Here is a 72,089-nt window from a genome sequence, read left to right as displayed (position 1 = left end):
ATCGTCTGATGATAAGTCGCGTGGATAAAGGGTAAGGGATGCGAGGGATAAGCATAGCTGCTGCGCATGCGCTAGTCTCAAGTCTCAAGGGCTGACAATAAACATCTGTTCCGTCCGCGGCGACACTTTCGAATTGTGGTGCTACCGTGATGTTTCAAAGTGGTAGCGCAATTGTGCTTTAGTTTCACGTTCACTGTCATTACTGCATAATGGACAGTTTAATAATGACCATGCATCTGCTTCACGATTAATGTTTGTAGCATAGTGTACAATATCTGTTACTCGTGCCGAGCTGTTGACGCGAGTTCTCGTCAGACGCAGATAGTAGCTTCGAACTGGCAATACTCGCGCCACTTACTGAATGGCATTTTTAGTATATCCTATGTCTACTTTACCTATCGGTGATTCAACTGATGCAGAAGAGAGCAGGTGTATGGTTTCCGCATCATTACAACGGCTGGTAAATTGCTTGACATCAAAGACTAGTCCTCCTTGTTTCCCGACTGCCGTTAATCGCTCTGTGTCAACCTGGAATGAGAGAGAAAGTGATCATTGTAAGCAGATGATTTTTAAACTTTAATTAGCGGAAAGGAATTCTAGAAATTAAGAAATACATGTAATGAGCTTCCTTCTATTAGTTGTATGTGTGTCGATCACAGTAGTGCGATCGATCAGCCGTTGTCCTGCGATACCGGCTGAGGTCAGTGTTTCGCCCCAGTACGGAATGGGCTCATCAGTTGGATACCGCACCTTTCCAAGACACTGGCCGCCTAGCACGCCGGAAGCGACACCACTTGTAAGCTATCAAGTGATAAGCAAAATGCTGTGCCGACATACTAGGGGAGAAATATATCTCCACTTGCTCTCTTCAGGGCTAGCAGACCAAAAATGCGACAACACCATGTCGTTGGCTGACGACACGTTAAAGAACTTCTGTGAGTCAGATTCTGACACTTAAAATCCGGAGTACTTTTTTTTTTTTTTTTTTTGCTAGTTGCTTTACGTCGCACCGACACAGATAAGTCTTATGGCGACGATGGGACAGGAAAGGTCTAGGAGTGGGAAGGAAGCGGCCGTGGCCTTAATTAGGGTACAGCCCCAGCATTTGCCTGGTGAGAAAATGGTGAAACCACGGAAAACCATCTTCAGGGCTGCCAACAGTGGGGTTCGAACCATCCAGAGTTGTTGAAGGGACGATAGATAATAATAATAATAATAATAATAATAATAATAATAATAATAATAATGCCGGGATGAGTGGCTCAGACGGATGAGGTGCTGGCCTTCTGACCCCAACTTGGCAGGTTCGATCCTGGCTCAGTCCGGTGATATGTGAAGGTGCTCAAATACGTCAGCCTTGTGTCGGTAGATTAATTGGCACGTAAAAGAACTCCTGCGGGACTAAATTCAGACACCTCGGCGTCTCCGAAAACCGTACAAGTAGTTAGTGGGACGTAAAACCAATGACATTATTATTAATAATAATATTTTTCCTGCTCTTTCGATACCAGCTGAGGTCGACAGCATTTGAGATTAAATAACATTCAGGAATCTCAATCGTAAAATGCATTTATAAATGTTGCTGTTATTATTATTATTATTATTATTGTTATTATTATTAACAATTTAAAGTAGCTTTGTATTCAATGTAAGGAGAGCTTTTTAAATGTTGCAGGACTGTATCAAAATTGTAGTATTGTATTAGTGACTAGCTGTACTACTTGCCACAAACGGGCTATCGAACATTTAATTCGTTTGTATGGACTTTTACGGAGATATTTGGAAATTTTATGAAAAATGTAATCACCACGGATATCCCTATTATTATTCCTTGTACGGTAATAATACATGAATCATAAAGTCTCGGACATTATATTTGCACAACTGTTGGGTTAGTACAGTTTTTCAATTCTGTTGATATTAACAGAGAATGATTACATTTCCTGTTTTGGTTTCCTCGTACTGCTACGCCACTGTATACTAATCAAATAATATGTAGCATTATGCACAATTCGGCTATTCATCAAAATTACCGAGTTTCGAGAAATTCTATAAAGAATAACACCGGGCTGAGTGGCTCAAGCGGCAGCGCGCCGGCTCTCACCGCTGGGTTTCGTGGTTCAAATATCGGTCACTCCATGTGAGATTTGTGCTGGACAAAGCGGAGACGAGACAGGTTTTTCTTCGGGTACTCCAGTTTTTCCTGTTATCTTTCATTCCAAAAGCACTCTCCAATATCATTTCATTTCATTAATCATTCATTAATTATTGGCCCAGAGGAGTGCGACAGGCTTCGGCAGCAGGCACAATTCTCAACCTCGCCGCTAGAAGGGGGCTTTATTCATTCCATTCCGGTCAAATGACTGGAAGCAGGATGTGGATTTTCATTCATTTTCTCGTGATGTAAAAAAGAAACAGACAGACAAAATTGAACCGAACGTACATTCGACTTTTCTGCACCGAATCCGAGATAAAAACAAAATATGAGGCAACAATTCGAACAGTATAGACAAGTTGTTGTATTTACAGAGATATTTATTCTTTATTTATCGAGCATATTGTAGAAAACATTGCGCACACTTCTCAGTAACTTCGCCTCTAGGGGGGTACGATGTTTCTCCTAGCGCTAGTCCCAAGCCCGGTTAAAGAATGATTGAGAATAGTGGTCTTATCTCTTTCTCTCTCTGTAAAGCTACGGGAGAGCGCCGATCACCTAAGCTCCTTTCTGCATAGATCGGAGGCAGCCCTTCTACCAAGCTAGAGTCAATATCATAATCATCATCATCATTGTTCTAGTGGTGGTGGTGGTAGTGGTGGTCTTTGTATTTTTGTTATAAGACCTTCATGATGGTTCTGTATGATGACGTTAAACAACTCTTGTAGTTCACGTCATTTTTGTCCAAAGAACCTTTGAATGCTTTGATTTATTTCCTAGCTTGGATTTGACTCTATACCAAACCAAACCAAACCAAACCCCATGGCACTACAACCCCCTTGAAGGGCCTTGGCCTACCAAGCGACCGCTGCTCAGCCCGAAGGCCTGCAGATTACGAGGTGTCGTGTGGTCAGCGCGACGAATCCTTTCGGCCATTATTCTTGGCTTTCTAGGCCGGGGCCGCTATCTGACCTTCAGAAAGCTCCTCAATTCTAATCACGTAGGCTGAGTGGCCGGGAATCAAACCCGGGGCCTCCGGGTAAGAGGCAGGTACGCGACCCCTACACCGCGGGGCCGGCTATTTGACTCTATACGGAGATATATAAACATCATATTATACGTCACACCAACATTAGAATCCTTCATACTTCCAATGTCGTTCGCCGGTATAAGTGGAATAAACGCAAGTTTCTCTTTATTTGCTTTTGCAAAGCCTTGGTTACTGCTTCTATAACATTTCCTATTGGAGTACCTGTAGTGATTCTTGGTCCTTATGGGTTTTATTTGGGCTGTTTGATAGAAAGAATTTTATCTTACTTGTTACTTGTACTGTTTGTGTGCTATTTTAATGTGTCAATTTAACTTTTCTCTTCTTTGAGGGGCGAACTGGCTCCGAGCAGCAGTATATTATATTATTACCTAGGTCCTACTTCTTTTTCTCTGAAATCATTTAAGAAAACGCTAGGTGAACAATTGATAGAAAAAATGAAATGGCACGTGGTTTTTAGTGCCGGGAGTGTCCGAAGACATATTCGGCTCGCCAGGTGCAGGTCTTTTGATTTGACTCCCGTAGGCGACATGCGTGTCGCGATGACGATGAAATGATGATGAGGACAACACATACACCCAGCCCCAGTGCCAGCGAAATTAACCAATGATGGTTAAAATTCCCGACCCTGCCGGAAATCGAACCCGGGACCCCTGTGATCAAAGGCCAGCACGCTAACCATTTAGCTATGGAGCCGGACAATTGATATAAAATCTATCATCCAAGCGAAAGCTATAAAATGACTTTTGTAAATTAAAAAAACGCACAAGGCAACCTACTTAAGTTAAGCGTTATAGTGCCTATTTCAGTAGTGAAGAATACAAAAACACTATTTTATTGCAATTTTTAAATGTTATAATGGTGTTGATGATGATTGAGCAGGTGGATCATGATCATTTAAGCGGAAGGGGCCCAGAGTTGACTAGTGGCGCAATTTATACGATTTTCTGTGGGTAGAGAGGCTGACACATAAACATTCCTTTGACCGCTGGCACAGTTTACTATCAGCCGGGTACCGATTCCTACGGAAGTGTCTTGAGAATATTTGTGTTCCTTATCATCAAAACTGCACTGCTGATAATGCTGTTTACATGATGGAAAAAGCTCTCCAACGAGATAAATTATTTCACCAAAAATAATAATGAATAAGGAGAAGTTTAAATATTTTTCATGTAAAATGTGTAAAAGTTTAGTTATCAGCTTACCACGACTTTCCACTGACCAGTTACGTTCCGGCGACTGGCAACAGAAAAACGGAAGTTGGTTGTTGAAGTAGATGGGCATTGATCAGCGGAGACATCACTCATAAACAGAACTGCTGTAACAGCAAGGAGTACCTAGAACAAAGAGCACCAATGAAGTCAACGGAAGAACTAAACTCTTCAAATAAACATAAAAATACTAACAAGGAAACATCGGCAATGGGTTAGTCACCGATCGCGATGAAACTTGGAAAACGTATTGAGGTACACGTAAAAATGATGTCGGCATCAATTTTGGGAGCCAACATTCATTAGAGCATTAACTACGGGGCCTAAAAGTTGCGACATTTCAAATTCCGCGCGACCAGCGATGACTACCTGCTGGCCAATGCTAAGCTGGCACACTGCGTACTTGGAGACACGCCTCTGCACCTCCTCCCCGCCCGCTCCAATTGGTTCGGCACCGCAGCCGTCAAGCGCGGGGAGAAGGGAAACTGCGGTGGCGATCCAATTGGAGCGGGGAGGGGAGGAGGTGCAGAGGCGTGTCTCCAAGTACGCAGTGTGCCAGCTTAGCATTGGCCAGCAGGTATTCATCGCTGATCGCGCGGAATTTGAAATGTCGCAACTTTTAGGCCCCGTAGTTAACGCCCTAATGAATGTTGGCACCCAAAATTGATGCCGACATCGTTTTTACGTGTACCTCCATGTGCTTTCCAAGTTTCATCGCGATCGGCGACTAACCCATTGCCGATGTTCCCTTGTAAGTGTAGTAACCTAACACGGATATAAACTCCACATACAGTACCGGTCCAAAGTTTAGGACCACATAAAGAAATCACGAAATGAAATCTATAACCTGTCCGGCTCCATGGTTAGCGTGCTGGCCTTTGGTCACAGAGATCCCGGGTTAGATTCCCGGCCGGGTCGGAGCTTTTAACCTTAAATGGTTAATTCCTTTGGCTCGAGAACTGGGTGTTTGTGCTGTCCCCAACATCCCTGCAACTCACACACCACACATAACACTATCCTCCACCACAATAACACGCAGTTACCTACACATGGCAGATGCCGCCCACCCTCATCGGAAGGTCTGCCTCAGTCCTCAGATCCACGTAGAAATCACTGACCAATCGAATTCGGGGTCTCCGACTAAGGGGCAGGCTAAATAATTTCACCTTGTTTACTTGACATGGCAAAAGCTCAAAAGATTATTATCACGTCTACAATATATATACAGGTTTATTTTTTCTGAGGAAAGTGCATCTGCGAGGAACTTTACCATGCCCTCAATTCTTATTTTTAAATTAAGCGACTGACATCCTCTCAAAGTTCATAATGCGTGAGCTAAACGTAGCGACCACAATTCGGTGCCACCATCCTCACTGTCAATACTTGTGATGCAAGTGTAATGGACTAGTATAACGTGGTACCAATTCTCTAAACTCATGAGTAAATTGTGGAAATATCGAGCTCGATTATTATTATTATTATTATTATTATTATTATTATTATTATTATTATTATTGTTGTTGTTGTTGTTGTTGTTGTTGTACCGGGCGGTACACCTCTACGACGCAAGTTCAAATCTTGCGCCAATTGAAACTTCTCTACTGGAGAAACCCGGAACTTTAACAACTGAACTAACTCGACTGTTTATCAGAAGGTGTTAATGTATGTTTTTGATTTACTTTTGTTTTTCAGTGATCAAGAAGTGTGGACATTCTCGAACAGATGTCTCTACCAAAAACTATGGTAATACACTCTGGTGCAATGGAATGAACTATCTTGAAGAAATTTTGTATTCATAAGTTTTGTCTTTACTAAATTTTGTTCTGTGGTTTGTGGGTTGGCAACATTAATCCTTTCTTTCCGCCTGTTTTGAATTTAGCCAATCAGTAATTTCTGTAATTAATTTTCCACCAATAATAGCTTTCTTCTTCAAATTTCCATGTGTAATTCTTAGTCAACCAATAAAAATTGAGTGGGTGTGACTACTCATTCCTAAAAGGTCTCGAATTTTCCACGAGGGTATAAAAACTGCTGATTTTCTTGTCCCCGGGCCACTTCAGTAACATCTAGCTTAGTGTGTGGATATGTAGCAGGGGGTGGGAAGCGCCTCTTTCTTCGGCCAACATATCTCCAACAAGGTAATGGCCTTTTAACATCTTTATTTCGTGCTAGCTCAGCAGTTTAACTCTCGGGGAGGGTTCGAAACCTTTAATACGTAAACTATTAAACATGTAAACCCTTTTCCTGGTAAACTTCAGTTTTCTTGAGCTTTAATTCGGGGATAGAGAGTGCTTTACCCTCTCGAGCTCCCCTTCATTTGAAATTGAGGTGACTACATTTTCGCGACCGTTTCTTTTCTTCCTTAATGTATTAAAGTTTTCTCATACGAGTCACCTCCTTAGCTTGGGATTAGCCCCTGTGTATCGGCCTAGCGCCACATAGGTTTTAACAAACTTTAGTGTAGGAGTGCAAGTTTTCGCCTCCATTCAATTTTGTATTTTGGGCCATTTGTTTAACCCGTTTTGTTTTCCTTCCTGAGAAGGCCCAGTAGATTGGGTACGAGGTACCCCTGTGCCATTATAAGTGTGCCTTGAGGGCAGTTAGTGTAAAGTCAGTTTATGGCCTCTTAAATAGGCTTGAAAGATCGAGAGCGGGTCAGCTCTTTTTGGTATTTTGAAAGGTTCCTCGGGGAGGCGTGGCATTTTGATTGCTGGGAGCTAATGCTCCATGTAATTAAGGGTGTTCTGCCCTTTAGTAATTTGTGGTTATGAGCTGAGGGCTCAGGAATTGTAACTTGGGGTACGAAGCCCAGAGCTTGTAAGAACCCGAAACTCGGGCTTTTCTTGTACATCTACTCTGGTACCTGATTTTGTTATTTCCCCTAGTGGAAACTGGTTTATGTTTTTATCTAATCTTAGACTTCTTGATTGTGTACCTGATTTAACTTGTTTTTATTTGTTGTACGCTCAAAATTCTATGTCACCATTGTTAAGTTTTGAAAATATAACCTTTATTGAAATTTTAATTTATCTTTCGGACTTGTAGTTAGACCCATTCCAGCCCGCACCTTCTTTCACCTCCGACTTCCACGGATAACTCCGTAACAATTATTATTATTATTATTATTATTATTATTATTATTATTATTATTATTATTATTATTATTATTATTTACGTAGTTATGTACGGCCTTTATTTGGTATAAATCGTGGTCGTATAATTTATTATTTGTGTGTTGTATGATCTGTCTTGTGTAACAAAACTTATGAGGTTTTGTCACGATACATCTGCTGTATGTATATTAATAAGATTTTAATTAATGTAAGAACACTTAATTAATAGTATATAAATATGATGTATAAATCCAATGTAATGTTGTGCAACACAGGGTAACAGTCCAGAACAACGCAACTTTGTCACTAGAGTTTTATAGAATATTAAATTCATTTGTACATAGGTTATTGGAGATTCGAGAAAACGCGAGAAAACATGTTGTGTCATAGTTTTCTAGAAGCCTGGCCAGGCAAGGTATATAAAGAGACAGTCTTGGGAGTTGTAGCTGAGTTGTTAGTTGAACTGTTAGTGAAAGTCGCTAGTCGAATTCAGTGTGTAAACTCATGTTGTGATTTTGTTGTATTGGTAGTTGGATGACATGCTAATGTAGCAGTCAAGAGTTTGTTCAAAATGGCGGTTCATTAATGTGTGTGTATTATAATGTGAATATAATATGTAAATAAACCAGTGTACACAGTTAACAGCATCGCGTATGTGCGTCTTTGTGGATACGATAATTATTCTCTTTAGAACCCAATGGTATGAGAGATTCACGAGGCACAAAGAGCCTTTCATTTTTCACTCTTCTAAGGCTCTTCTCTTTTAGTACCCATTGAACTCTACCTCCTTGAATGTCTGTTACAAGAATATGAAAATATTTCCGTTTTGGCCCTTCCAATTATTGCAGTCACCGCCGCATCTTTATATCCCCTTTCTCTCAGTGAAAAGAGAGAGAAAAAAAATGATAAATAGATGTTCAAAAGTTCGATTGACACTTAAGCAATAAATACACATAAATTAGTTATTTATAAAACCTACTTTATTCAGTATAAACCAGTCAATTAGTTATAAGATCACTATTAACTTATAAGCAGAGCGGGGAAGTAATTGAGGATAATAATAATAATAATAATAATAATAATAATAATAATAATAATAATAATAATAATAATAATAATGGACTCACGTCCCACTAACTATTTTTACGGTTGTCGGAGACGCCAAGGTGCCGGAATTTAGTCCCGCAGGAGTTCTTTACGCGCCAGTAAATCTACCGACACGAGGCTGACGTATATGAGCATCTTCAAATACCATGGTTACGTAGCCAGGAGTGAACCTGCCAATTCAGTAAAATAATAATATGATTACTTGTAACGAATATTTTTAAAAGTAATTTTTACTTATGATCGTTACTTTTACTCTTAATTTACTTCTCGAGGTGCATTATTGTAACAGTTACATTCTAGCAGTCGATATGGATAGCATTTAGTGAGAAACAAGAAGAAATTAACTGAAACGGCTCAGTTCGATGGCATTTGAGGGTGTTGAAATATACTAACCTAGTTTTACCGGGACGTAAAATAACTCCAGTGGGACCAAGTTTGTGATAGGTTGGAGTCTCCGCGAAACGTTCAAGTAGGCCTATCTCAAGTTGGGCGTAAAATTATTATTATTATTATTATTATTATTATTATTATTATTATTATTATTATTATTATTATGTCCGGTTCCATGGCTAAATGGTTAGTGTGTTGGCTTTGGTACATTAAGTCGAGGGTTCGATTCCCGACCACGTCGAGGATTTAAAACATCATTGGTAGACTCCAATGGTTCTGGGGATGGGTATGTGTGCCGTCTTCAGCATTAGAATTCATCATCGATAGTGACCCATCCTCACAGACCCCTCACCCCCCCCCCCCACCTGTCAGGGCCGGCGGTAGAACAGCATATACGGTATCCCTGCCTATCGTAAGAGGCAACTAAAACGGACCTCAGGAGCACTTAATATGGAAGCGTGCGTTGGCGACCACTGGGCTCTTAGCTGAGTGCTGACCTTGCTTTCACTTACTTATGTCCGGCTCCTCACTTTCATCTATCATATCCGACCTCCCTTGGTCAAATCTTGTTCTTTTCCGATCCCAACGGTATTACGTATGGAGGCCTAGCGAGTCTTTCAATTTTTACGCCCTTCGTGGCCCTTGTAATCCTTTGACCGATACCTTCAATTTTCGAATTTAATGTTCTATAGAAGATGGTTGCCCACTTGTACTCCTCTTAAGACAATAATCACCACCACCACCCTCCCCCACCTTACCCACGCGCAGGGCGGTTATTTGACGTCAACTCGAAAGACTGCACCAGGCCTCTTCGGAGGTCACACGCCGTTTTTATTATTTATTTATTTATTTATTTATTTATTTATTTATTTATTTATTTATTTATTTATTTATTTATTTATTTATTTATTTATTTATTTATTTATTTATTTATTTATTTATTTATGTATTCCTTGCCTTTTCCCCAATTTATTGGTGTCTTCACTAGATGCTGGTCTGCTTCAGTTTTACGGCCAGATGCCCGTCCTATGATTAGTTTTAGGCCTACGTTGCACCGGTACAGACAGGTTTTAAGGCGACGATGGGATAGGAAAGGGGTAGGAGGGGGAAGGAAGAAACCGTGGGCTCAATTAAGGTACAGCCCCAGCATTTGCCTGGTGTGAAGAATAGGAAACCACGGAAAACCATCTTCAAGGCTGCCGACAGTGGGGTTCGAACCTACTATCTCCCGAATGCAAGTTGATACCTATGTGACCAAAACCGGGCAGCTACTTGCCCATGGTGGTGGTGATTATTGTTTTAAGAGAAAGTACAAATAGGCAACCATCCTCTATATAACACTAATCAGAGAGAAAAAAATGGAAGGGATGCGGCACTTCGAAAATTGAGGTATCGGTCAAAGAAAGACAAGGGTCACGAAGGGCGTGAAAATGAAAGATTCCCTAGGCCTCGAATGTTCTAATACCGTCGAGGACGGAAAAGAACAAGAGTTGACAAGTGAGGTCGAACATGATAGATGAAAGTGAGGAACCTGGCACAATTAACTGGGAGTAATGCCAGGACTCAGGTAAGGGCACCGTGGTCGCCAACCCACGCTCCCAAATTTGAGAGGCCCTGGGGCCCTTTTAGTCGTCTCTTACGACAGACAGGGGATACCGTGAATGTTATTCTACCGCCCTCACTGACAGAGGGACCACTTGCCCTTCCTGACGCCAATAATATGTGGAAGGATGCATTCACTACTGCGTGTTGCTGTGGTATTTGACAGTATGTGTATTGGGACAAAGACAAATACCTAGTTGCCGAGCTACAGAGATTAACCATATGGAGTTAAAATCCTTGGCCCGACCGGGAATCGAACTCGGGGCCTTTATAACAGAAAGGCAGTAGCAGGCAAAGAGACAGAAATGCACTTGAAATTAGTTTCGTATTTTCTTAATTTAATCCCAGGTACAATGAAACTTCATAATATAAAATATGTTTATATACGAATATATTGTATAAAGGCTTACCCAGTATTGAGCCATGGTGTTTACTATGATTAGTTGGTTTGGGCGCCGTATGTTATATAACGACATTCTCTCAAGCGGGGAATCTGTGTTTGTTTAGTGAGGCGAGCTGGTGTAATAAATGGATTTAGATCATTAACCTTAAGTGATAACGGATCAATGTTGTAGAACAGGGGTTTCCAACTGGTGGCCAGCGACCCGCATGAGGACCGTGAGACCACATTTTGCGGCTCACAAAAGGTTTTTTGAAAAAATAATTTTTAAAATATGAAGACAATTGATGAAAATTCATACCTATTTCAAAAAAAAATTAACTTTCGAACGCATCACAGACCCGAGTGAGAAGTAATACTCTCTTTAAAATTAGTTCTTGGTTGTATGTATTCACGTGATCTAAATAGAATATATTTTTAAAATTTCAATCCAAAATTTTGGGGGAAATGAGCCCTCATAAATGTTAGTGTTCGGTCTTAACGATTATAAAAATGGCTATGGGATCCATTTTAAATCATGAACTCCATGCAAATGTCACTCACGGGAATGTTATACGACGGTATACAATGAATACCAAAAATACTTTAATTTCTATTGGTGAAGGAGGCGGTTTAAGTTTTTCATTCTTGTTGGTAGTACTGGCTGATACACAGAGCTTTCTAATAAATGTTCAGGGGCCGGGCTGAGTGGCTCAGATGGTTGAGGCGTGGCCTTCTGATCCCAACTTGGCAGGTTCGATTCTGGCTCAGTCCGGTGGTATTTGAAGGTGATCAAATACGTCAGCCTCGTGTTGGTAGATTTACTGGCACGTAAAAGAATTCCTGTGGGACTAAATTCTGGCACCTCGACGTCTCAGAAAACCGTAAAAGTATTTAGTGGGACGTAAAGCCAATAACATTATTATTATTATTATTATTAAATGTCCAGGGAAGTATTCTTGGCAGTATATTGTTGGGATTTTAGGTCCTTACAACTGAATATCAATATTCTTTCAACAAGGAAAATTTGGGTTAGACTAAAAAATAAGAAGATTTTATTAAAACTGGTATCCATCGAAAAATACCCACACTTAATACAATTTAGACTAACAATGACTTCAAATTTTTGGGAGCACGTACAGATATGAAAGTGTTTCTTCCTTTCTATAATAATAATAATAATAATAATAATAATAATAATAATAATAATAATAATAATAATAATAATAATAATAATAATAATACACACTTCTTGGCCGTACCGAGAAAGAAAATGACCTGGAGATCCCCAATCAATATCTAGGCAAATTTCAAATTGATCATGTAGCCATCACCAGGCAAAAACAAAAAAGTCATGAGTGTTAAATTCAATAAAGGAATTATAGATTCAGATCATTCCTTGTCCTTAGTAAAAGTGAAGTTTCAGCCTAACAGGTCCGAAATGAGAACACTGAAAACGCCAAAAATGTACACAGAATTTTTCAAATTAAATTTCAATAGTTTCTTTGCGAATTTACCATCAAATGTCCCCTCAGACTGGAATAATCTCAAAAATATAGTATGCTAGGCATCCCAGATAATTGGCACACAGCCAAGAAAACGGAAATACAGATAGTGGAATGACACATGTGGCAAAGTAATACTACTAAGAATTAGAACATGGCAGATATGGAACTCTCATAAATCTGAAATCAAATGGCAAGAAATCTTTAACCAGAAGGAAACATACAAAATGATTAGAGAAGGGAAACGAAAACAAGACCAAACCCGTATGAAGGATATAGACCAAGACTTCCAGAAAAACAACTCTAGAAACTATTGCAGCAATTTTAAAGAACTCCAAAATTACCAAGCGCCCAGTCTTTGCTTCAAACGTCCAGACAAATCATTAGAAACAAATAAAGAAAACTGCAAACTTCTTGCAGTCTACTTTAAAAGTCTATTAAATTGCGAAAGTCCACAAAATCAATTAACTTTTGAGAAACCTACAACAAATCCAGATTCAGAACCTCCCACTTTAAAACAAATCAAGCAAATCATTCAAGAATTGAAAGATAATACAGCACCAGGAGAAGATGGGATAATTGCTAAAATGTAGAAAACAGGTGGTGAAAAAATAGCTTACGCAATTCAAGAAATCATACAAAACATTTGGAATACTGAGAAAATTCCAGAAGACTGGAAATGTGCACTAATTCACCCACTCCACAAGAAAGGGGATACATCAGATATAAACAATTAGAGTGGGATTTCTTCAATATCAGTCGTCTACAAAATTTTCTCTAAAGCCCTACTGAATAGATTAGAAAAACAAACCGACCACCTCATTGGAGAATATCAGGCAGGGTTTTGAAAAGGCAGATCATGCCCAGAACAAATCTTGAACCCAAGTACAATTTTACAAATTTCGTAAAATAAAACAAACAATAATTACCTTTTTTGACTTAAAAACGTTCATGATTATCCGACAGACTCTATTCAACATACTTGAGGAAGTTCAAGTCGACAGAAAAACAAGGGAATTGATCAAGCAATCTCTAACAGGCACAACAGCGAAACTTAAATTTTTAGGAGAGATTTCAGAGCCATTCGAAATTACAACAGGGGTCAGACAAGGCGATGGATTATCACCACTACTATTCAATCTAGTTCTGGAAAAAGTGGTTCGAGAATGGAAAAATGAAACTAAAGGTATCAATATTGGTAGACTTCTCAGAAACAAAATTCACCTTGATTGCCTCGCCTTTGCAGATGTCTTGGCAATTCTCTCCAACAACAAACAAGAAGCACTCCACTCCGTAGAAAAACTTCAAGAAATAGCGGCAAGAACAGGTCTGCAAATTTCATATGAAAAGACAAAGTATATGAAAGGTACAGAATCAGGATTTAACAGCTATCCTCTAATCACTAAATATGGGAAAATCTCCCACGTTGATAAATTAAAATACCTAGGCGAAATTATACAACCAAACGGGATAAATCAGCAAGCAAAAAAAAGAAATAATTATAAAATTACAAATAGCATACAAAATTGTCTGGAGCAGATACAACAAAAAATCTATATACCAAAACGCAAAATTATGACACTACAACAGAGTTGTCAAACCAAAAGCCCTCCATGCATCAGAAACTCTGATAATTGGTGGCAGATCACAAATAAAAACCATCAAAAAACAAGAGAGGAAAATTCTCAGGAAAATTCTAGGACCTGAATGAGGAAATTTTGTTTGGATGAAAAGGAAATCACAGGAAATCCATCAAGTAACAGAAAAAATCACAGACACCATTAGAAAAAGAAGATTAAAATTGTATGGTCACCTGATCAGGATGGATAACAATAGACTAACAAAGAAAATACGGTACTAAGTCTCGCTGTATCTCTAAAAAACTACAACACTGGCTTACAGAAATAAACAAAGATCTTCAGAAAATTGGTATAAATGAAGAAATCTTGCAAGACAGAAAAAATTCAGAAATCTCATAAACAAACACAAATTTGCTGGTCAACCTAAAAGACAAGCTACAGGATGGACGGAAGAACGCAAATAGAAGCACAGCGAAAGAATGAAGAGACTTTGGGAAGACGAGAAGAAACGTTGTGCTAAATAAGTTCACACGCGTTCCTTAGTTGGGCATAACGAATCAATAATAATAATAATAATAATAATAATAATAATAATAATAATAATAATAATAATAATAATAATAATAATTATAATTATAACTTAAAACCATAGCTGAATAAATCGCTCTATTTAAAAGGAAAAAAAACATGCGTGGTGGAACGGGGAATGTGACAAAGCAATTCAAGCAAGGCACAAGGCATGGTTAAATGATCAACAGAGGAAAACAGAAAAATCTCGAGAAGAACTAATTAATGCCAGAAGACAAAACAGCTAAAGAAATTAGGACAATTAAAATAAATTATCAAAAAGAAATGCTTAGCACTATAAAGGAAACATTCAATCAGCATAAAACAAGAGACTATTACAAAACATTCAAGCAATATCAATTTAAGTTTACCTCTCCCACACTTATGTTAAGAAATAAAAATGGAAAAATGGCACACATTAATCAAGATAATGCTAACATCCTTGCAGAATACTTTAAAGAGTTACTTAATTGTGAGGATCCTGTGGAACATTTAGAAATTGACCCTAACCCAAAAAATAAAACTCCATTACAAAAGATTATACCACCAATTTACAATGAAGTGAAAACAGCAATTAATGCATTTAAAAACTACAAAGCAGCAGGAGAGAATCAAATAGTAGCAGAAATATGGAAGAATGCTAATGATCAGACTATTCAAAACCTACATAAATACACTGACTGACAGAGCAAATGCAACACCAAGAAGGAGTGGTCAGAACTTTATGCCAATTGCAGGGTAGACTGACGTCACTGAGGCATGCTCATGATGTGAAATGCGCCGCTGTGCTGCACACGTAGCGAACGATAAATGGGACACGGCGTTGGCGAATGGCCCACTTCGTACCGTGATTTCTCAGCCGACAGTCATTGTAGAACGTGTTGTCGTGTGCCACAGGACACGTGTATAGCTAAGAATGCCAGGCCGCCGTCAACGGAGGCATTTCCAGCAGACAGACGACTTTACGAGGGGTATGGTGATCGGGCTGAGAAGGGCAGGTTGGTCGCTTCGTCAAATCGCAGCCGATACCCATAGGGATGTGTCCACGGTGCAGCGCCTGTGGCGAAGATGGTTGGCGCAGGGACATGTGGCACGTGCGAGGGGTCCAGGCGCAGCCCGAGTGACGTCAGCACGCGAGGATCGGCGCATCCGCCGCCAAGCGGTGGCAGCCCCGCACGCCACGTCAACCGCCATTCTTCAGCATGTGCAAGACACCCTGGCTGTTCCAATATCGACCAGAACAATTTCCCGTCGATTGGTTGAAGGAGGCCTGCACTCCCGGCGTCCGCTCAGAAGACTACCATTGACTCCACAGCATAGACGTGCACGCCTGGCATGGTACCGGGCTAGAGCGACTTGGATGAGGGAATGGCGGAACGTCGTGTTCTCCGATGAGTCACGCTTCTGTTCTGTCAGTGATAGTCACCGCAGACGAGTGTGGCGTCGGCGTGGAGAAAGGTCAAATCCGGCAGTAACTGTGGAGCGCCCTACCGCTAGACAACGCGGCATCATGGTTTGGGGCGCTATTGCGTATGATTCCACGTCACCTCTAGTGCGTATTCAAGGCACGTTAAATGCCCACCGCTACGTGCAGCATGTGCTGCGGCCGGTGGCACTCCCGTACCTTCAGGGGCTGCCCAATGCTCTGTTTCAGCAGGATAATGCCCGCCCACACACTGCTCGCATCTCCCAACAGGCTCTACGAGGTGTACAGATGCTTCCGTGGCCAGCGTACTCTCCGGATCTCTCACCAATCGAACACGTGTGGAATCTCATTGGACGCCGTTTGCAAACTCTGCCCCAGCCTCGTACGGACGACCAACTGTGGCAAATGGTTGACAGAGAATGGAGAACCATCCCTCAGGACACCATCCGCACTCTTATTGACTCTGTACCTCGACGTGTTTCTGCGTGCATCGCCGCTCGCGGTGGTCCTACATCCTACTGAGTCGATGCCGTGCGCATTGTGTAACCTGCATATCGGTTTGAAATAAACATCAATTATTCGTCCGTGCCGTCTCTGTTTTTTCCCCAACTTTCATCCCTTTCGAACCACTCCTCCTTGGTGTTGCATTTGCTCTGTCAGTCAGTGTACATCATTGATATTTGGAACACGGAGAAGCTTCCCGAGAAATGGAATACAGCGATAATCCACCCGCTGCATAAGAAAGGTGATCGCTCCAATCCAAATAATTATCGGGGGATATCCTTGCTTGATATTACATACAAGTTTTTATCCAAGATTATATACACAAGAATCCAAGAACAAATCGACCAAGAACTTAGAGAATATCAGGGAGGATTTCGACCAGGTCCAAGCTGTCCTGAACAAATCATTAGTTTAAAATGATAGTGAAGCACCAAAGAGTTCGAAGTAAGGGTCTAGTCATCATGTTTGTAGATTTAAAAAAAAGCATACGACAGTATTCATCGTGAATCATTATTAAAAAGCCTTAAAGAATTTGGCTTACACCAAAAACTTGTTAACCTCATTACTATGACTTTTAAAAATGCGAAGGCAAAAGTTAAATTTAGAGGTGAATTATCGGAATCATTCACTATAAGAACTGGACTTCGACAAGGAGAGGCACTTTCACCATTGTCATTTAACTGTTCATTGGAGAATGTTATGCGTGAATGGAACAAGAAATGCCAACCAACTATCAAGATCGGTAGAAGTATTACACTCAACTGCCTTGCTTTTGCGGACGATTTAGCATTACTTGCAAATACAATAGAAGATGCTAAATTTCAAATTGAACAACAAGAAATTATAGCAAAAAAATTGGATTACAAATTTCATTTGAAAAAAACAGAAATGAAGCCAACTTTTAAAGTTGATTTACCAGTTATTCAACTGAACAGTAATAAAGAGATTAAAATTGTTCAGAAATTCAATTATCTTGGGGAAATAATAACATGGAACACAAATGAAAAAGAAGCAATAGAACACAGAATAACTAAATTTAAACAAGCACAAAGACTTACCTGGCCAACCTATAAAATAAAAAAAATCTTTCGATAAACGCTAAGCTGAAACACTATAATTCCATAGTTAAACCAGAGGCAACGTATGCTGGTGAAACGTTATTCAATTTAAATGTAAAATCTACAACAGACAAATTGCAGAAAACTGATAGAAGAATTCTTAGAACAATTATTAATTAAAAAAAAAAAAACAACAAGTTGATGGACAGTGGAGATTGTTGCTTAACAACATTGTCTATCGTGAATGTGAATCAATAATATCTACAATGCGTAAAAGGTCACATATCAAGATTACCAGACACCAGGATATTGAAACTATTTGATTACTTTTTGAAAAATAAAATCAATAATAATTGGTTCAAAGAAGTTCAGGATGATTTGGAAGAATTGGGTATAACTCGGCAATAAATCAAAGACAGAAAAGAGAAGAGGATTTTGAAGAACAAAAGCATAAGTCTCAAACTAAAAACATTTGAACGGTAACAATATACTATATCGGACACACAAAGGGCCTCCAGGTCGGAGAGGATGAGAAAGTTCTCGGAGAAGAAAAAGAAGAAATTAACTCAAATGTATTGATTTAAGTGCTCCAATGTAGGCGTAAAATATGCAAATAATAATAATAATAATAATAATAATAATAATAATAATAATAATAATAATAATAATAATATTGGTTTTACGTCCCACTAACTACTTTTATGGTTTTCGAAGACACCGGGGTACCGGAATTTAGTCCCGCAGGAGTTCTTTTATTTGCTAGTAAATCTACCGACACGTGGCTGACGTATTTGAACACCTTTAAATACCACCGGTCTGAGAGAGGATCGAACCTGCCAAATTAGGGTCAGACGGCCAGCGCCTCAACCGTCTGAGACACTCAGCTCGGCTTTTTTATGAAATGCATTAAAAATCAGTACAGAAGTATACTTTAGGATTCTTCCTTGCTCTACCTTATGAGATTAGCAACAGGTGGTGGTGGTGATGATGATTATTGTTTTAAAAGGAAGTACAACTAGGCAACTATTCTCTATATAACATTAAGCAAAGAGGAAAAAAATGGAAGGGATCTAACACTTTGAAAAATGAAGGTATCGGATAAAGAAAGCAAGGCTCACGAAGAACGTGTAAAGGAAATAATCCCTAGACGTCGAATGGGGTTGGAAAAGAACAAGAGTTTATCAAGGGAGGTCCGATAGCATAAATGAAAGCGAGGAACCTGGCACAAGTAAGTGTAAGCAATGCCAGGACTCAGCTATAGGCCCCATGGTCGTCAACCCTCGCTCACTGTTCAGAGCCCCTCGGGCCCCTTTTAGTCGCCTCTTACGACGGGCATGGGATACCTTGGGAGTTATTCTACCGCCCCCACGCACAGGGGGAAATGAGCAAAAACAGAGCTGGAGGTGGACATTCGTTCATGCCAGATGCAGCTGGTCGTCCACAGTACTACCACTAAATTCTCCTTTTTGAGGTTTTGGTTTGACTACATTATTCATTTCAATTTGTCTTTAGTTTTTTTTTGTCAAATATTAATTCCAATAAACTGACACTTTTGAGTGCCGTTCTTCAAAATTAATTTTTTCTTGGTGTAATAGTTTTTATTTATTTTTAATTTCAATCTTTTTTGCAATTTAAAATAGTGTTTTAAGCAATTAAAATTATTAACCCTTCATTTAAATTGAATTATGCACCTCTGTTCTATTCGCACAATTTTACGAAACTGGCCTATTTCTTTTTTTTTTTTTTTGCTAGGGGCTTTACGTCGCACCGACACAGATACGTCTTATGGCGACGATGGGATAGGAAAGGCCTAGGACTTGAAAGGAATTGGCCGTGGCCTTAATTAAGGTACAGCCCCAGCATTTGCCTGGTGTGAAAATGGGAAACCACGGAAAACCATCTTCAGGGCTGCCGATAGTGGGATTCGAACCTACTATCTCCCGGATGCAAGCTCACAGCCGCACGCCTCTACACGCACGGCCAACTCGCCCGGTGGCCTATTATTAAAGTACAATCCGCGATTACGCCTAAGGTTCCAATGTGGTTCTCAAGTCCTTACACGTTGGAAACTCCTCTTCTAGATCATATGAATCTGCTCGGTAAATTTTAATCTCATAAACCACATGGTCATCTGTACAAATTAACCTTAATTTCGTCATGTACACAGCGAATTTTTGCCTGATATTTCGTTTAAAACTCGAATTAGGAACACTAAAGTCTAGAGTAGGCTCAGTTTAATGTTTGCTTGCTTGCTTGACTTATTAGTGTAGAGTAGCGTAGCAATATTAGAGGTAGGGTTCACATATACAGGGTTTTCAAATTAAAACGCTGCCGGCCGCAGAAACCTCGTAGTGCGCTCCCGGTCAACACTGTGCCCACCTGCTACTACGTGGGCTGAGTGCCGACTAATGTCACTTCTGGAACAGCCTGTGGCCACTCGCTATGTTGACCGGGAGACGCCGATGTGCCAGAATGTTGACCCGCAGGAGTTCTTTTACATGCCAGTACATCTACCGACACGAGGCTGACGTATTTGAGCGCCTTCACATACCACCGAACTAAGCCGGGATCGAACCCACCAACTTGAGCTCAGAAGCCCAACGCTCTACCGTCTGAGCTGCTCAGCCCGGCAATAGGAATAGAAAAGGGAGGATTTGAAGGAAATATGTCAACATTCACCTAGTAACTTGTGTTGTCCTGGTGGCTGGAGTTACGTGTGTACTTGCAATTAATTGGAGCAGGATCTAGAATGAGGCGGCTGCGACATTTATATTTTAACATTGTTTTTCATGAATACGATTTCTTTTAGTATTCCTTTGACAATCTGTTGAACCCTTATGAGAACTCAAATATTTTTAAGAGGTATATTGATCAGTTTCACTTCCTCTAAAATAATAAACCACCACCTCCACCATCACCACTACTAATGTTACTTATAATAACAATAATAATAATAATAATAATAATAATAATAATAATAATAATAATAATAATAATAATAATAATGGCGTGTGGCCTCCGAAAGGCCTAGTGAAGGTCTTTCGATTTGACGTCCGTAGACGACCTGCGTCGTGATAAGGATGAAATTATGATGAAGACGGCACATACACTCAGCCCCCGTGCCAGGGGAATTAACCAATTATAGTTAAAATTCCAGACTCTGCTGGGAATCAAACCCGGGATCCCTGTGACCAAAGTCCAGCACGCTAACCATTTAACCATGGAGCCGGACATAATAATAATAATAATAATAATAATAATAATAATAATAATAATAATAATAATAATGGCGTGTGGCCTCCGGAGAGCTCTTTTGATTTAACTCCCGTAGGCGACCTGCGCGTCGTGATGAGGATGAAATGATGATAAAGACGACACATACACCCAGCCTCCGTGCCAGGGGAATTAACCAATTATAGTTATATATAGTTATATAATTATACTTTAAATTCCCGACCCTGCCGGGAATCGAAACCGGAACTCCTCTGACCAAAGGTCATTACGCTAACCATTTAGCCATGGAACCGGAAATACTACTACTACTACTACTACTAATAATAATAATAATAATAATAGCGTGTGGCCTCCACAGAGGCCTGGTGCAGGTCTTTCCAGCTGGTGGCCTACAGATGACCTGCGCATCTGTGAGAATGGGGCCCTACCTAAGATGAATTATACAGTAATGAATAAAACAGCACGAACACCCAACCACTGAGTCAGAGGAATTGAGGAACTTTCTTTGCAAACTCCACTGAAGTCATTTTTAATAGTTTTAGAGGAAGAACGAAAAACTTATTCTACTTTTATTATACACTGACTGACAGAGCAAATGCAACACCAAGAAGGAGTGGTCAGAACTTTATGCCAATTGCAGGGTAGACTGACGTCACTGAGGTATGCTCATGATGTGAAATGCGCCGCTGTGCTGCGCACGTAGCGAACGATAAATGGGACACGGCGTTGGCGAATGGCCCACTTCGTACCGTGATTTCTCAGCCGACAGTCATTGTAGAACGTGTTGTCGTGTGCCACAGGACACGTGTATAGCTAAGAATGCCAGACCGCCGTCAACGGAGGCATTTCCAGCAGACAGACGACTTTACGAGGGGTATGGTGATCGGGCTGAGAAGGGCAGGTTGGTCGCTTCGTCAAATCGCAGCCGATACCCGTAGGGATGTGTCCACGGTGCAGCGCCTGTGGCGAAGATGGTTGGCGCAGGGACATGTGCCACGTGCGAGGGGTCCAGGCGCAGCCCGAGTGACGTCAGCACGCGAGGATCGGCGCATCCGCCGCCAAGCGGTGGCAGCCCCGCACGCCACGTCAACCGCCATTCTTCAGCATGTGCAAGACACCCTGGCTGTTCCAATATCGACCAGAACAATTTCCCGTCGATTGGTTGAAGGAGGCCTGCACTCCCGGCGTCCGCTCAGAAGACTACCATTGACTCCACAGTATAGACGTGCACGCCTGGCATGGTGCCGGGCTAGAGCGACTTGGATGAGGGAATGGCGGAACGTCGTGTTCTCCGATGAGTCACGCTTCTGTTCTGTCAGTGATAGTCACCGCAGACGAGTGTGGCGTCGGCGTGGAGAAAGGTCAAATCCGGCAGTAACTGTGGAGCGCCCTACCGCTAGACAACGCGGCATCATGGTTTGGGGCGCTATTGCGTATGATTCCACGTCACCTCTAGTGCGTATTCAAGGCACGTTAAATGCCCACCGCTACGTGCAGCATGTGCTGCGGCCGGTGGCACTCCCGTATCTTCAGGGGCTGCCCAATGCTCTGTTTCAGCAGGATAATGCCCGCCCACACACTGCTCGCATCTCCCAACAGGCTCTACGAGGTGTACAGATGCTTCCGTGGCCAGCGTACTCTCCGGATCTCTCACCAATCGAACACGTGTGGGATCTCATCGGACGCCGTTTGCAAACTCTGCCCCAGCCTCGTACGGACGACCAACTGTGGCAAATGGTTCACAGAGAATGGAGAACCATCCCTCAGGACACCATCCGCACTCTTATTGACTCTGTACCTCGACGTGTTTCTGCGTGCATCGCCGCTCGCGGTGGTCCTACATCCTACTGAGTCGATGCCGTGCGCATTGTGTAACCTGCATATCGATTTGAAATAAACATCAATTATTCGTTCGTGCCGTCTCTGTTTTTTCCCCAACTTTCATCCCTTTCGAACCACTCCTTCTTGGTGTTGCATTTGCTCTGTCAGTCAGTGTATTTTAATTGTATTGGGATGCATAAGAATAGGAAACAGTTACAGGGATGTCTGATTTAGGGACAGGGCACCTGAAGAATGCGTTTTATTTCCAAATGCGGTTTAAGTCATTAGGTCATTACACATTTAATAAAAGGAAGTGCGGAGAGAAGCAATAATGCACGCTATAATACATTCAGATACGGTAAATAATCATTCTGTGTTCTTACACATTAATATTAATTGTTGCTCACTTCCACCACAGTATAAAAGACTCATTTTATTGTTTTCCACCTTGTTATTATCAGTTCGTTAACTGTTTTAAACTTTTACTCAGTGCGCTGCTGAGCAAACATAGAATAAGTCTACTCGTATCGACTGTGATCATCATTGTCAGTGTTAGTGAAAATATAACCTTCTCTAATATTCAAAGGAATGGTTCCTCTTCATCTCTGTCATATATCGGTTCCTCTTGACTCTCTAAGTGGACGGTTCTGAGTGCTTCGTCATAGAAGACTCGCTCACTGTCACTAAGGACTATAAATTGCAATAATCGTCTTACGTCTTGCCTCTTCTCATGACTGACACTGGGGACAGTAGAAGCAATTTTGAAGGTTGGTACTCGTTTTGAGTTCCTTTTTCAACACGGCCGAATATGAGTTCAGTCCTGAATAGGTATTCCTATGGCCGATGGATTTATATTTTAGAAACGCAAAACATGAACCTGTGAAAGTCAGTTTCTTCTCTTTTTTACATACGATACATTTTTCTCACGTTCAAAATAGAAGATAAATATGAACGTGCAGTTTTCCCTATTGAATAATGTGACTCAATAGTTTTGAACTTTTTGATGTGATTTACAATGCTCCGCGTGATACCAACGTCTGTTTGATTCATAAACCATCTCTCTCTTCTTGACGTAGGACACCTTGACCCATGTGCATGAATTCCTCAAGCCCTTCAGTCTGTCCAATGTGATGCCTGTTACTGACAGGAAAGACTTAAGACAGACGGGAACTAGCAATCCATTTCCTTTCTGAATATTGTACTCTACGACTGCTCGATCTCTTGAATTCTGCACCCTGGGTCGTTGTTGCCTTTTCTTAAATCTGATGAACCTCAATAAGTTGTCTTGTTCAGTCCTCGATTTATTGGTGTATATTTTATTGAAAAAGTATTTGATGTCCTCGGTAGTTAAAATATGATCATGATGGCAATTCAGTCTTAGAGGACGATGAGCTTCTTTACTTATCCTGGCTATTTGCTTCTTCATCCTTACTATCCACTTTTATCACTTCTTCTTGTTTCTTTCCTTTCCCTAGGTCACCCACCTTACTCTACCGAGGCAGGAGTTCAACATAAGCAAAAACAACACTCCCTTGCATATCAAGTTGTTTCACCTTTGAGATTTACAATAACTGTTTGGATTGACTAGCTTCTCTCTCCACAACTCAAATTCGAATATCATTCCATATTGTGCATGAATCAATACTAAACCATGAATGGAATTCAAGAATATTGATTTGACTTAAGTAGGTTTTGGAAATTGTTTTAATGACTTAGGTGGACTTTGAAAAAGAAAATACAATATCTCAAATCTTATTGTAACTAGACTTAAATGAGTTTTGCATGTTATTGTAGTTTAGTAGGTGAATCGCATACGATTAAGACATTTCAGCCCAAAAAAATTAAAAAAATGCATTAAAATGACTTAGGTGGAGTTTGCAAGAAAGCTCCTCAATTAACCAATGAAAGTTAAAATTCCCGAACCGGCCGAGGATCGAACCCAGGGCCCCTCGGACCCGACTATGCTAACCATTTAGCTATAATAATAATAATAATAATAATAATAATAATAATAATAATAATAATAATAATAATAATAATAATAATAATGTTATTTGCTTTACGTCCCACTAACTACTTTCTAAGGTCTTCGGAGACGCCGAGGTGCCGGAATTTAGTCCCGCAGGAGTTCTTTTACGTGCCAGTAAATCTACCGACACGGGGCTGTCGTATTTGAGCACCTTCAAATACCACCGGACTGAGCCAGGATCGAACCTGCCAAGTTGGGGTTAGAAGGCCAGCGCCTTAACCGTCTGAGCCACTCAGCCCGCCCATTTAGCTATAAAGACGGGCAATAGTCATAGTGAAGGATGTTGATATTAAATTCGTGTTTACATCATCACTATTACATACTCGTATTGTGACCGTTCACCATCATGCCATGGACATGTTACGAGGTCTGGCTAATTATATATGCCGTTTTTCGCAACATTCTGTGACATATAATGCAGTAGTTAGCATTCTGTATGTCGAACCGGGGTATGATTCGCGATACGCCAGCCCGAAGGGAGCAGTTTTCTGCGCTGTAACAAGAGAAGGATAGCGCAGTATTGCTAAACCTTGAAACTGCGCTCTCTTTCCGAGCGAGCGAGAAGGGAAGATAACGCTACGCATGGAGATGTAGGTTATTGGAGACTGGGCCGAATTAAGGTGTGTTAACCTTTGAAAAATAAATGCCCACTATAAATTCAACACCGCATTCATTAGTACCACTTCACCATAAATTACTAAAAAGAGGAAGAAGAAGAATACTTCTATATAAAATATTTTTTTCTAAATTTTTAAGTCAGGTTTCATTCGAACCAATGTATTTTATGCTGGCTGTCAATGCATATAAATACAATACTTTAATAATGGATCAGTAATGACGCCTATCATACAGTAGTACGCAGATGAAAGGTGACTACTGAAATCTGACAACATGTGGGAAAATGTGCGAGATATTGCATGATGAAACATGACGCGTGATTTTCCAAAAGGACGCATTGGAAATTATGAATGACCTACTGATCGCTTTGGTTTCACATATGTTCAGTAGAAAGTAGAGGACATAAGCTTTAATTCGACTGTTATCACGTCGTTCAAAGACTCCGATTACCGGACCGTTATTTTCAACAGGGACATAATTCATCTCCCCCCTGACCATTTGTCCGGAGGCTATAAGTATAGCTAGGACCCAGATACTGTATCTCATTCTCATCCGTGTAGCTGCAGTGGTAACACGTTACCTTATTGTCGTCTGTGTAGTTGCAGCTCAACACATTACAAGTGGACCTGGATATCAGTGACTTGGATATCAGTGTACCAAGTGTTGTGCCATTGAAGAAACACATCAATGTGATGTAAATATTTTTACGGAATAAGCCGTGTGGTACAAGTTAATGTACATAATTGCCGAATAGAAGCCTTAATTTGGCATTTTAACATCACAATCGTTGAAGACAGTCAGTTATGACTTATGGTGCAATCACCAACGGAGGGCAAACGCTTCAGGTTATTTGGCGTGGCGAGACAGTTAATTAATATATGCAAGTGTTAATTATCACCGCTCCTGAGCATTTAAGAACGAGTGACATTTAGCAAAAATTAAATAACTGTTCTTGACAAAATGAATATTCGCATCCTCCAGGGACATTCGTTGTGATAGTCTGTGTGACGGTGAGGGAATGAACAGTGATTTTTACAAACTTATCACTACCGGTACTTGCGTTAATCTACTTCAACTTAAGAGTGGATCGTGTTACAAGTAGGCCCCCTTTTGAAAGTGCGTAAACAGTATTTAATAATTCATTCTCCATTTTTCTGTGTGTTCGTGAGTGGTCGTCGAACCCAAGACTCGGAGCCTACAAGAGTCGCGCAGAGTGCCTGCGATCAGCTTTACAGGGAACGTCCAGAAATTCAACTGAGAAGACAATAGTTCGAGTCATGGATCGTCGTATGAAGAGGAACCGAGGACTACCAGGAACAAGAATATTCATCATGTTCGTGTAAAGATCTAAGATGTACCCCAGATGACAGCAAGCCTTACTCACCATGTGTTAAGTACATGCTTTTATATACCTTAAACACGAGAGATGCATGCCAGTAATAATTTTATTTTGTAAATATTATAATGTCATAATTAAACATTAAAAATGTAGGGAACATTATGCGCGTATGACTGGGAAAAATGTATTATTATTAGTTAGGATCATCAAGTGATTTTCAAGATAATCATTGATATTTAACAAAATTCATTTGCATGAACTATTATATAGACTTATATGAACTATCTTTGGGAAGAACGGCAAGTTAGCTAGACTTATATTTCTTCGTCTGGTAAATATCTTCAGAGTAGTTTGGATGTAAATTATACGTTTGTGATTCAAGTATTTGTAATCACGGATAATATTAGATAATCATTGGAGTTGATCCAAACCGAGGTATAATTAATTTATAATTATATATATGAAAATGTGAGAAGAATGAAAAAGCCTGAAAAAATGGAGTCTTCTCTGTGAATTAAATGAACGGATTGAGATACGATGGAATGATATGAGAGGGCGAAGCAGTAACATGTTATGTTGTTGGAGTGGTAAGGAATAATAAATGATTATAGCTGTTGTGAGATATTGAATTGGGCTGAATGTATAGCCAAATAACGAGTAGTAAGAAATAATGGCTTTCAAGTGAGTGCATACTTGACAATAAGCCGAGATGATATGTAAGGAAAATGAAAGTAAGAGTGAAGGACGATTTATGGTGTCCGCAGCCTAGGGCTAGTTACGCAGCTGTTATAGTGATTGACAAGTTTATGGCCGGTCGACTGTAGGCCGAGCGAACCTTTGCAGTTTCTAGCAAAGCGATGTTAACGGGCCAAGCTCTTTTCATTCACCAAAGTAGTCTCAATCCCATTCTAATTATACGTTGCGAGTAACACGAATACTTTTTCTGATTTTGTGAAGGATAGATCCCTTCTCATGCTTAGGCATTAAATTAGCCTCTGATTGGAGTTCAAAAATGTTTACCTTGGAAGCCGAAGCCTGTTGGTTCGAATGATGCTGGAGCGAAGATTTAACCAGATATTATGGCTTGGTTAAGCCATATCTTCAAGATGTGTTGTGTAAATATATTTGATATTTTTATATGTATGTTTCTGTGTGTTTTATTATTTCCCAAAGTGTTCTATGGTGATGGGTTCGATTCCAGCTTTGGCTGATTTTCTTTGAATATATAATTTGTTAGGTAAACCCAGGATACGCACATATATGTTCAGCGTGTATGTTCATCGTAAGTGTTCGATGTAAATATACATTTGTCGTGGTCAAATGGATCACATGTTTGATACTCGGCAATGCAATCTCGTGTGTATAACAGATGTGCTTATATTGTGTTATAATTTTTTTCTTTCTCTATCCAAATCATGACCAGTAAACAAAGGATACTATTTAATATCCATTTGTGACGAGAGTTTAATAAATACGGGATACCTGGCTCTTACCCAGGAGGCTCGAGTTCGATCCCCGGTATCGGAACCATATTTAATATCCATTTGTGACGAGAGTTTAATAAATAAAGGATACCATTCAATATCCATTTTTTTATAAATAAATAAACTCATATATCAGTGTATGTTGATCGAGTGAATTGATGTACGCCAAGAACTAATTATGCCAGGACAATTTCAAGAAAAGAAGGCATACAATGTATATAATTGAATCAGTTTAATTGTTTTCTTTTGCCCATATGTTGAGATAGAACATTATTTGTGTGGTTCACATCAGAATAATACAAATGTTTAGAATATATACTTGAACGGAGATTCTTCTCATTTAACAAATATTAGTATATTCCTCTCATATTATAGAATCCTACTTTCATTATTTTAGATAGTACCTATTTTATTTCTTTATCGAACATTCCATTACCCGTATTGCTCTCCGAATTCAGCCGGTGATGCTATGAAAGTAGGGAGGATGAGACTTCAAGCCTGGTGACTTCTGGCGGTTCTCATCCAAATGTTCCATCTGTACATCTGTTTGTAAAACCAAATTAAGAATTATTGCCCTAATTATACCCAAGGTATAATTTTGTTGCCCAACTAATGGGGCCAGTTTCATTTTTTTTCGCCGCCCTAACGGTTACAGTATATTCCCATAGATTTCAACATGATCCACATCAGTTTTCTTTTTTTACTATGCTGGTACACGCCGGGCTGAGTGGCTCAGACGGTTAAGGCGCTAGCCTTCTAACCCCAACTTGGCAGGTTCGATCCTGGCTCAGTCCGGTGGTATTTGAAGGTGCTGAAATACGACAGCCCCGTGTCGGTAGATTTACTGGCACGTAAAAGAACTCCTGCGGGACTTAATTCCGGCACCTCGGCGTCTCCGAAGACCGTAAAAGTAGTTAGTGGAACGTAAAGCAAATATTATTATTATTATTATTATTATTATTATTATTATTATTATTATTATTATTATTATTATTATTACTATGCTGGTACAGACTGAAATTCAAGTCTCCATCTTACGAAATCATAAATGTTGTATATTCTACTTCATAAAAACACTAAGGCCATGCTTTATCTGCACTTTATAATAAGACATCTCTGAAAAGTATTTCAATACAGTAGTTTATTTGCCAACAGTACAGCTGTGATATTCTTTCACAAGACTTGCCAAAATTTTGAAACATTTTTCTTAGCTATTACTGAAACTTACTGGACATTCAATACTGCGTATTTCTGTGGTGCTTGGTAGTGTGCTGTACTGTATGTATATGAAGATATATGATGAACCGTATCAGACAGGTGGTCGGATACAATATGTAATCAAACAGAAGAATTAGACATGATGCTGTATAGGCTTTTGGGCTTATGCCGTGTCAAGAAAATAAGGTGAAATTCTTTACGTTTCGCAGAGCGAGCCGTGAAAGCATCAATGGCAAACAGAAGAATTCATTCTTCGAACGAGAGGAATTAACCAGAGGCAGCTTCAATCTCTGGCCCGACCAGGAATCGAACTTAGCACTTTCAGCCAAGGAGCCGGATGGAACAAGTGTCACTTTGTATTTACCAAAGAAATAGAGTACAACGTAATCATGCATTGTCATGCTCGAAGAACCATTCGTCCATATGCCTAGAAGTCGGACTCGAGTCGCCTAAATCTCTTCTGTATCTACGGAATATACAGCCGATGACTACAAACACTTTTCTATTTTGAAATCTTAACTGATTCTGAAATATAAATTTAGTAATGGAACATTGATGATAAAAGGTTGCACAATAGGCCTGTAACATTAAGGATTTCATTAACAATGTTCATTTGAATTATTATCTTGCAGTACATATTAGATTGTTTAGATTATATTTAGTAGATGACAGATTTTCTGAGGGACAGAAATTCGTTGTTCATAAATCTATTTTAATTTCACAAATAAAACTACGAATGTTGTGACATTTTCTAGCGTAAAGGCGTCCTGATTTAATTGCAGCAACACAGTATGACCCTTTCTCAGGTTGGCCGGTTTCCCATTGGTCCTTGCTAACAGGTTTCCCTATAAACAAAAGCAAATTATTTAACTAACAAAATGATCAAACTTGTACAAAAACAATCCTTAAAGTGGTATTAGTAAAATAAATAGTGTGAATATATATATTTATATCATAATATACAGAGAGATCCAACGAACTGTGAACCGGCTGACACTGATTTTCCACTGTATACACGTGCTTCCTACTGGTGACGGGGACAGTCACGCGAACTGCTCGTTGTTAGTGTGGATCTGAAAGTGGTTGAGTTCAGTACAGTTATTAAGCGCGGTGCGTTTTGTTCTGGTGTTCTATATTCTATACTAGCAATTGTACCCGTGCTTCGCTACGGTATTCCAGATTGTATACGGATATCGAAGTAAATTACTGTACATGAAGTTAATAATAATTTTTAAATTGCATGTAAATTGGCGTTATCCGAGAAAAAGCATAGGGAAGTCCGCAGACGATGTTTCCAATGTAAAGTGCGAGTTGTGGAGTTGTGATGATAACGACAGGTGCACTTGTCTACCACAATTCATTATGTTTTAGAAACGTTGAATAGGGTGAAATTTGTTTAAGATTTTCACACAGTGCATTACTTTTCAGATACTTATGCTACAGCTTCAAACATAGAATTTGGCTCACACAGTGCTACTGGGTGGGCCAATATTCGTGTAGAATTTGATGATCCCATCTTTCCTATAAGTGAATCAAACCATCAATTGTACGTGTACAAAGTGCAAAATTTAGGTAAATCCAGAAATAGAGAAAAATTTAATGTATAAGGGATAGAGATACGACAAAAGGTCATAGGACCGAAGTTGTAGATCACTCGAAATTGAACGGAGATTGTGCCATCCGTTTTGTGATACGACTTACCGTTTAGCCACGAAATACATCGAAAGGAAGGACTGCACCGTCATTAAAATTGCCTCCATATTTCGATATTTTTCGGGGGTAAAAAATAAAAAAATTAACATCTCGTAAATTTTCCGTAGGTTACATGCTAAAAGCTATAATTTTGCAAAATTTCAATTTTCTAACTCGTCTGGGAAATTGTGCTGCGATCTTGATATGGGGAAGTGGGTTAAAAATCAGGACTTTAAGGAAACTTTTAAGCCCATAAAACCTGTAGGTTCTGCATAAATATCACCGACTGTGTTCTTATGCAGGTTTGAAACTCCCAGCATGTACCCCTCAGAGAATTATGAGAATTTGAGATTTTTCTAGGGATCCTGAAATCATCAGGTTGTCTGGTACCAAGTTTTAAATTTCTAAGATGCCTAGAATGGCCTCACTAATTTACGTCTGTTTTCATTTTTATGCCTTAATTTATATATATAGTACAGTATATATAGATCGCGCCAAACAGACTTCCATTTATTAGTGTGGATAATATTTTACCCGTTTCCCTAGTGGTTCTAGGGGCGTCTTACTCCCACAGTACGTTTTCCAGGTAGTAAGTCATACTTGAAATTCATACTGGAACATACACACGTCCATTATCTCGGTCATTTCTGACAATTTATTTTTTCACCCTTTCTCACCCCCTATGCCAAAGGGGGCTGAAGTTAGACTTTAAACATCCGGAATGTTACTATTCATCTCAGCGACCCGGAAAATTATGGATTTGGCAGTATATTCGATTACTATTATATCTCACTCCCCCTTCCCCCACCCTTAAGGGGGCTAAATTTTGAGTTTTAAAAAGATCGGAATGTTACTATTCATCTCAGCGACCCCGAAAAGTATGGATTCGACACTACTTTCGATGATTTGTATATCTCAGTCCCCTTGCCCCCCCTCCCGCCCCTAAGGGTTCCTGGGGTGTTTTACCGCCATGTGGTTTGTCTCCTGATACTAAAAATTCGGAGTGTCACTATTCACCTCAGCGACTATGTATTCGACACTATTATTTCTATATATCACTCTCCCATCGCCCCCCACAACGAAGGGAGCTGAACTTGGACTTTAAAAAATTCCGGAGTGTCACTGTTCATCTCAGCGACCCCGAAAAGTATGGATTCGACACTATTTTCGATTATTTTTATATCTCAGCCCCCTCGCCCCCGCCTGCCCCTAATGGTTCCCGGGCTGTCTTACTCCCACGTGGTTTGTCTCCTGATACTAAAAATCCGGAGTGTACAATTCACCTCGGCGACCCCGAAAACTATGTATTCGAGACTACTTTCGTTTAATTTTATATATCACTCCCCCTCGCCCCCACCCCAAAGGGGGTTGAACTTGAACTTTAAAAAAATCCGGAGTGTCACTATTCATCTCAGCGACCCCAAAAAGTATGGATTCGACAGTATTTTCGTTAATTTGTTTGTCTGACCCCCTCGCCCCCCTCCCCTAAGGGTTCTTGGGCTTTCTTAGCCCCGCGTTTTTTGTCTCCTGATACTAAAAATCCAGAGTATACAATTCACTTCGGCGACCCCCGAAAACTATGTATTCGACATTATTTTCGTTTAATTTTATATATCACTCCCCCTCGCCCCCATGCGAAAGGGAGCTGAACTTCGACATTTGGAAAATGGGGAGTGTCACTGCTCATCTCAACGACCCCGAAAACTGTGGATTCGGCACTTTTTTCGATTATTTTTATACCTTGCTCCCCCTGACCCCCACCCCTAAGGGAGCTACGGATGGCTTACCCCCACAGTGCTCGTCTCCAGATAGTAAGTCATAAGTGTACCAAGTTTCGATGAAGTTGCTCCAGTAGTTTAGGAGGAGATGTGTCATTTACACACACACATACATGCATATATACATTTTTATATATAGTAAGAAGAAGATTATTATTACATAGAGAAATTTTATTTTGAACACTGCAGAGATCTAAACTTAAACTGTATATCCGAAGAAATTATTCGAATCCGAGGAATGAATATTACTTCGCTCGCGGCATGCCCAACCACGAGAACGGCTTCAATAATATTAGTCATCAGTTTCGGAGTCGTGTTCATTGCAGAGGGCAGGATTCTTATTCTTAAGAAGGATAATTGGTGCCACAATCGTCCGCTCTAAGATGTTCGAGGGTACTCCAGGTGACTCCAAGTCTTTCGAAGCTCTGCCGTGTAGTCGATAGACTTGTAACTGTGTAGAACATCGGGTAATTCTTGTAAAAGTTGCTTGTTGCAAGAAATGAATGACATGATATATGATAGCAAGAATGAAGAGGATGAAACCCGGCGCCGGCACATATGCCACTCCTCTCGAATAACTCAAGACTTAACGTCCCGATCCGACGGACGAATCATCATCAACACCGTCATATGCCCTCACACCATATAAGACCAAAAACAGCTTCCTACGTCCTGGACGTAAAATGGCTCCTTGTATATTGTGTTCTCTACCTATCTCATGTACGTTGCCTAGCGACAGCGACTCTATGCATTTAATCTTGGTGACAGCACGTTGGATTGTCATATCCCAATGCACGTTTCCCGATGGTTTTTCGTTCATAACACACCAACGAAAGCGAAAATGAAAATTCCGGCTTCGAGGTGCATTCGGACCCCTTTCCATCTACCTATGTTCAAAATTTGAGATCTCTACGTGCTGTAGATTTTGCTGGGCATCGCGCACAGACAGACAGACAGACAGACAGACAGACAGACAGACAGACAGACAGACAGACAGACAGACAGACACTTCCTTTTATAATATTATATAGATAGATAGATAGATAGATAGATAGATAGATAGATAGATAGATAGATAGATAGATAGATAGATAGATAGATAGATAGATAGATAGATAGATAGATAGATAGATAGATAGATAGATTTAATCGGAAAGTAAAATGTGACTCAGTGTATGCTTTCTACCGTACAACGTGTATTTATTTATTTATTTATTTATTTATTTATTTATTTATTTATTTATTTATTTATTTATTTATTTATTTATTAGCCGTATTTGTTAACACAGTCATCTCATCAAGTTCTAAAATAAACAGAAAGATTCCCGTACAATAACCAATCTTCTTCTCCTTTTGCTACCGCTTTTTCCCATACCTGTGGGGTCGCGGGTGCGAACTGTGTAGCACATGTGGAGTTGGCCCTATTTACGGCCGGATGCCCTTCCTGACGCCAACAATACATGGAGGGATGTAATCACTATTGTGTGTTTCTGTGGTGGTTGGTAGTGTGGTACGTTGTCTGAATATGAGGAAAGTGTTGGGACGGACTCATATACCCAGTCCCCGAGCCAGAAGAATTAATCAGAAACGATTAAAATCCCCGACCCGGCCGGGAATCGAACCCGGTTCCCTTTGAACCGAAGGCCAGTACGCTGACCATTCAGCCAACGAGTCGGATACCGTACAACAACAAATAATCTGTATAATACATTTCATATCTAATAATAATGTTATTTGTTTTACGTCCCACTAACTACTTTAACGGTTTTCGGAGATGCCGAGGTGCCGGAATTTTGTCCCGCAGGAGTTCTTTTACGTGCCAGTAAATCTACCGACACGAGGCTGACCTTTTTGAGCACCTTCAAATACTACCGGACTAAGCCAGGATCGAACCTGCCAAGTTGGGTTCAGAAGGCCAGTGCCTGAACCGTCTGTGCCACTCAGCCCGGCCATTTCATATCTAATAGGCAGCGTAGCGTTCTCACTGAAGTAACATCAGATGACATCGGTCATCGGTTGTAGAATCCTCTTCTATGTCTTTCACAACAGGCAATTCACCGGGCGAGTTGGCCGTGCGCGTAGAGGCACGCGGCTGTGAGCTTGCATCCGGGAGATAGTAGGTTCGAACCCCACTATCGGCAGCCCTGAAAATGGTTTTCCGTGGTTTCCCATTTTCACACCAGGCAAATGCTGGGGCTGTACCTTAATTAAGGCCACGGCCGCTTCCTTCCAACTCCTAGGCCTTTCCTATCCCATCGTCGCCGTAAGACCTATCTGTGTCGGTGCGACGTAAAGCCCCTAGCAAAAAACAAAAAAACAAAAAACAGGCAATTCGTATGGCCCTGAGAAAACTATACTAAATTATTGAAATTAAAACACCATAAAATTACTAGTCAACCAGATGATCCTGTATGTAGGCGTACATTCTGTGAGTAGGGTCTGAACAGTATGTACAACGGTGAAGTAGGCCGATATTTAATCATTTTCTCGGACAAGGCCTGGTCCCACCTTGATGGTTACGAATGAACGCAAAATAACTTTTGCTGGAGTGCTACCAAACCTGATGTCACTCGTGAAGTATCCCTCCATGATCAAAAATTTGTGTATGGTGCGCCGTGACCTGAGAATAATTATAGGGCCGTTTCTTTCTCGAGACAATAATTTATTTGGGCACATACGTGAATTAAATTTTGCTCCCGTTTTTTTCTTCTCTCTTTTCTTTGTGAATTAATTGTCAGGAAACGTGATTTCACCTTTTCTATCTCAACAAGACTCTGCCACAGATTATACAGCGAACATTCCGATGAGGGAATTTGAAAGGTATAGTATTTTTCGCGACTTGATGGATTCTTCCTGCCGAATATTTGAAGATTTCCCCTTCAATGGGACAGGAAAGAGAGAGCTCGTATAATCATAGTTCCCGTCGGAAGTGAAGACGGTTTTGTATGTAGAAGACGCGCTGTTGTTCTTCGGCTTAAATCTAAAACAGACTGCCACGAGGAAATGGATAGAGATAGAATCTTGAAGTGGTTCAAAGAGCAGTTAATCCCCAATCTCGTAAGTCTTTTATTGTGAAGGACAATGCGGGTTATCACTCCAACGAACTAGACTAAGCACCCACATCAAATAGCTTTAAACCGGAAATGCAGAAAACGAAAAAAAAAAAAAAAAAAAAAAGAAAGAAAAAAGATCGTTTTGATGAGTGCATGGGGTGGATTATATGAACTTATACAGTTGTATAACCTCAACCGCGATTCAGAACGTACCAGACAGACAAAACTACTGAAGAAATCTGGCATAGTGTAATCCGATTACAAAGGGCACTAGGAAAGTTTTGCAATACGCAAAAACGGTTGGCTGGACACCCCTGTTATGGCGAAGGATGAAAAGAGGGGTGAAACGCGGTCTAGAAGACCGCAAAGCGCGACCTTCACACCAGTTGTTACCAAGCAGTGGGATTGAAAGCAAGTTAAGATGTCAGTGTGGTCTAAAGTTGAATATCATGCAATTATTATCCGCTACAGTTTTGCTTTGGATTAACTGTTGACCATTGCCTGGAGGAAATGACTCCTGTGCTGGGGAAAGACTGTCCACATCGGACAACAATTTTCCGCTGGTACAAAGAGTTCCAGAGGGGAAATTTTGGGGTTGAAGACGATCCTCGTTCTGGGCAACCGTCTGAATCATTGACTGAGGAAAACATTGAAGCTGTGAGGAAAATGTTGCAGCAAGAGAGGCAGTTGACATATCGGCAGGTAGAAGAGAGCCTCTACATCCCTGCACCAGCTATTCATTCAATTCGACACGAGCATCTCTATGTTAGAAAGCTTTGTTCCCTTAGGGTGCCCCATTCACTTTCAGAGGAACAAAGGGCACATCGAGTGAAATGGTGCCGAAAAATGCTAAAACAGTTTGAAAATGGGACTTCACGTAACGTCAATAGCATCGTTACAGGTGACGAAACTTGGCTTTATTATTACGATGTCTCAACAAAATCCCAGAACAAGGTGTGGCTGTTTGAAAATGAGGGTATTCCTGTGACTGTGCGAAAGTCAAGGTCAGTGAAGAAGAGGATGATTGCAGTATCCTTCACTAAACGGGGCTTCCTGATTCGGGTTGTGCTGGAAACACAAAGGACAGTTACTGCGAAGTGGTACAGTGATACTTGTCTTCCTCAGGTCATCCAGGCTCTCAAGCAGCTCTGTCCAAGGTCACGGCTCAACACTTGGCTCTTGTTTCACGACAATGCTCCAGCATATCGTGCTAATGTAACAATGGATTTTCTTGACTGTGCTTGATCACCCTCCATACAGTCCTGATCTTGCCCCATGTGACTTCGCACTCTTCTCAGAAGTGAAGACGAAGCTGAAAAGGCGGCGTTTTGCATCGGACGAGGAGCTTCAGGCAGCATGGGATCAAGAGTGTGAAAATGTAACTGAAGAAAAGTGGCAAAGTTGGTTCAGTGACTGGTTTCGACGTATGGAGCGTGGTGGAAATTATTTTGAAAAAGTCTAAATGTTTACTCACATTGCAAAACTTTCTTAGTGCCCTTTGTACATCCCTACTATTGTGAATTTAACCCTATTGAATTTACATGGGCACAAGTTAAAGATATATTCGCCATGGTTCGCGTACAAATATTTCAAGATCTGGTACGTTGAATAACTAAGTACTGAGCGGCGTAAAAATGAATGCCAGCATGCGAGAAAAACAGAGGATTTCCACTGGGAACCAGACATATAAACGATTCTCACGTAACTCCTAGCTACAAAGCTCTTCCCTGGCTGATACCCGAAGGGCGGCGAAAGTAACATGTAATGACATCGGTATACCGAACTCTAGTCCGACTCGTTGGCTGAACGGTCAGCGTACTGGCCTTCGGTTCAGAGGGTCCCGGGTTTGATTCCCGGCCGGGTCGGCGATTTTAACCTTAATTGGTTAATTCCGTTGGCACGGGGACTGGGTGTATGTGTTGTCTTCATCATCATTTCATCCTCATCACAGCGCGCAGGTCGCCTACGGGAGTCAAATAGAAAGACCTGCACCTGGTGAGCCGAACCCGTCCTGGGATATCCCGGCACTAAAAGCCATACGACATTTCATTACCGAACTCTAGATGAAAATCTGCCCCTATATATTTCTTCGAAGTTTCATTTCCTGTCCTCGTTCCATAATCTTAATACTAGATCTGGCTCTTCCCTTGCTAACCTCGCTAACCGCTCTTCTAAGTACAATAAATCCTTCGTTGTGACTGGATCGCGACTTGGGAATACACTTCCAGCTGATGTCAGGAACCGTAAGACGTATACAAGATTACTTTTGAACACCGCTGACTGTTTCGTGTGACTGCGTGGTTCAGCCATTATGGTTTGTAAGTGACTTTGTGATTTCGAAATTAAAATACGCAGTTATTTCCTAGAACTATTATTATCAATTATGATTATTATTATTATTATTACAAATAATAGCGTGTATGAGTGTAATATTTAATCTTTCAATTCGTGTACATAGAATTTAAGTACCGTAGGCACTGTTTACCGCCATACTTGTTTTATGACTTGTATAGGCCTAGTATGTATCCTTTATGATGTATTTTTCACATAACTGCTTTATATTTTCCTTTGTTTGATGCGTATTGCTAACTTTACTTATTATGTATTTTTCTAACTTATTATCTTGTTTACGTATCTAATTCAGCATTTCATTATTATATTGCAATTATGTGGTTAAATGTAAGAGAGGGCCACGAGTTCTAACTTCGCCACCGCTAAATAAATAAATAAATAAATAAATAAATAAATAGATAAATAAATAAATAAATAAATAAATAAATATCAAGTTGGTCGTGAGTCGCGGCTACATACTGGCTCCCCAGTGACAATGTCCAGGAACCTCAGAGATTTTACTCTTTCTTGTAAAGATTAAATTAGATTAGTTATGAAATATTTTTCTTTCTCATTGTGAATATAATATTAGAATAGTTCATATATTAAGTTATTAGATTAGTTTAGGTACGAAATTATTATTTTTAGCTATTTGTTTCTTGTAAGGATTAGATATGGAATATTGTGTCTTTCTCATTGTCCTTCAATCAATTACTACTGGTCTGCATTTAGGGCAGTCGCCCAGGTGGAAGATTCCCTATCTGTTGTTTTCCTAGCCTTTTCTTAAATGATCGCAAAGAAATTGGAAAATTATTGAACATCTCCCTTGGTAAGTTATTCCAATCCCTAACTCCCCTTCCCATAAACGAATATTTGCCCCAATTTGTCCTCTTGAATTCCAACTTTATCTTCATATTGTGATCTTTCCTACTTTTAAAGACACCACTCAAACTTATTCGTCTACCGATGTCCTCCCACGCCATCTCTCCACTGACAGCTCGGAACATACCACTTAATCGAGCAGCTCGTCTCCTTTCTCCCAAGTCTTCCCTGCCCAAACTTTGCAACATTTTTGTAACGCTACTCTTTTGTCGGAAATCACCCATAACAAATCTAGCTGCTTTTCTTTGAATTTTTTCCAGTTCTTGAATCAAGTAATCCTGGTGAGGGTCCCATACGCTGGAACCATACTCTGGTTGGGGTATTACCAGAGACTTATACGCCCTCTCCTTTACATCCTTACTACAACCCCTAAATACCCTCATAACCATGTGCAGCGATCTGTACCCTTTATTAACAATCATATTTATGTGAATACCCCAATGAAGGTCTTTTCTTATACTAACACCTAGGTACTTACAATGATCCCCAAAAGGAACTTTCACACCATCAACGCAGTAATTAAAACTGAGAGGACTTTTCCTATTTGTGAAACTCACAACCTGACTTTTAACCCCGTTTATCAACATACCATTGCCTACCGTCCATCTCACAACACTATCGAGGTCACCCAAATATAATATTAGAATAATTTAGATATTAGATTATTAGACTGATTCGAAACATTGAAACATAAACACAAGTAAACAATTACCACTGTAATTGGAATTAGAAATCCTGTAGTGCGCAGGAAATAAATCAATAAATCAGGAAATAAATAATGCACCGTGCCACCAAATAATGCATGACCATGATTTGTGTGCCCACCCAATGAGCAAATCGTAAAACGGACTTTACCTTCTTTGATATTAGACAACCCCTACTTCAAGATAATATTGTCTAACACAGGGCTGTAGACCTATACAAGAGTGGTATGTGAGGTAGCCCATGAACAAACCATTGACTTGGTAAAAGTAGAATACACACGGCTGGTCACCTTGTAATCTGCAGGCGTTTAGGCTGAACAGTGATTGCTTGGTAGGTCAAAACCCATGAGGACCATGGCACCATGGGATTTGGTTTTAGGGACAGTTCATTTGGATTTTCTAAATCATAAGAGAGGTAAGGTAAGGGTGTATTCTGCCCGAAGGCAGGTCCGAACCTCTGCAGAGGTGTGGCTGAGTCGGAGTTTACGTACGGTAGAGTGGCCAGTTCCTTTCCACTCCTCGATTCCCTTATCCCCCACCAACAGCGCGTGGAAACCCATCCAATGTTGCTTAACTTCGGAGATCTCACGGGATACCACTCTTCTATAGATCTACAGCCCTGTGTTAGACAATATTCTCTTGAAGTAGGGGTTGTCTAATATCAAAGAAGGTAAAGTCCGTTTTACGATTTGCTCATTGTGTGGGCACACAAATCATGGTCATACGTTATTTGGTGGCACGGTGCATTTTTTATTTATTGATTTATTTCCTGCTCAATACAGGATTTCTAATTCCAATTACAGTGGCAATTGTGTACTGTCTCTCTTTTATTATAAGAGAAATTACTGTCAAATCACAATTAAACTTATTGTCCAAGATTGTTATGTTGTCTTGACTTACCCCATATAGAAATAAAGTTGCCATCTTTTGCGGGATCAAAATAACCGACATGAAGAGCTGTGTAACCTCTTGCTTCTATCAAATTTTTGTACTGAGTGTAAAACAACTTGAGGACTTCCAGTGCAAAGGAGTTATCGGTGATTAGAAGGTGTGCTCCCTCTCTTACACAAGTTTGTCTGGCTACCTCCCAGTCGGCTCCTTCATTGTGGATTTTGTAGTAACTGCGTCCCAGCACAAGCTCATATCCAGGAGGAGGAACTAGGAAAAATCAAACGCAAACTATGCATCACACAAAGTAACACCAGAGACACAAAAATCACGAGTGCAGCGGTGGATAATACAATATCCACCATTAAAACTCTACTTTAGGTAATAATCATCGAAGCCATACTTAATACACAGAAACCTCGTGGTGCAAGATTACGCTGTATAGAATGTACAGAAATCAGCATCCCGAAGCCACCGCGGATGACAATGACTGCTGTTAAATGGCGCAGCGTAGAGAAGAAGCACTGGATTTAAAAGAAAGGAAGCTTGTAGTTTTACGGGACTGCTGATATCGTGATCATAGCCACGATACCTCCTGTTTCACGTTGAATCTTCGGGGACATGGCATTTTTTATTTAAAGTATCCCACGTGCATTGGCCGAGATTAGAACTCTGGTGTTTTCAGCATCTTGACAACGTTCATATGTTGCAGCTGTGGATTATCAGTAATGTACCACAACTAGTTGTTTGACTATAAACCAACTATGTTGAATAGGTGACAGATCCGGTGAACGTGCGGGCCAAGGAAAAACTGAAAATCGTGGACATGAACATATAGAAATTATAGGACGGTACATGCCACATGGAATCACGCCCTAGACGGGCTATGAAATAGGGTCAAGAGCCTGGACTAATATGGAGATGTATAACGCAAGGCTCGCCTAGTCTGCCGTCACAATATCACCAGACACTAATGTATCATAGTCCTGCAGACAGACACATTCTTATTATTCCGGATCCTTTTCGCAATTTACTGGAGTCAGAGATTTATTTGGATGTGCCCCAGTTTTCGTTGGTGGTTGGTAGTATGACGCATTGTGTATAGATGAAGAGAAGTGTGTTAACACAAACACACATCCACGAGCCAGATAAATCTACCATACGTCGTTGAAAACCCCGGCCCGGCCGAGGTTAGAATCCGGTGCTCTCTGAAGCGAAGACTACTTTGTTGACCATACAGACAATGAGTGGGATTGCATAATCCCTCCATGCATGACGTTCAAGGCACCATTGCAGTCGGCAATATTTGCGGTTGCAGTAAATAGTTAGTCAATGAAATCTTCTACTTGATAAAGTGACCTGATGCTACAAACGACGTCAAACTGTTGTGAATCACAACTGAAATTTTGAACGAAGATTTGTGATGTTGCTTTACAATCCTCAATAACCTAACAGTAAAGGATTTTTGTCTCCTGGTTCGATGGTGAGGCGGAGAAATTGATCTCGATGAGTTCGTCCGTCCTTGGCGCAGCGATTATTTATTAGCATATTTGTTGCATCACTGTAGCAAAGAAAAGCTCCAATATTCAATAATGGTAATAATTTCCTCTCGAGAGATAGAGGGTTCGAACCCCTCTGTCGGCAGCCCTGAAGATGGTTTTCCGTGGTTTCCCATTTTCACACCAGGAAAATGCTGGAGATGTACCTTAAGTAAAGCCATGGCTGCTTCCTTCCAGCTTCTAGACCTTTCGTATCCCATCGTCGCCATAAGACCTTTCTTTGCCGGTGCGACGTATAGCCAGTTGTTAATAATAATAATAATAATAATAATAATAATAATAATAATAATAATAATAATAATAATAATAATATGAATGCACATCCCTATCTACCACCCATGGGAATCTACTAATCTCAATCTAAATTTCAGCACTCCCTGTTATAATAATAATAATAATAATAATAATAATAATAATAATAATAATAATAATAATAATAATAATAATAATAATAATAATGCATAGTCTCGTCTACTTTGTACTGGCATTTTAATCTGACAATTTATGCTACCTGTATATCCATTTTACTCTGACAGATGACAGAGAAACCAGACCTCTATTTGGCGATCTGTGCTGAGCCTTAACAATTTTTTTTCGGATGTGACCTCAGAGATCTTGTACATTCCGACATCGACCGACATGGAGTGCCATATGGCCTTTCCCTTGTTCTTCACATATCGAACTATCTCTGTCGGGTTTGAACCGGTGGTCTGGAGATTCAGAGGCCGACATTTTACCACTGAACCACAGAGAGAACTGGGATATATTATCAAGAGAAGCATGCTTTTTTAATATTTGTAATTGAATAAACTAGTCTTAAACATATAGTAAAACAAGAATTTAATTATTTTACTGATGGCAACAATGATGGAGCAGATAATCTTTTCATCATCAGGGTGCACCAACAGTGGCGTCCAATAAACCAGACGTCATGATAAAGGAGATCAGAAGATTAAAATGAGGATAAGAACCAACCCTATAACTCACAATTTTCATTCAGATTCTACTGGGACAATTAACGTGGTGTCTTTTTTAGACTAGGTCTGCGTCCCACATATCCCTCGAAATACTTCGAAAAGAACCCTCACGACGTCTTAAAGCACAGTCATGTCTTTTGTTCATTTGTCATGAAATGTCAATTTCGACAAACATGTGCAACTGAAATTAAGCAGAATGACCGATCCCAAACACCCTTATCATACATGAATTCGGCCCGTGGATTTCTACCACATTCTATATTTAACATATAACATATGAATCCCCCCGCCCACAGCTATCGAGGTAGAAGCGTTTTCCTTTTCATTTCAAACAGACCAGCACAATTTTCATTCAGCACGCTGCTGGTATCGTTACAAATGTAAAACAATCGACGAATATCATATCCATTTCATACAAACTTTCTAAATTTCTATCTTTCAGAAACAAAATGTTGTCGCATCATGAAGTAAGCTTTTAGGTAGCTTAGGTTATGTCTTCTTCTTCTTAATCTGTTTATCCACCAGGTTCGGTTTTTCCCTCGGACTCAGCGAGGGATCCCACCTCTACCGCCTCCAGGGCAGTGTCCTGGAGCTTCAGACTTTGGGTCGGGGGATACAACTGGGGAGAATGACCAGTACCTCGCCCAGGCTGCCTCACCTGCTATGCTGAACAGGAGCCTTGTGCAGGGATGGGAAGATTGGATGGGATAGGCAAGGCAGAGCGAAGGAAGCGGCCGTGGCCTTAAGTTAGGTACCATCCCGGCATTTGCCTGGAGGAGAAGTGGGAAACCACGGAAAACCACTTCCAGGATGGCTGAGGAGGGAATCGAACCCACCTCTACTCAGTTGACCTCCCGAGGCTGAGGGGACCCCGTTCCAGCCCTCGTACCACTTTTCAAATTTCGTGGCAGAGCCGGGAATCGAACCCGGACCTCCGGGGGTGGCAGCTAATCATGCTAACCACTACACCACAGAGGCGGACTTAGGTTATGTCTTTGAGATAAATGCTGTTGTTCTTCAGAGTGGTGTCGTATGCCAACGTAGGTGCGTCTGCTTGCATCACACGGATCTCCTATAGCTTTCATTCGCATAAAGTTACTTAACGTTCATCTGTTAAACTTACTTTCATAAACTATCTCATGATTGTGTATAGTTTTTAATTTAGTGTGGCTATTTCTAGCTGAGTGCAGCTCTTGTAAGGCAGACCCTCCGATGAGGGTGGGAGGTGTCTGCCATGTGTAAGTAAATGACAAGGGGGCATTCCCTATTCGTCACCACCGATTTCGCTCAAATTTATAGAACATGCAGGGCTTGGCTAGAAATGAAAGTACCCGAAGTGGGAACTCCAGATGGCCAAGCGTATAGAAAATAAAAATAAAAATAAAAATGTTGACGCGGCTCTCGCACCGTATAAGTCACTTACGTTAGTGCGCACGCCGAGCAGTTGTTGGTGCAGCGGTAAGAGCTCAGACTGGTAATTCGATGGTCGTGGGTTCGACTCCCCGTTTCGAGAATATTTTTCTCAATTTTTATATATTCATTTATTTTAATTTATTTTATTTATTTATTTATTTATTTATTTATTTATTTATTTATTTATTTATTTATTTATATGCAAAAAGCATATAGGACGTCATTTTCTTAATGAGCGCACAATTGTAGAAAATTTGGAGTTGCGAACTTTCCCGACGTGTTCAAATAGAAATTCTTCTTTTTTCTCCTTTATTGGCTATCTCACCGAGCTCGATAGTTGCAGTCCCTTAAGTGCGGCCAGTATCCAGTATTCGGGAGATAGTAGGTTCGAACCCCACTGTCGGCAGCCCTGAAAATGGTTTTCCGTGGTTTCCCATTTTCACACCAGACGAATGCTGGGGCTGTACCTTAACTAAGGCCACGGCCGCTTCCTTCCCACTCCTAACCCTTCCTTGTCCCGTCGTCGCCATAAGACCTATCTGTGTCGGTGCGACGTAAAGCAAGTAGCAAAAAAAAAAAAAAAATTATTGGCTATCTCCCCTCCTTGGGAATGTGCAATAAACGTGAATAGTCGTTTCACTGTAAGATTCATTTTCACCTGACAAGTGAAGGTTGCTCCTGGCGGCTGTACGCAAACAATAGATTCTTGGCGCAGGAAGAAAAAAGTCTGACAATAAAATCCCATATTTTTACCTTTTCTATGCCTTATGCATATAAATAAAATGAATTATTCTCCTCTTTGCTTAATTGGAAAATGAATTATAGAAGTTGACAGAAACAACCAGTCTCCAGACGGGGATTCGAACCCACGACCATCGAATTACCAGTTCGAGCTCTTACCGCTACGCCAACGACTGCTTGGCGTGTTCACTAACGTAAGTGACTTATACGGTGCGAGAGCCACGTCAAGATTTTTTTTTTTCTGTACGATTGGCTATCTGGAGTTCCTACTTCGGGTACTTTAATTTTCAGCCAAGCCCGGCATGTTCTATAAACTTGAGCGCAATCGGTGGTGATGAGTAGGGAATGCCCCCTTGTGAGTGTTATTGTGGTGGAGGATAGTGTTATGTGTGGTGTGTGAGTTGCAGAGATGTTGGGGACAGCACCAATACGCAGCCCCCGAGGCATTGGAATTAATCAATGAAGGTTAAAATCCCCGACCCGGCCGGGAATCGAACGCGAGACCCTCTGAACCGAAGGCCAGTACGCTGACCATTCAGGCATCGAGTCGGACACTGTGTGTAGTGAAACTGTACAAATAAACAAGACTACCATTCAGTTCCATCCACTAACCATTTCTGAATTCTGAAATGGAATACATAGCACGTTCACTGAGTATTATACTTTCAATAGTCAGGGGGTTCATTCATCTGTTGACACCACTTACTTGGAATAACAGCTGTATATTTTACTGTGTCGTCTGTCAAGCGGTAATTTTCAAGCGAGAGCGTGTTTATGTATTCTCAGATAAACAGTTCCTCACAGGGGAGAAATCATACAAATTTTATCCCTTAGTACCCCTCAGCGGGACCTATTTTGTTAGAAACCGAATGACTGGGAAGACTTTCACCTGAAAAATTATACTGTAGTTGCAAAACTACATTACTATATTACTATTTCCCCCAGTTAATTCTCTATGAAAATTAAGAGTTGTACCTGTCATCATTTTTCCTAATCTCCCCTATCACAACCTACCATTATTGGACGGCATTTTTCGTACACTCTGTGCATACTTTACCTATCGGTGATTCAGCTGATGCAGAAGAGAGCAGCTGTATGGTTTCCGTATCGTTACACCGGCTGGTGAATTGCTCGACATCAAAGGCTAGTCCTCCTTGTTCCCCGACTGCCATTGATCGCTCTGTGTCAACCTGCAATGAGAGAGTGTGTCTTTCATGATAGGTGATCATTGTATATAGAAGTTGACTTGTTATTTTAATTAGAGGAAAGGCATACTAGTAATCCGAAGTTAAGCAAAATTGGGCGTGGTCAAGATTTGGATGGGTTGCCACGCGCTGTTGGTGGCGGGTAAGGTAATGGAGGAGCGGAAGGAACTGGCCACTCTACCGCACGTAAACTCCGGCTCAGGCACACCTCTGCGGAGGTTCGGACCTGCCTTCGGGCAGAATACGCCCTTACCCTTACCCATGCATGTAATGTGCTTCGTTTCTTAAGTTCAGTATTTTCCGATCTCAGTGTCGTAGTCGGTTAGTCGTTGTCCTTCTGTTTCCAGGATAGCGGTTTCGATATTAGGTGAGGTCGGTAGCATTTGAGGTTGATTAAGTTTTACATAATAGCAAACAATCCATCGATCGAAAACTAGGAATACTGAGATAAATCTATCTGGATCTATCCTCAGAGCACTTCACGACATTCACGATGATATCTCCCCGCTGTGTATCATGACGTTTTTGCTGCATGGAGATGTTTGCTCATTACCAGCATCAATCAAGAATTTTGCCATCCGTCAGAACGACTGGTTCGATCGAGAAGACCAGTATGTGTCACTGCAGGCAAACTCATCGCGGATGGGTTTGGTTTCAGTCAAAGCTGGAAGGATGAGTAGTCTCCGAAAATGAAAAAACACATCTACTCCTTGAATCCTACGAAGAGAAAATGTTTGTACCGCCTGAATTAGTTTAGGACAGGCCACTGCTGCAGCAACCATTTCCGTCACAAGTGGGTTTGGATCAGCACAGCAGTGTGCAACTGTGGTCTGGAGGAGCATCTACCGCTGACCTCTGTACTCTTACGCTAGAAGCCATAACGAAATGCTGTCTCACGTCCGACACTATCAGATGGCTGCAGAACGTGGACATTAACCCAGCCACATCCATCCATCTGCTGGGTATATAAATGTGTCCCATTTCCACAGAATTTGAAGTGAATTGGTCACAGAGACAGCAGTCTATTAAAAATACAGTAACTTCGGCATTTTTCGAGGTAATTGTGAATGGTTTGAATATCTGGTACTTAAGTTACGAAGTAGTTTTTCTTCCTCTGATAGTTGCAGCTATTGCAGAAGCTGTACAACCCTAATAATTATTAAGTAAGTTTAATGGCTTGAAATGTTGCAAGCACAGTCACACGTCATACGCTGCACTCTCACGTCATCTCTTTCCTTTTCTTCTTCTCCAAGCAGATGATGCAATGTTTTGCTGTCTTGGCTTCTTTGACAGCTGTTTGGCGTGACCCTCATGAGAAAGTATCTGCTTCTTTTCTCTGTAGATAACGCCACAAATCTGAGGTATCAAAAGAATGATTTACAGTTAAATTAAACTAACTTTCTGGTTCAGATGCGCATAGGAACGAGTGTAGCGGAGCCGGCTGAAATTTGTGGACAGAAGGACAAAGGAAGGCAAGGTGGAAGCAAGAAGCTGTTCGGCTGCTTTCAGGAGCAGCTCTGGTTACTTGTGCAACTTTTCGCATTCACATGCAGTCGGGCTGTCATCGCTAAATGTCAGGATCACGAAGTTCGTTTAATAGAACTTGTAGTATCCAGAACTCATTCCACTGCATTACAAACCATTTTTTGACTGCCAGTGAAACTCGCTTATCGTAATGTAGGCCAGGCATCATACAAGTATGCTTACGGATGCGAATGGGTTGGTGTGTAGTTTTGACGGGTCATCTATTCTGTGTAATCACCATACATTTAATAAACTCCACCAAACCCCATGGCACTACAGCCCTTGAAGGGCCTGGGCCTACCAAGTGACCGCTCCTCAGCCCGAAGGCCTGCAGATTACGAGGTGTCGTGTGGTCAGCACGATGAATCCTCTCGGCCGTTGTTCTTGGCTTTCTAGACCGGGGCCGTCATCTCACCGTCAGATGGCTTCTCAATTCTATTCACGTAGGCTGAGTGGACCTCGAACCAGCCCTCAGGTCCAAGTAAAAATCCCTGTCCTGGCCGGGAATCGAACCCGGGGCCTTCGGGTAAGAGGCTGGCACGCTACCCCTACACTACGGGGCCGGCTATACATTTAATAAACCTACATAAATTATTGTTAGCGCGACCTCAGGAAAATAATGAAACGTAGAGTGCAACTGATAATCTGATGGCACAAATCTGCGTGAAGCCACGAACTTGGAGGGGAAAGGAGGGGAAGGAAGGTAGTGGAGGGGGTACTATTGTGCTACTGGAAGCGAAATGAAGCCTTGTGACACTAATGTAATCACCAGCTGGTCTCCTGACATCAGGAGAAGGGCGGACAAGAGCATTCAAATACCAGAAGCCGATGTGAACACTTTCGTAGCAACTAGCGAATTGAACGTTCCTCCTCTTTCACTCGCGCTGCAGCACATGGGCTCGTCCGCATATGAAATTGATGATGATGATGATGTTTGTTGTTTAAAGGGGCCTAACGTTTAGGTCATCGGCCACTAATGGTACAAAACGAGACGAAATGTAGTGACAATTTAAAATATAATAATCAGCGGATCCAGCTCACAATATTGAAAGTCAAAAATAATTCCAAAATTAATCCACTAACTAGAATTCAAAAAGACGACGATGAACAATGATTATGAACGTTAAAAAAATCAGTGGATTCGACCTTCCCAGAAACTACCTTAAAACAATAGCATATACTGATCAAGAGGCTGCTTTCAAAGCAAAATCGTGAATCGATGATGCTTGTTGTCTACAAAGGGGTCCAAAATCCAGGTCAACAGCCATTCATAATGGTACTTATCACTAGGAAAGTAAGAACCATGGCATTCCTCATGTAACGGTACTAATCATGAGTAACGTAGACTTATGGGTCTTGCACATATTGTGGCACTACTCACAGGTAATGCAGACCTATGGTGTTTCTCACATATTGGCGCCGCTCATAGGCAGCACAAACCCATGGTGTTCCTCACAATGGTACTAATCACAGGCATTTTAAACCCGTGGTGCTCCGCATATAGTGGTACTAATCACGGGTATTGTAAAACCCATACTGATTCACCCTCTTTTGCTACTAATCACAAACCTATTGTGTACCTTACATCGCGGTACTACTCGCAAGTAAAGACGACCCATCATGTTCCTCGCCTGATGGTACTAATTAGAAGTAGTCTCATAGTTGTAATTCAATCATCACTTGGCCACCATTTTTAGTCGTCTCTTATGACAGGCAGTGGATACCGTGGGTGTATTCTTCGTCTCCGTCCCCCACCCACAGGGGATCATATAAAATTAATTTAGTGCGTAACTAAGGTTTTGTGCCACCAGATAGTATTCGCGGCCATCTCCCGTCATTGCAACATGGTTATATTTGCCTCCAGTGTGAGGGTACTGATTCTCACGACGAGGTCTTCAGAATATTTGTGATTATTATTGTCAACAATGCACAGCCTATGACAGCAGTTAAATAAAGAAGAAAGCTCTCTATGGAGAGAAATTATTTCACCAACAGTGAGTAAGGTGAATCTAAATATATATAACTTTGTTGTACACCATAATGAAGTTATTTTGTCAACCTACCAGTACTCTCCAGTTACCAGTTATGTTCCGGCGACTGACGACAGAAAAGCGGAAGTTGGTTGTTGAAGTAGATGGGCATTGATCAGCGGAGACATCACCCATAAACAGAACTGCTGTAACAGCAAGGAGTACCTAGAACAAAGACCATTTGAAGTCAAAGGTAAAACTAAACTCTTCAAACTAGTATATTAATATTCACTGTAGTAAAAGTTAATAACCTAACACTTTTCTGAAGAATGTGCGCAAAAACCTAACACTTTTTCTGAAGAATGTGGGCATTAAACTCTACATACTTGACTGTGTGTGTGTGTATGTGTGTGTGTGTGTGTGTGTGTGTGTTGATCAGTCTGATGTCATTAGTCATCGAGGACATCGAGGACATCGAGCTGTCAGCACTGGTCTGTGTACGGTACGAGGTCGACCACCTGGCCACAGTTCGGCACACAATAGTAACGCTACCACAGGAAACAGGCAGTGGCGGCTGCTCCTTAAGGGCACACGGTCACGCATCCCCCCTCCCCTTTCCAAACCTCCTTGCTTTTCAGGTAGAAATTAAAATTAGAAAGTATTTGAAATTAAGGTATTTACGTCATGGCATAAATACAGCCAATTACAATTATCATGTGCTTCTATTATGCTTGTCCCAGTGCTAAATGCAGCACCCGTATAAGGAAACCTTTCCGCTACTTTGCCGCTGGGCATGTGGACGACGGAGAACACTGCAAGCATTTTTACAGGAGCCTCGGTCACAAGCTCGATGTGTCCGAAACTCACTGCTGGCACTGTGGGGGATGGCGGATTAGGGCTTGCTAACGGTAATATCTTTTTGCCCTGTATTGCTGTTTTTTTTCTTCTTTATCTGTTTACCCTCAAGGGTCGCCTTTTTCCTCGGACTCAGCGAGGGATCCCACCTCTACCGCCTCAAGGGCAGTGTCCTGGAGCTTCAGACTCTGGGTCTGGGGATACAACTGGGGAGTATGACCAGTACCTCGCCCAGGCGGCCTATGCTTAACAGTGGCCTTGCGGGGGTGGGGGGAGGGAGATTGGAAGGGATAGACACGGATGAGGGAAGGAAGCGGCTGTGGCCTTAAGTTAGGTACCATCACGGCAGTTGCCTGGAGGAGAAGTTGGAAACCACGGAAAACCACTTCCAGGATGGCTGAGGTGGGAATCGAACCCACTTCTACTCACTTGATCTCCTGAGGCTGAGTGGACCCCGTTCCAGCCCTCGTGCTCCTTTTCAAATGTCGTGGCAGAGCCGGGAATCGAACGCGGGCCTCCGGGGGTGGCAGCTAATCACACTAACCACTACACCACAGAGGCGGACGTATTGCTCTTCGAAGGCTGAAAACTTGCTGTTGTAGTCAGTGTGTTAGTAATTGCGAACGCATGTGCGAGTGCGGTGTGTATTATTTATAAATCCAACCATGTAATTGTTATGTTAAGGAGTTTCTTCGTAAGGATGAAAACAGTCCGAATGATGTTGCTCTCTTTAATTCAGCGTTCATTATTTACTATAGAACATACTTAGCGTATTTAGTTGACTATTTACTGTACAACGTACTCTATTCCGTGCACTGCAATTCTCTTTTTAGTGTATTCATAACACTGTTGTAAAGTAAAACAATCCAGGGAATAATAATAATAATAATAATAATAATAATAATAATAATAATAATAATAATAATAATAATAATAATAATAATAACAATACCGAGCTCGATAGCTGCAGTCGCTTAAATGCGGCCAGTATCCAGTATTCGGGAGATAGTAGGTTCGAATCCCACTGTCGGCAGCCCTGAAAATGGTTTTCCGTGGTTTCCCATTTTCACACCAGGCAAATGCTGGGGCTGTACCTTAATTAAGGCCACGGCCGTTTCCTTCCCACTCCTAGCCCTTTCCTGTCCCATCGTCGCCACAAGACCTATCTGTGTCGGTGCGACGTAAAGCAACTAGCAAAATAATAATAATAATAATAATAATACAGTTGTAATTACAAAGACGCACACACGAAATGCTGTTATTCCTGTACAATGTTTTATTTACAAACTATATACACGTCATACACACACATTAATAAACCACCATTTTGAACAAACACCTCTATGAAGAAGAACATTGCTCCATTAGGATGTCAACCGATTACCAACACAGCAGAATCACAATATGGATTCACACACTCAGCTAAAGACTTCCACTACAAGTCTCGCTAATAACTCAAACTCCCAAAACTGCCTCTTTATATACATTGCCTGGCCAGGCTTCTAGAAAAGTATGACACAGCAAGTTTTCTCGTAATTTCTAGAGTCGAATGTTCGATAAACCTCTAGTGACAAAGTGCGTTGTTCTGGATTATTACCTTGTGTTGCATAACATCGCATTGGATTTATGCATCATATATACAGGTAATAATAAATTATATACTCATAATTATGTGTTCTTACATTAAATAAACTTTTATTAATATACATACAGCAGACGTGTCGTAACATAACCTCACATACAACACACATATAATACCACGATTTATACCAAATAAATTCCGTACATAACTACGTAAATAATAATAATAATAATAATAATAATAATAATAATAATAATAATAATAATAATAATAATAATAATAATAATAATAGACGTAAATAACTCCATAGCGACACCTCACAAGTCATAATAATAATAACCACAATAATCTAGCTCGATATTTTCATTATCCATAACACTTGCATCAATATTAATACTAATAAACAAAGACAAAACACAAAGTTACCTCCGTACAGGCCATGAAGGCTTTTGGAGGAGTGGAAGGTAAAGGCTTCCATCATTGTTAACCGCGGCACGTGATGGGCTGGAGTGGTTAGCTCTACGCCCGGCCGCCTTTGCCCCCAGGAATTAACCTGGTACTCATTTTTGGTGTAGGCTGAGTGAACCTCAGGGCCATATGCACCTCCGGAAGTGGAAATCTCTTTTCTTAAATTTTACGACTTCCTGACGGGGATTCGAACCCACGTCCTTCCTTGCGAACCGAGCACGCCTTTACCGCCTCGGCCACTTTGTGGGGAAAGCATTACATTTTTATTCCATTTTGGCCTGTTGAAACTAGGCATTATAGGATTATTTAGTTTATTTTGCGGGTTGAACCGCGTTGTTGTTTTCTGTACATTCCGTACAGTTCGCCGACGTTTCGAATACATTGCAGTATTCTTTGCCAAGGCGACTGAAAAACCCTTACTCGATCCGAGGTGATTAGTCTCCCAGGCAGCAATCACACTACAAGAGTGGTTCCTGACTCTTGTATTTCAGTCGCCTTGACAAAGAATACTGCAATGTATTCGAAATGTCGGCGAACTGTTCGGAACGTGAAGAAAACAACAACATGGTTCAACCCGGAAAAAATAAACTAAATAATTCTACACACCGCGGAAGCTTCACCGCTAAGAATTATAGGAATGATTAAAATAAGCATTTTTTCACAAGCCCTGTTGTCTTATCAGCTAATTTTTACCTTTATTTTCTTTAATTATTAACATAATTATTAGCGGAAATACGTACAAAATGTCGTTCGTCGCGGCTGATTTGTATAGCGCCACAGCAAGTAGTGGAGACTTTGCATGTGCTGTGGCGAAGGGTAGCAGGGGTATAATTTTTGCCAAGGTCATGGACCATGCGGTATGATTCCCCCACCGCTTGCCGCGCGCATTCGTCAGTTTGGCAGTCTCTTTATTGTCTGTTAGTTTCTTAGTGTGTAGTCAAGTATTAAGTAATGTTTAATTGTAAAATCACGCCGTACTTCTGTTTAAGTGTAATACGCGTGTAATATTGTTCCTTTGGTGCAAGTTTTAATGCATGGTACTGAATTAAAATATCAAAAAACTATTATCACCACACTTAAGTTGGTAGAGTGTCAACCTTTACCTCTCTGTCGAAATTCCGTCGCCCCCTATTTCACATAAACCCGGGTACATTTTGTTGTCTGTACTTTTTGCCCCGCCCCACTTCTAATTCCCAATCGCCTGTTACTGCATTCATAGAGAGACGGACTGTTCTTCCTTGAATGTGCATTGGATGTTTTAGCACGCACTTATTTTACCTTAAAATATAGTCCTATCACATGAATGTATATTTTACTTCTGTTTAGCAATTTTCAATACTTTTAACCTAATGTTATTTTATTACACACCTGAAGATGGCCTAATGAGGCCGAAACATGTACTGTTGATTTAATTTGATGTTTTTACAATTTTGAATTGTTAGTAAATTTAAATGTATTGACTGGGTGGGTGTAGGTTAGTGTATTTAGCTGCCACCCCCGGAGGCCCGGGATCGATTCCCGGCTCTGCCACGAAATTTGAAAAGTGGTACGAGGGCTGGAACGGGGTCCACTCAGCCTCGGGAGGTCAACTGAGTAGAGGTGGGTTCGATTCCCACCTCAGCCATCCTGGAAGTGGTTTTCTGTGGTTTCCCACTTCTCCTCCAGGCAAATGCCGGGATGGTACCTAACTTAAGGCCAAGGCCGCTTCCTTCCCTCTTCCTTGTCTATCCCTTCCACTCTTCCCATCCCCCACCAAGGCCCCTGTTCAGTATAGCATTTGAGGCCGCCTGGGCGAGGTACTGATCATTCTCCCCAGTTGTATCCCCCGATCCGATGTCTGAAGCTCCAGGACACTGCCCTTGAGGCGGTAGAGGTGGGATCCCTCGCTAAGTCCGAGGGAAAAGCCAACCCTGGACAATAAACAGATTAAGAAAGAAAGAAAGAAAGAAAGACTGGGTGGAACAATTATACTAGTTTTTTCAACTTATATAAGTTAAAATCAATTAGTTATAAGATCGCTATAAGTTATACATAGTGAATGAAATGGCGTATGGCTTTTAGTGTCGGGAGTGTCCGAGGACAAGTTCGGCTCGCCAGATGCAGGTCTTTTGATTTGACACCCTTAGGCGCCCTGCGCGTCGTGATGAGGATGAAAGGGTGATGAAGACGACACATACACCCAGCCCCCGTGCCAGCGAAATTAATCAATTATGCTTAAAATGCCCGACCCTGTCGGGAATCGAACCCGGGACCCCTGTGACCAAATGCCAGCACGCTAACCATTTAGCCATGGAGCCGGACTTATAAGTAGTTAGGTGTAACTATTCGTTTCAAGTAAAGTAAGTGCGTCAATTTTAAATACAAGTGATGATCCCTTGATCAGAATAGCAGGCTCCCTAGGCTGAGTCCCACCAAGTAAAACAAGACATTTAACAAATAAATAACAAACTTTATCTGAGCTGACTGATTGGAATGGATGAGCCCATAGTGGGGTGAAGTCGGATGACATTTGAAGTTGCTCAAATACGCCAGTTTCATCTTGGTAAATTTGCCGGCACGTTAAATAACTCAATGGGACAAAATTTCCGGCAGTTTGTAACGAATTGTACCAAAATTGTACTTTATCGGACTTACGACCAGAATTGTGGTAGATATTTAATACTAATCACATTCACACGATCCGATACCAGAAAAGAAAATGACAGAAATGTAACTGAATTTATTTACAACTTCTGCTCGTCTAATGTTTGATAGAAACGACGTTTACCTACAAAAAACAACTTTATAATATACGTTATATATAAATCGAATAAAAGCTTACCCAGTACTGAGTCATGGTGTTTACTATGATGGCTTGAATAGGAGCCGTGTGTTATATAATAATATTTTCTCTTCAGGGGAATCTGTGTATGCTTAGCGAAGCAGCTTATTGAATACAGGGGGTTAGATCTTTGACCCGAAGCGATAACGAAATCATTATTCTAAGAACATATTAATCTGTTCGGTATACTTTAATCTCATAAGCCACATGTTCATCTGTATACATTACATTATGATTTTGTCTGTACAATTCAAATTTTAGCCTTGTGCTTTGTTTTCACCTCGGATTAGGTACGCTAAAGTCGAAAATTGGTTATGTAGTGCTTTATGTTTTTTTAAGACATGAGGAAATGACCTGATATAATTGCTCAAAACTCAGTATTAAATAGAGGGATGGCTATGCTGTCCATTGGGCACAAAGCCGGACATTTAATTAGTATACGGCACAGTAGAGGGGGGTGGGGTTTGTTCAGTGGCTAATGTACATGGCTTTCCACCCGGAAGGCTAGGGTTCAAATCCCGGTCAATCCTGGGTTGAGATTTACATTTCAAAAAATCACGAGGCGTCAGGAAGGCCATTCGACCTTTACACTCGGTCAACATCAACATGAACCTGCGTCGCTCCAGTGACTCCAGAAATAAGAAAAATTAGAGTAGCGTAGCAATATTAAAGGTAGGGCTCACAACAGAAATGGTCTATATATTATCTGTTAATATTAGTTTGACGTTTGAAACAAAAAAATTCACGAATTAATTCAGTGTACTGCCACAAGGAGAAAGCGAAGGGTTAAAAAAGGATTAAGGCGTAAGTGCCTGCGATGTTCCTTAACCCTCGTTGCTTGGCCAAAATAAACCGATCCACAGCAGCAAGGAATCATATAAATGCCAGCACAGTTTAAACCAATAGGATCCTTAAACAGATCTCAAGCAATTGCTAATGATGATATTAAGCTTATTACCAGCCAGAGAAGTCTGCTGCGGTAGAAATGCCCTACATAATGACCATAAAATTATTTTTTGATGCTACTTCTGTCGTTTGTAAAGAGAAACAACTTATATCTAGAATCACTCGTGAGGCGATAGAAATTGCTAAACACACGAAGAATTTTAACGAAGGGGACGGCTATGTACTGAATAGATCATGGCTACTCTCCAAAATCATTCTCCTTGATTCTGGAGGCCATGGAATGAACTATATTTCTAACAGTATATCTCGATCTTGAGTCTGGTTACTATGGAGTAACATCTGACTTTATTGCTCTGAAGACAATCCTGGTTGCAGGTTTGAAACACATCAGAATATAATAAGTACTACACGACCTAAAATCCCTAAAATTATGTATTATAATATCCTTATTATTCCTGACCAGCTGATAAGGAACACATGTGCCAAATTTCAGCCCTCCAGTTTCGATGGAAGTGTGAGAACTAATGATATTTTATTAGGGTAGTTAAGCCTATTTCACCTCCTTAATCATAATATATCGGAACAATACATTTCTACGTTCCCTAATTAGCTTATATTTTATTTTAGCTTATAGTGTGTATGGTATTGGAACAAATATCAAGTCTTCGAGTTAGAGGAATTGACCAGACAAGATTAAAATGCACAACCTGGCCAGGAATCGAACTCTGGACCCTCTGAACCGAAGGCTTACGCGCTGACCATTCAACCAAAGAGTCAAACTGTATATCTGAATAATAATAATAATAATAATAATAATAATAATAATAATAATAATAATAATAATAATAATAATAATAATAATAATTTCTTTCTTTCTTTCTTTCTTTCTTTCTTTCTTTCTTTCTTTCTTTCTTTCTTTCTTTCTTTCTTTCTTTCTTAATCTGTTTACCGTCCAGGGTTGGTTTTCCTCTCGGACTCAACGAGGGATCCCACCTCCAGCGCCTCAAGGGCAGTGTCCTGGAGCGTGAGACTTTGAGTCGGGGGATTAAACTGGGAAGGAGAACCAGTACTTCGCTCAGGTGGCCCCACCTGCTATGCTAAAGAGGGGCGTTGTGGGGGGGGGATGGGAAGTTTGGATGTGATAGACAAGGAAGAGAGAAGGAAGTGACAGTGGCTTTAAGTTAGGTACCATCCCGGCATTTGTCTTGAGAAGACGTGGAAAACCACGAAAAGCCACTTCGAAAATGGCTGAGGTGGGAATCGAACGCCCTCTACTCAGCTGACCTCCAGAGGCTGAGCGGACCCCGTTCTAGCCCTAGTACCACTTTTCAAATTTCGTGGCAGAGCCGGGAATCGAGCCCGGTTTCCGGGGACAGATAATCGCACTAAGCACTACATCACAGAAGCGGAATAATAATAATAATAATAATAATAATAATAATAATCATCATCATCATCATCATAATCGTACGGCGTCAGCTACGGTTTACAGGCAGTGATTTATGTGACGTCATGTAGGCTGCTTGTGTCAATTTCGACGTTCCTGTTTCTGCCATCAGATGGCAGAAAAACCAGGATTTGTTTGGGCAAACTTTGGCTGATTTTAAAATAATTTTGTCAAGTAAACATCAAATGTGTAACCGGAGACATCGTACGACATGGAGTGCAGAAAGGACTTTCTTCCACCCTTCAGAAATGAGATTACCTCTAATTAGAGCAATCGAAGCCTGGGGAATCTTTCATTTTCACGCTCTTCATGGCCATTGTCTTTCTTTAGCCGATATCTTCATTTTTCGAAGCGTCGCATCCCTTCCATTCTTTCTCTCTACCTCTATATATATTAGTATAGACTAATCAAACTTTGTTTGTAATGGCTAATCTCAGGAACTACTGGGCCGATTCTAAACATTATTTTACAGATGTAAATATTCATTATCCCTGAGGGACATGGGCTGTATTTTATTTTCAAAACAATTCGAGGGTGGGATGGGGGGAGATGTAAATATACTAGGCTAATATAGGCGAAATATCGAATTTGTCGTACAAGGACAAGACAAAGCTTAATTTAAGCCCCTTGACGCAAAGAACAAAACTCGGCAAGCCCTCGGGCCCGAAAACCATGTTTTAAGGTCCTAAAACCAACCGTTACGGAGATACTGGCACTACACTAGCCCTGCTCTAGGAATTGGATAAAGAAATGAACTGCCGTAACCATGGCAACGTCAGCTCCAGTATTCTTACAGCAGCGAGATTATCTACAATACAGTATATCACAAAAACCTAACATGTTACAGACAAGAAAACTGGTATTTAGAACATCCTTTAAAAATAAAAGAACACTATTTTTTTTTCAGAAAATCCACTTAAGGGGTGAGGGCGGGGGATAAAATGAAGTGAGGAAGGAGTTGTATTCTTTATATGAGGATACATAAAATTGGTACTTGGAATCTCTTTTAAAAATAAACGAACACACTTTTTTTTTGGAAAACCCACTAAGGGGGTGAAATAATAAAAAAAGCGGGTGAATATTTAAAATGACTATCTTCTTCTTCTGCCGCTTTTCCCACACCTGTGGCATCGCGGGTGCGAACTGTGTCGCACATGTGGATTTGACCCTGTTTTACGACTGTTTGCCCTTCCTGACGCCAAGCCCGTGTGTAGGGATGTAATTACTATTGCGTTTTCCTGTTGTGGTTGGTAATGTAGTGTGTTGAGCGAATATGAAGAGGAGAGTGTCGGGACAAACATAAACAGCCTGTCCCCGAACCAGATGAATTAATCACACGCGATTAAAATCCCCCACCCAGCCCGATATCGAACCCGGAATCCTGTGAACCGAAGGCCTCAACGCTGACCACTCAGCAAAGGAGTGGGACAGTTTTTAAAATGAGTATATCCACAGTATATCTCATAAACTTTACATATTACAGACGTGAAAATTGGTATTTGTAATCCCCTTGAAAATAAAGAAACACGTACTTTTTGTTTCCGGAAAATTAACTTAAGCTGGAGATCGAAAATAAGTGAAGAAAGAGTTGAATTCTCTTTATGAAGACACTTATATCCCAAAAACTAAGATGTTATAGAAGTGAAAATCGGTATTTTGAATCTCCTTTAGAAATAAAGAAACACTTTTGTTTCAACTTAAAGGAGGACTGTTTCTCACCTGTAGAGTTCCATGTCGCATGTTCCATATTTAGCTCTGCCAGTAGCCTGCTCATCTTAGCCCCAAAAGGCAATGTCACAAACGTGGTTTACAAAGAGGTTCTGGGGTAAATGGAATTCAATTTTTCGGTGAGCTATTATACTTTAGGGATTTTCAAATAATGTCTTACTCGTCAGTGCAGTACCGAGGAACAATTAATTTTTATCAACTTACCAAATCCTCGCGAGTGAAGCCGTGGGTAACAGCTAGTGTTATATACATAGGAGGATTACCCAGTTGTACTTCCTCTTAAAAAGAATAATTAGCACCGATGGGATTAGAAAGCAGCTGGCCGTGGGGATAGGGTCACGCAGCTGTGAGCTTGCATCCGGGAGATAGTGGGTGCGTAGGGGATATCGTGGGTGCGATGCACAGCAGATTGTAAAAAAATAAAAAATAAAAATAAAAACCTAGCAGTCGTGGCTTTATCTAAGACACAGCACCAACCCATTTTCAGAGCTGTCTGCATTGGGATTCGAGTGCAACATCTCCCAAATATAAACTCCCACGAGCCGTACGCGTACCCAACACATTCGGTCATTTACAATTTTTTGGTAGAATTTGTAAGTTGAGAGGTACTGGGGCCCCTTTTAGTCGCCTCTTACGACAGGCAAGGGATACCGTAGATGTTATTCTACCGCCCACCCAGAGGGTGTACGATGCAAAGGAAGTGACCGTTGTCTTTAAGTACAGCCCCAGCATTTACCTGATGTGAAAATGGGAAACCAGAAAAAAAAACATATTCATGGTTGCCAACAGTGGGCTTCGAACCCACCTCCTCTCGAATTCAAACTCCAAAATCGGGGGGAATGGCTCAATTTTTAGAGCGCTTGCTCTCTGAGCTCAGGGTTGAAGGTTCGATCCTGATCTAGTCTGATGATATCCGAAGATGCTCAAATACGCCAGCATCATGTCGCTAGATTTACTGGTACGTAAAAGAGCTCCTGCGAATCAACATTTCCAGCACCTCGGGGTATGCAAAAATAATTAAAATACGTTAGTTGGAGGAACTTTTCTTGTCACCAAAGTGACCGTAGTTCGAATCCCGGAAAAAAATGAAAGTGAGAATTTCGAAATGGAATGTCACGTTCCTGTGGTTAGGGTTTCATGTCGAACTCGAGATCTTATGGCTTGAGGTAAATGAAAGGGCGTATGGCTTTTAGTGCCGGGATGTGTCCGAGGACTTCGGCTCGCCGGGTGCAGGTCTTTTGAACTGACCTGCGCGTCGTGATGAGGATGAAATGATGATGAAGACGACACGTACACCCAGTCCCCGTGCCAGGGGAATTAACCATTTATGGTTAAAATTCCCGACCCTGCCGGGAATCGAACCCGGGACCCCTGTGACCAAAGGCCAGCACGCTAACCATTTAGCCACGGAGCCGGGCTGCTTGCTCAGTGGCTTAGATTACCCGGGTTCGAATCCCGATCGATCTTGGGTTGAGATTTTCGTCTTAAAAATCATGTGGCATCAGGAAAGGCATCCGGCCCTAAACCAGAATTAGCCTAGGTGGCTGCAGCAACCCCAGAAATAACTGGAAGTCAAGTTAATAGAGCTTCTTAAGATTGAGTGCACCCTCTCTACCTTAGTCTAAAATTCGTTTCAAAGCTGAGAATCAATCGGGCCATAAAGTACAATGCCACCAAGGGAGTTGCCTACGCTAATTGGGTTACGTAGCTGGAGTTTGAATTCGGGAGGTGGTGGGTTCGAAGCCCACTGTCGGCAACCATGAAAATGTTCGTTCCTGGTTTCCCATTTTCACATCAGGTAAATGCTGGGGCTGTACCTTAAGACCACGGTCACTTCCTTCACATCGTACGCCCTGCGGGTGGGCGGTAGAATAACACCCACGGTATCCTCTGTCTGACGTAAGAGGCGACTAAAAGGGGCTCTCAAATTGGGAGCGTGGGTTGCGACCACGGGGTCCTCAGCTGAGTTCTGGCATTGCTTCCACTTACTTGTGCTGAACTCCTCACTTTCATCCATCCTATCCAACCTCCGTTGGCCAACTCTTGTTCTTTTCCGACCCCGACGACATTAGAGCATTCGAAGCTTAGGGAGTCTTTTTCATTTCCACGCGCTTCGTGGCCCTTGTCTTTCTTTGGTTGATACCTTCATTTTTCGAAGTGTCGGACCCCTTCCATTTTTTCACTCCGATTAGTGATTAGGATGGTTGCGTAGTTATACGTCTTCTTAAAACAGTAATCACCACCACCGCTACCTTCGCATCGTTACCATCAGACCTGTCTGTGTCGGTGCGACGTAAGACAAATAGGTCTAGATAAGAAAGCAATAATGCTAATGTCTTAGCCATGAAAGTGGACTCAAGGCAAGTAGAGTGATTTGTTCCCTATTGGCGTTGAAAGTATTTATGCTTATTCGTGACCGCATTTCAGCACTTTCTGAAAATGAAAACCTACAACCTGTTTTCCAGTCATTGACCGGGTCAGGGATGTAATGAATGAAGCAGATATAGGCTGTTAGTACGATGGGGTCGCCACTCCCGAAGTGATTTATTAATGAATGATAGATGCTATGAAATGAGAATGGAGAGTGTTGCTGGAATGAATGATGACAGGGAAAACCGGAGTACCCGGAGAAAAACCTGTCCCGCCTCCGCTTTGTCCAGCACAAATCTCACATGGAGTGACCGGGATTTGAACCACGGTATCCAGCGGTGAGAGGCCGACGCGCTGCCGTCTAAGCTACGGAGGCTTTTCAGCACTTTCTAACTATTACTAATCGACTTAACATGTGCCCTACAAATCACGTGTAAAGTTTTGACCTACTACTCCATAAAATTGTCAGTGTCTCTACAGTTGAGTAAATTCGTTCTAGTACCTTCCTGTTCGTCAGCTCATTGGAGATAACTATTGTTTACATGCGCAATAAGCCGCGAACAATACGTTATCAATCCTGCAGATAAAGGAACACACTGCAGGAACGTGCAGGCTTGGTTTCAACCAATGTGTCTGCTGTCTTACTGAACAGCCGTTGACTGAGTTGGCAATTTGTTTCGGGCCACGTGGCTGTATGCTTCCATTCGGGAAGTGGTGCGTTGGAATCCTGCCATCAGAAACCTTGAAGATGTTTTACCGTGTTTTCCCAGTTTCACACCAGGCAAATGCTGGGGCTATACCTTAATTAAGGCCACGGTCGCGCTCTTCCCAGTCCTAGCCTTTCCCCATTCTTGTGCAGCCGAAAATTCTTCGATGTGTTAGTTCAACTTACTTACAAACATTTTAAAAAAAGCAAGCAACCTACACAATTAATAATAATAATAATAATAATAATAATAATAATAATAATAATAATAATAATAATAATGCCCAACTCTTTGGATGAATGATCAGCGCGCTAACCTTCGGTTCTGAGGGCTCAGTGTTCGACTCCAGACCGGGTCAATTATTTTAACTGTGTACGGTTAATACCACCGGTTCGGGGACTGGGTGTTTGTGTTCGTCTTAATACACTTCTGAACGTCTACAAACAATACACCACACTACCAACCGATACAGAAACACGGTGGATACATTCTTCTACATAGGATCGAAGTTAGGAAGGACTTCCAGCCGTAAAAGTGGGCCTGGAGTGATCACACTGGTATTTCTGGACGTGAAGATACAGTGCTCCTGAAGTGTGAGAAATTGAAACCAAGAAAGTGCGTTGAATCACTGGTCCGTCCTACAGTTTTATCAGGAAATAATCACACACCATGAAAGCAAATAATTTGCGGCCAATAAGGGGAAAGAAAAGAGAAAAAACACTTGTTTATGTCCCTTTGTGTTTTATGGATAGAGTGTCGACTTCGGGATCCCAAAATCCCGGTTTCAAACCCGATAGATGTAGTCGGAATTTTGAAGGGCAGAAAAAGTCCATTCGACACTCCATGTGGTACGATGTTGGCACGTAAAAGATCTCTAGTGACACATTTGGCATTTACCCGATATATTCACTAAAATTCAGCCACAGACGCCCAAGAGAGATTCGATTTACTCTATCGTCTAGTAGCTCTAGAGTAAAATGGAACGCCGAAGTTGACGAGCAAGCCGCTAGATGACGTCAAATTAAAATGCCTGCCATACTGTAGCTGAGGTCATACGATTATTATTATTATTATTATTATTATTATTATTATTATTATTATTATTATTATTATTATTATTATTATTATTATTATGCTATTTTGCTTTACGTCGCACCGAATCAGATAGGTCTTATGACATACGATTATTATTATTATTATTATTATTATTATTATTATTATTATTATTATTATTATTATTATTATTATTATTATTATGCGTGAATGGTCCCTTTTGGAACACACGAAGCTTTATTTATGATTTCGTTTGCGGAGGATCCAGGATGCTTTTATCTGTTGACTAAAGATCCTTTTCTTTTCTTCCGTCCACTTGGTACCTGCTCTTTTTGGTACTTCATTCTCTGGAGTAACTTCCCAATTGTCAGTTTTATTTCTATATATATTTCGATTCAAAATGTCTTCACAGAGAATTTGTGCGTTCTTCATGTCCGCTTTTGTTTGTTGTATCCAAGGAAAATTCTTCAGTTTGTCAACTCTTTCAAGAACTTGGTGGGTTAGTCTAGTTTCTGGAAGCCTCTTAACATGTCCATAAAATTTTAGCCTTTTTTTCCTGAGGTCTGCCGCAATATTAGATAATTTTTCTGTGGATTTCCGGGTTTGGAGGCGGTACCCTTCTCCCGTGTGTCTTGGTCCTAAAATTTTCCTCATGATTTTTCGCTCTTCTTTTAGGATATTTTCCAGTTCGCCCTTTCTATGAAGCGTTAGAGTTTCCCCTGCATATAAAGCCTCTGGTTTGATTACAGTATTGTAATGTTTAATCTTAACGTGGAGAGACATACATTTTTTGTTGTAGATTTCTCTTGTTCTCCCATAAGCTCTTCTGAGTTTTTGGACACGGTTGTTTTGGGCTATTTTCTCTTGTCCGGTTGGTTCGAGGATTTCGCCCAGGTATTTGAAGTGAGGGACTCTGTTGATTTGTCCGTATTTTGTATTGAGACTATGGATGTCTAGTTTTGCACAGAAAAATTCAGTTTTCTGGAAGGAGATATGAAGTCCGACCTTTCTGGCACATTCTTGGAGAATTTCAACTTGCTTTATTGCTGTGACTTCATCGCTGGACAAAAGGGCCAGGTCATCCGCGAAGGCTAAGCATGGAATTTCAAGCTTGTTTTTTCGTGTCCCGATGTTTACTGGGTTCCAGCAATTTTGTGCTTTCAGTTCGTTTTCCCATTCCCTCATCACCTTATCTAGTACGAGGTTGAAGAGGAGGGGTGATAGTCCATCTCCTTGCCGGACACCAGTTTTTATCAGGAATTCGTCTGAGATTTCTCCCATGAATTTCACTCTTGACTTCGTGTCAGTGAGGGTCTGTTTGGTCAAGTTTAGCGTTTTGGAGTCTAGTCCCTGTTCTTTCAGGATGCTGAACAGAGATTGACGATCAACTGAATCATAAGCCTTCTTGAAATCTACTAAGGTACAGATGATTGGAAGGTTTCTGAGGGCCCTGAATTTTAGAGCGGTTTTGAGGTTGAAGATCTGTTCAGTGCATGATCTGTGAGGGCGGAACCCAGCTTGATATTCACCAATTTTATGCTCTAGTTGTTCTTGTATTCTTTTCAACAGGCATGCAGAGAAAATTTTGTAGCCGACTTCAAGGAGGGAGATTCCCCTATAGTTGTTGACATCAGTTTTGTCTCCTTTTTTGTGAAGTGGGTGAATCAAGGCACATTTCCAGTCTTCTGGGAGTTTTTCATTTTTCCAGATTTTCTGTATGATTTCTGTAAGTTCCTTGAGTGAATTTGGACCAAGATTCTTAAGGAATTCTGCAACAATCCCGTCTCTTCCTGAGATTCTGTTGTTCTTTAGTCGTTTAATGTGACTCTGAATTTCTTCCTGGTTTGGTGGAGGTGATTCTGGGGGAGTGAAACTGGATGCTTCTTCAAGAAATCTCTCAGTGGGTTCGGGACAGTTAAGAAGTTCTGAGAAGTACCGTGCAAGTTCTTGGCAGTTTTCTTTATTAGTAAGCGCCAATTTTCCGTCTTGTTTCCTAAAACATAAGTTCTGTGGAATGTATCCTCGGATTTTTTCTGTGAATTTCTATAGAAATCCCTTGTGTTGTGGTTTCTAAAGTTTTCTTCAATTGACTCCAGTTGTTCTTTCAGGTGCTTTCTTTTCTCTTGCCTGATGGTTTTGGATACTTGTTTTCTGGTCTCATAAAATTTTCGTTGAGTTTTCTGGGATTTTCTACTGTTGTATTTCTGAAACGCGGATTTTCTTATCTCTAGGGCTTGGTTGCACGTTGAGTTCCACCAGGGGTGTTTTGCATTCCTTTTTAAGGGTACCATTTCTCGTGCCTTCTGTATGATTTTGGTGTGGAATTCTTCCCATGTTTTCGCTGGTTGATTTTCCCATGCTTCTTTTAGATCCGTAACAGAAATCTGTTTTATGTCAAATTTCTGTTGTTGGATCTTCTTGGGGTAGTATTTTCTTGGAGTAAATTTTACTTTAACTCTTGTGAGATAGTGATCAGAGTCGACGTTTGCTCCTCTTCTCACTTGTACATCATGTACCTCTTTCTATAGCTGATACGAGATAGCTACATGATCAATCTGAAATTCTCCAGTGGATTCAATGGGGGACCTCCAGGTTTTTTGTTTCTTGGGATGCTTCCTGAGGGATGTGGACATGATTTTAAGGTTGCACTGTTGACATAGTTCAATGAGCCTTGAGCCGTTTTTGTTCGTAAATTTGTGCGCCGGGTAGAGTTCGACAGTTTTCCTGTGTTCCTTTTCTCGGCCGATTTGTGCATTGAAATCGCCTAAGAGGATTTTGACGTCATCCTTTGGAATTTTTGACATCACGTTTTCAAGTCTGTTCCAAAATTTGTCCACGTTTTGGGGATTCTTCTTGTTGTCTATATTTGTAGGGGCATGTGCATTTATTAATGTATATTTTTTATTGGCACACTGAATCCTCATGGTCATTAGACGATTGCTGATGGAATTAACTTCTTGGATCGAGTTCAGTATACTTTTATGTACTACGAAGCTCATGCCAAATAAAGGGGTCCTATTTAGAATCTTTTGGTCTGTTTTGCTTTTGAATATACGGTAATTTCCATAATCCAAGGTGGCATCATCAGTAAATCGAGTTTCCTGCAGGGCAAGGATAAGAATTTTTTGCCGATCAAGTTCTGTGACTAAATTTAGTAATTTTCCTGGTTGTATCAAAGTGTTGATATTTAATGTACCAATGTACGTGGGGGTTTTGTGGGATAGTTTACCAGAGAGCTCCGACTCTCTCCCATGTTTTTGTGGTTGTCCAGGCTCCCCAGAATCCGAAAGCCTGGTTGCCGTCTCAATGCGACGGGTGGATTGGATACCACCTGGGGTAATGCTGTTAGTACGCTCACGAATCATGTTTGGCTTGTAATAGGAAATCCAGCAGTGCTGGGTGCTTAGAACCAGGGATTGTTAGTTCCTGGAGCTTGGTATTGCCGCCGCACCTACAAGGTGACAGACGCGGTCCAGGAAGCCGGTGGATACCACTCAGACGCACCTGGATTTTAAACAGGCTTTTTATTATTATCCCAAAAAGCGGGGGTGCCTCATCCGCCAGTTACGCCGTACCAATGATCTTCATCTCCGCCTTCACTGCCGTTGAGGTCTTCACTCGTAACCCTGAGCTGGGACCCTTACCAGATGATACACACCGGGTCAGTGTGCTCTGGGACTCACATAGGCAGGGGCGCCACTCCCTGGGCAGGGCTGCCTCCGAAGAGGGTCCCTACCTGCTACCTTATTATTATTATTATTATTATTATTATTATTATTATTATTATTATTATTATTATTATTCTTGATTCGTTATGCCCATTCATAGAGCGCGTTGGAACTTGTTCATGGCTTGATAACTTTCGCCTTCCCTTTCTTCCAAAATCTCGCCATGAACTCACTGTGTTGTCTCTTCCGTTCTTCTGGGTACATTGTACCAGTCCTGCTGCTAGTTTTGACCACAAATGTGTTTTTATTTACTGAGGTCCTGAAGACTTCGCGATTTTTCATTATGTCTTCCCTGATGTTCAATTCAGCTCTACTCTTGTTTCCTCCAGCCAATTTATTCTCGTGTTTTTTTGGGGAATATATTACATTGAATAATCTTCCCAAAAATGTGACCAAATAAATTTAAATGTCTCCTCCGTACAGCATTGATGAAACTATACAACTGGGGATGATGACCAGTACCTCGCTCAGGTGGCCTCACCTGCTATGCTGAACAGGTTCCTTGCGGGGGGGTTGGAAAAATTGGAAGGGATAGACAAGGAAGAGGGAAGGAAGCGGCCGTGGCCTTAAGTTAGGGACCATCCCGGCATTTACCTGGAGGAGAAGTGGAAAACTACGGAAAACCACTTCCAGGATGGTTGAGGTGGGAATCGAACCCACCTCTACTTAGCTGACCTCCCAAGGCTGAGTGAACCCCGTTTCAGCCCTCGTACCACCTTTCAAATTTTCGTGGCGGAGCCGGGAATCGAACCCGGGCCTCCGGGGGTGGCAGCTAATCACACTAACCACTACACCACATAGGCGGACGTCTATACAAATGCCATGCATTATTATTATTATTATTATTATTATTATTATTATTATTATTATTATTATTGTTATTATTATTACGGGGTTACCCGTGGAGCAGAAAGAGGTTAGAGAAGGTGCCGGGGTGAATGGGTCTATCTGCTATATCAAAATCAACTTGAACTGAAGGTTATATTTTTTCAGAAAAGAACAACTTAACAATTTTCACTTGGTGAACATAAAACATATCAGATACAAAGTACTCTTGAAACAAGATTAGGAAAGTCCGAGATTAGTGACTTACAGATCCTGGGCTTCAAGCTCGTAATTTTACAATTTCCAGAGCTCCCAGCTCAAATTTACAATTCAAAAATGAGAACAAATTTAGTCAAGGGCAGAAATCCCTTAATTCAAAGTGCACTTGCTCCTAAAATCACAATATCTAGCCTTCTAGAGGCACGCTTTACAATTACAAAACTTGAAAAAGAGCTAACAGGCTCTCAGTTTCTCAAGCCTACTCAAGGCAACATTGCATGAAAATCTGACAATCTCTGGCCTTACAAGGCACTATTTACAAATAGAAATATTATTACACAGAGGTATCTAGTACCCAACCTACAGGGCCTTAGTGAAAAAGAACAGGTTAAATAAACGGCCCGAGTACAATTTGAATGGAGGCGAAGACTGTGCTCCAAAAAATTAAAACCTATAGAGCTCTCGGCCGATGAAACAGGGGCTATTCCCAAACTACTGAGGTAGCACGCATGGAAATAACTTTAATGCATTGCAGAAACGAAAGGTTACGAAACGTGGGCACCTCAAACCAAGATGAAGGGGAGCTCGAGAGGGTACTTCACTCTCTATCCCCGATTTACAGTTAAAGACTGTCGAAGATTTTACATTAGCCAAAAGAAAAGTTACATTTTAGAAAAGTTTAGTTACATAATTAAAGACTCGGACCTTCCCCTTGAATTAAACTGCGGAATAGCAAGAAAGAATTAAGTTATGTGGCCACTATCTTATAGATGTTCTAGCTGTCGACGAAAGAGGCCGCCCGCCTCCTGCTAAACACACACACACTCAGACAGACGTCGATGAATTGGCCAGGAAACGTGAAAAGCCGCACTTTATAAACGCTCAGGGAAGGTTCGAGATCATTCAAGACAAATCAGGACACGCCCTCTTCATTTTTATTGGCAGATTCAAAGTGAACAAGAAATGCGGGATTGGTTGAAAATTAATTACAAAAATTCGTGATTGGCTAGATTCAAAACTGGCGGAAAGAAAAGGAAGTATTGCCAACCCAAAAATAAATGAAGATTGATTAGTTATGGAAAACCTAGAAATATAAAACTTCTTTAAATTGTAAGTTATTTCACCTTGCACCAGGGTGTATGATCATAGTTTTTAGTAGTGTCATCTGTAGAAAAATGTCCAAACTTCTTGTTGAATGGCAAACAAAACAAGGAGAAATTCACTCAGTTTAGGAAACTTCACAATAATAAAATTACTCAATATTTTAGTGGTGACATCTTCTGATTAAAGTTCCAAGTTGGTGTAGTTTCAGTTTCACTGTTTGACCAATAGAGGAGTTCATTTAGGCGCTGATTTTGAATGAGTGGCGTTGAGGTGTACCTCCCGGTACTATTATTATTATTATTATTATTATTATTATTATTATTATTATTATTATTATTAAATACAAATGTTAAATTTTACAGTGGTCGTACCCATCGTTCACTGGTTAATTAACTTCCTCGGGAGATCAGTGTTGGTGTCCGACCCATGAACATGAGTTCGCTTCCAACCAACAAAAGAGAACCTAAAAGATTGCGTTCCATTTTAGCAGATCTACCTACAGAAGAAAACTATATTACTCTTATACAGCAGCCCTGTATTGTCTTCCTACAAGGATATAGAAGGAAACGGAAGTGAAATACCAGCACTCTGTCATCTGTATGATTAAGCCAGAAGTATGAGGTGAGGAAGTATACACGATGAGTAACGCATGTTTGATCTGTGGCGATCTGACGGACAGAAGCCCAGCACGGTGTCCGGACATTTCGTACCACGGACATTCCGTACCACATGATTTTTAAAGACATTTCGTACCATCTAGGTCATTATCTACGTGCGAACGGTTTTCCGGTAATCCCCAGATATTTACGCCAGGACAATCCGTACCACTTGATGTCAAGTTGGAATTCCGTGTCCACGCCAGCGGGCGTAATGAGCCTGACAGGCACACTTTAGAAATCAGAAACAAAAAATAATTTACAAAATTTTGCTGAAGAAAACTTTTACATTATTTTAATAATTGCCATTTAAACTATACTTATCACTGATGTTTACGTAGATATCATAAGAGAGTAGATATTGTTGAAGTATAAAGCCTGAAACAAAACAATACAATACAATAGAATATACATCGTGTTCGGGCGCAACTTGCCTGACGGGCACTACTATTGTGAATATTCATAAACTCCTGTATTATTTCATTATCAAGTAAGTAAAATAAAGGATTCTGATGAACTGGCCGATATGGGCTTGAACGTCACGCGGAAACACGGAACTACTGAAAGGTGGAAGTAGCTAGGTCCCCGCGAATGGCGAATGGCGAAATCAGTTGCGTCCGGGAAGGTTAACATCAGCAGTGGTCACACCGTGCGGATGCTTCTGCGCCAGTAGTGGACAATGGGTATACAAATGAATACATTCATTAGGAAATCGTTTTTACTTCGCCATACTTCCATTCTCTTTCAAGTAGTACGGAATGTCCTCTCCTGAATATTTAACTGACACTTCTCAGGTAATTATCTGGTCAAGTGGTACGGAATGTCCGGTGGTACGAAATGTCCGTGGTACGAAATGTCCTAGAACCGCCTAGCACACCTATCCCCCCGGTCCCCGCTCCTATCCGATATACAACAGCAAGCCGCGTGAGTCGAGTAGAGGAGAGAGGGACGAGAGTCTGGGCTGCGATATCAGTCTCCGATGCCTTGCTCGCAGAAATATGTGCGACGGATTATCTCACTGCTTTCGAGTTTGGTAATTGGAACAATGTGTCAGATGCTTACATTATAAAATGTGCTTTAGACTTCCATCATTCTCAATTAAGGTTTGGGCTTCACTGATAGCCTTGGTAGCACTCACTATACGCCACTGTTTGAAACGAATGTTCATCAATGATGTAGCATACGCCTATATGGAATACTTCGGAAAAACGAAGTGGTACAAGAAACATATTAACGTAACTGGTACAGAAAAGGATGGACACCTCAGATACTCAGTCAGCGGATACAGTGTTGGTCTTGGCCCACTAGTGGCCACTGCTGATCGGTGGTCCGACGGCTCTGTACTCCGACCGGCCAACCGAGCAGAGGAGGGGTGGCCGTGGCTATATCATGGTTCCCTCGCTTCTGTATTCGGGAGATGGAGAGGGGCTCGTCCCCACTGTCGGCTGTCCTGAGAATGGTTTTCCGTGGTTTTCCATTCTCCTGCACTAGGGCGAATGCCGGGACAGTTCCTAT

At 41.0% G+C, this 72,089-nt stretch overlaps 1 protein-coding gene across 1 annotated transcript; it reads right to left on the bottom strand.

The window, feature by feature from the left end:
- Positions 1-29,277: 29,277 nt before the first annotated feature.
- Positions 29,278-55,924, bottom strand: LOC136872421 (hemolymph lipopolysaccharide-binding protein). The gene is made up of 5 exons (XM_067146239.2): positions 55,832-55,924; positions 50,199-50,330; positions 46,464-46,596; positions 40,729-40,986; positions 29,278-30,233 (listed from the first exon to the last, which is right to left on the bottom strand). Exons 1-5 carry the CDS (start codon positions 55,844-55,846, stop codon positions 30,088-30,090), a joined length of 684 nt encoding a protein of 227 aa, XP_067002340.2. The 5' UTR covers positions 55,847-55,924; the 3' UTR covers positions 29,278-30,087.
- Between the last annotated feature and the right edge of the window lie 16,165 nt (positions 55,925-72,089).

The sequence above is a fragment of the Anabrus simplex genome, chromosome 4 (assembly GCF_040414725.1).
Source record: "Anabrus simplex isolate iqAnaSimp1 chromosome 4, ASM4041472v1, whole genome shotgun sequence".
In the NCBI taxonomy this organism is placed as follows: Eukaryota; Metazoa; Arthropoda; class Insecta; order Orthoptera; family Tettigoniidae; genus Anabrus; species Anabrus simplex.
The sequence above is the reverse complement of the archived record's forward strand: the minus strand, read 5'-3'. Positions and strand labels throughout refer to the sequence as shown.

What these genes read in the sequence shown, in the direction of transcription:
- LOC136872421 (XM_067146239.2), bottom strand. An exon ending in CTGGTAACTGGAGAGTACTG is followed by an intron (nt 46,597 to 50,198) that starts GTAGGTTGACAA and finishes CTCTCATTGCAG; the next exon opens with GTTGACACAGAGCGATCAAT. An exon ending in ATCAGCTGAATCACCGATAG is followed by an intron (nt 40,987 to 46,463) that starts GTAAAGTATGCA and finishes GATTTTTCCTAG; the next exon opens with TTCCTCCTCCTGGATATGAG.